We start from the raw sequence: 71,117 nt of genomic DNA on the forward strand, positions 1-71,117 counted from the left end.
ATCCGCCCAAGCGCATTCAACCTGGAAAAGGCACTAAGCAGCCGAGTACATCTTGGCCACTTGATATCCATTCTAGCCTCTCACATTGCCCATCCCAGTGCTAGCATAACGGGCTCAGGAATGGACATGGTGACAAGGATGGAAGGCAGGGCCCCAAGACCTTCCCATTTCTTCTTTCAGCAACTATGCTCTGAGCACTCAGCCTGTGCCAGGTGAGTTGGTGGGCCCCAGTGCAGTCTGCAAATGGCCAAGTTGTTTCTGCTGTTCTGATGGAGAACACCTTGAAAGCAAGACGTGTGAAAGAACAGAGCAGATATTATACTCCAGTTACCAGCACAGTGTAGTAGGGAGGGCTAGGGAGTCACAGGAGAGGAGGGTCTGGAAGGCCTCCACATGGTGACATCTGCTGGTAGCAGATTGACAAGAGGGAGCAAGAGCTGCACACCTCTGGGAACAGTGTGTCAGGGAGAGGGCACCGCTGGGGCCAAATCTCTCAGACAGAAACTAGTTTGACGAAAGAAGATTCGGAAAGTGGCCAGAGTGGCTGGTGGAGGCTGGGAGGTGAGAACAAGAGATGGCAGTGGATGGGAGGGCCAGGTGCCGAAGCCTGGTCGACTGAGTTAGCTATCTGTTTGTCTCTGAGAACACTACTAGAAAGCTTAGCACTTCTGAAGCGTGATATTTCCTAGCTCCCAATTCGGGGGGGCCTGGAATCTCTGCACAGTTGAGACTGGGTGTTTCTGCCCCCAGGTCTCTGTGTGATGCAATCTGCGCCTCACCCGAGGCCCAACTGTGGTAAGATTTGCTCCCAAGTCACTGATGTGACTAATGTCAGGATTTAGCTCAGACTCAACAAAGTGGGTTTAAGCGAAATCCTGAATTTGAGTTCTTTTCTGCCTATTAGCCTGGGCACTCCCTAGGTTCCTTCCTCTGTGGGCCTTTATGTAGGGCAGTTCTAAACACCAGTGCTTGCTTCCCCAGTGCAGGGATACAGGAAAGAAAGGAAGGGAACAGAAGAGAGTAACAGGAAAGTGACAATGTTCTGTCATATTCTCTTGGTCAGAAACCTATTAGCAACCAGGCAGTGGATAGACAGGGAGGTATATAGCACGGGTGGGGATCCCTGGGAGCCACTGTGGAGTCAACGTGGTGGTATAGTCAGCACATTTCATCCAGACCATGAAACGGAGGTAAGCTTTAAAGTCGATGTGTGTTATGTTAACATGGGTTTGACTCCTGTGTGGCACTTAAGAGACAAAAAGAAAGAACAAAGAGAAAACAAACAAAAAACCAGTCTCAAATGTAGAGCACAGACTAGGGATGGCCAGGTGGGGGGATGGGTGAAATAGGTCATGGGGATTAAGAGTACACTTATGGTGCTGAGCACTGAGTAATGTACAGAACTATTGAGTCCCTGCTGTTCACCTGAAAGGAATATAACACTGTCTGTCAACTATAGTGTACTTTCAAACCTTAAGAAAAATCGGTCCTATGAGATCTAAGCTTAGAATACGCAGAGTTTCCTCATGAGGTCTCATCGGGCTGAACGTCAATCCACACGAAAGGTAAATGAAAATGTCCAAAGACAAAAGGACAGTCTGTTTCTATGGAAAGGCCAGGGCCCACCTCTGTGTTCACGTAAAAGGTAACGTCCTATGCTACTGGCAGTTGGAGCAGAGTTTCACTCAAGTCCTATTGGAGCGATGCTCCTCTGGTGTTCTCATTCTACTTGGTTGTGTGTCTTCACGAAGTAATTGAAATAACGATTCCTAACCTTTGTCTCGTGGATGAAGCAATATTCGACTATGGGTAGCCATCGAACGTTTGGAGCGGGAACAACTTTCGGAAAATATTTAGCATTCGTATCTCTCATCGTATTACAGATAAGGAAGCTGAAGCCCAACAAGGGCACCTGGGGAACAATAACACAGAGGAGGTTCTCCTGACACCTGGTTCAGGGTCCTAACTCATTGAGGAAGTGTGAAGAACGCCCAACCCTCCAGGGTCAATGGACATATCATTTGAACGTGTCATTTTTAAAGAAAAGTGAAATGCGGTCAAACATGGAAAGACAGAAAATAACATCCTTTTAAAGAAAATCCACTATGATCCTCTACACTGTTTCTTACGTTCCACATATGAGTGAAAACTGATGATAATCATAGGGGAAAGGAGGGAAAACTGACCGGGAAGCCATCAGAGACGGAGCAAAACCATGAGGGGCTCTTAAGCACAGAGAACAACTGAGGGTGGCTGGAGGGGAGCTGGGTGGGGGGATGGGGCAACTGGGTGAGGAGCATAAAGGAGGGCACGTGATGTGATGAGCACTAAGTGGTATATGCAACTGATGAGTTATTCAACACTACATCTGAAATAAGGATGGACTGTATGTCGGCTAATCGAATTTCAATAAAAAAATAACGGAAATCCAAGGTTCTGTGTTTTCTTGTTTTCAATACGAAAAATACCGGATGATTTCTTTTCTTCCCACAAGCAATGAAGGGAGCTAGCCTATTCAAGGTGAGGCAGTTTTCAGGGCATGCTGCCTTTTTCATTTCAACCCTAAAGAGACTTTCAAACATGCTTTCAGTTCCAGGCCTCTTGCCCTTCGAGTCCATTCCGAGCACCCTTGACAGGGTGGCAAAAACTTTGTTTCTTCAAGGTGGGTCACCTCAAGCAGGTAACATCTGTACTTGCCACAGAGTTACTACAGGTGTGCACCCTCCATCACTTACAAGTGCCTCTCGACAAGATTTCCTCACAGGCGGCATGAATACTGGTGGCTGATGGTTTTCTCTTTGATGACATTGATCCCATTTTTTCACTTGCACGATGACTGGGAGTCGGCTCTCGGTCTCATTCCTGGTGGTGATACAGCTCTCCAGCTCCCCCTCAAACATGTCCATCTCCTCTCTCCCAGAGAGGAACATGCAGAACTTAGGGACCATGAACTGGGAACACAGAGCAAACATATAAAGGTCTTGCCTGACTTCAGCTCAGCATAGGAGGGACATACTGTTCCCCTTTGGTTTGACCCCAGTGTAATTTAGTACTCTAACCTTCTTTGCCATGGACTCCAGACAGTGGCTCACCAAGATGGGAGGGATACGGAGTTCCTTGCAGACACGCCCACACACCACGTTCATCACCTTCTAGCATGTAAGACTATGTCCCTCATCTGATTAAGAAACTCTTCAAACGTTAATGGATCAGAGTGCAATGAAAGTCTAACTTGGAAGAAGGGCTGAGCTCGGGGATCCGTCCAGTCATATGTCTCACTGCTCCCATCATCCACATAGGTGCTGCACAAAATGGACAAGGTCCCATTTCCAGTACACAGCTCATGCTGGCCCATCATACATATTCCTATCCTCTTGCGATCACATAGAGTCATGACCCCATCATCATGCCAGTGCTTCTCCAGTTCATGCTGCTCTCTTACTCCACTAATGAACCTTTTTCATCTCGGAAGTGCAGCCCAATAATATTCATTTTCATAGCTTCACAAAATAGGATTTGGCCGTGCTTTAATGCATATGACCTGCAAGGCACAGGATATAAAAGAAAAATAAATTCACGTACAGGACATTCAGAATACTTACAATCTTTGTGACTTTAAAGACATTAGCAATGAAGTAAAAACACAATCCACATGATGGGAGACCATATTTGCAAACTGTCTATCTGGCAGGGGCTCAATATCCAGAATGAATAGAGATCACATGAACTCAACAACAGACAACAAAATGAATGCAATGCGTGAATGTGCAAATTGGGAATAGGCATATCCTCAAAGATGTGCACGTGAAAAGAAATTTGAAAAGATACATCACTATTGTTAAGGGAAATGCAAATTATAAAAAGCAACGAGATACCATTTTACATCCTTTAAGATGACTCTTCCAAAAAAAAAAAAAAAAAAAGCAATCAGAAGGGAAAAAAAGAGCAAGTGTTGGCCAAGATGTGGAGAAGATGGAAGCCTTATTCAATGTGTGTGGTAGGAATGTTTAACAGCATAGTTGTGAAATCAGTATGGTAGTTTCAAAAAAATGAAAATTAGACTTACTATGTGTTCCAGTAACTCCACTTCTGGGGTGTATACCCAAATTAATTGACAGCATGGTCTTGAAGACATATCTGAACACACATTTTCATGGCATCATTATTCATAATAGCTAAACCATGAAAGCAATCCAAGTATCTGTCGAGGGAGGAACAGATGTTGTATGTACACATATTGGAATAGCATTCATTCTTCAAAGTGGAAGAAGACATTGACATATGCCACAACATGGGTGAACCTGGAGGATATTATGCTAAGTAGATGAGTATTCATGAAAAGACACACTTTGACTTCACTCTTAGGACCTACCTAGAGTAAATTGCCAAAGACAGTAGAATGGTGTTGCCAAGGGCTGGAAGTAGGCGGTCATTGGAAGTTTCTGATTCATGGTATAGAGTTTGAGTTTTACAAGATACAATGAGATGTGAAGCTGGGTTACAGGGAGGTTGTTCAAACATATTAATGCATGGAACACACTTAGAATGTACTCCATGAACTTAATGGACTTAACGACATGAAAATAAATGTAAACTGCAAATACGGAGAAACGAACTCGGGACAATTTCGTCTAGCCATTTATATCCTTTCGTTTAGGTCCCATCTCAGACATTTTGCTTCAGCCATTTTCCATGAGGCGACTTTGATCAAACAAAATGTTCTCATTCTGTGCCCACTTGGAAGCTTACAATCAGAATTTTCCAAAACATGAACAGTTTTTTCAAAAGTTACTATCTGAGGTCACTTATTAAGACTTTCTATTCTTTGACAAATTGTTAAATGGAACAACATTTTAAAATTCTATTTCATCTGCTTTAATTTTAATTCACTGATTTTCAATTTCAGAATCGACTTTCTATGCCAATGGCTTGAAGATTTTAACCCCTAGGATAACCTACTGGCTTTCGGTTCTGCTGTTTTCAGTTTTGTTTACGTGACATTCTTTTTACCACGTCCAATTTCCTGATGCTCTCTATGAATATTAAAATATTTTTTTGCTCCAGTTGTTTTGATACATTTGACATACAGAACTGTGTATGTTGAAGATACCTGGCGTAATGATGTTCCTTTCGTATACTGTGAAACGATCGCCAGAATAAATTTAGTCCGCCGCCATCATCATCTCTAGAGATACAAAAATGAAGTTAAAAGAAAAGAAAGAGAGGTTTTTCTTTGTGATGAGAACTCTCAGAACTTGCTCTTTTCACACCTCTCCAATACACCATAGAGCAGTAATGAACTGTAGTCCTGGGGTGTACTGTAAATCCCTATTCCTTATTGATCTGAAACTGGAATTTGTACCTTTTGCCATTCACTCAATTCCTGTACCCCCTCTGCCCTCTGCTTCTGGTTACTTCAATCTGATCTCTTTTTCTGAGTTAGTCTTCCTCCTTTTCTCTTCTTTGTCTCAGATTCCACAGAGAAGGGAAAAATAGAGATCCTGCTCCTTTGCTCTGTGACTCTGCAAAGGCACTGCGTTGAGGACCCCCGAGAAAAGGCATGGCTTTCTTTGCTGGTGTGCCTGCATGGGGCTGTGCCACCAGAGCTGGAGAACTGGGTACAGGGCGCTTCCTTGTCCATGGTACCTGGTGAGTTCTGCTGGAGGAACTGGAGCAGGAAGAGTCAGGCAGAGGCCATTGTGGTTGTCGCCCCTGCCCAGAAACAGCTTGAAAGTTTTAGTAGCATTCTGCAGTCTAGGTGCTTAAGAGGGGAGGTGGGCTCCAAGATCTTCTCAATTGTTCATTGAGTAACTACACACTGAGCACTGCCCTATGCCAGGTATCTTGCTGGGCCCATGCGCGGAGCTGAAATTACCTAGGGCTCCTTTGCTTTAGGAGCTCCCAGTCTACACATGGACCAAAGCTCCAAAGAGAACGCACGTGAAAGAAAAGAGCAAGCGCTCTGTAGTAGGAATGAAGTGTACTACGGAGGAAGGCTGGGGAGTCATTGCATGGAAAGATATGAAAGGCCTCACTGAAGCTGAGGTTGCTGAGAACAGATTGACCAAAGGGAGCTAGGCCTGCACACGTCAGGGAGCAGCGTTTCAGGAAGAAGTGACTTGTGCTGCAGACACTCAATAACAGAAGCCAGTTTGGCCAGAGGAGTGAAAAAGGCAGCCAGGGTGGCTGCAGGGACACTAGCAGGAGAGCAGAGGGGAGGGAGGAAGGCAGGGACAGATGCTGAGGCCTGGGAGACTGTTACTTATCTAGAGTTGCCCCGGGACTGCATTGCCCTGATACCCTGCATGTGCAGGTGCATCGCTTTAATTTCTAACAGTATTTGTGGGTGAAGAATGCGGGCCCAAATTAGCATGGTTCCCCAGGCTCAAGGTGTGTCAGTGGCTGCGGCTGTGACCAGGGCCATACTGGAAGAGGATTTTGTCATAAGTTGGCTCACGTGACTCGGGATGCCATCTGGACTCAGAAGCTGAGTTCCTGTGTGTCTTTTGGCCTTGGCACTGCCTCCGTTCTCTATCCTGTGAGCCTCTGTAGATGGCAGCTCAAAACATCAGTGCTTGGTTCTGGTTCAGAGAGAGAGAAGAAGAAGGGAAAGGGAAGGAGTGAGTAGTGGAACATGATGGAAAGTAACTAGGGAGTGAGAAACTCTTTGCATGACATGTAGAGAAGCTCTAGGCATGGTACTTGATCACGTTGAATATGTCCTGTGGGTCAAAAGACAGTCACTGACCACTTAGCAGTTACAGTCTGATGCCTATACCACAGGTCAGGATCCCTGGGAGCCATGGTGAAAGCCACTCCCCTCATAGACCCAAACGAGGTAACGGGGTCTCGTTCTTCATATAACGGGAAACAATTGCATGGTTTTACTACAGAGGATGACAATGCCTGCATCTTCTTGCTTTTCCAGGCCATCATGGTGCCCACCTTAAAATGAGGCCAAGAGGGAAAGTGACAGTTGCAGTATTACAGGGCTGGAACCCAGGCCTCTTCTGAGCGGCCCTCCATGCCAAATCCCACCCCTTCTTGTAATTCTTCCATCTTGAAAATTGTGCCTCAGATACACAGGGGACCACCCCACACATGTAATAAATACTCTTATCCACAGACACCCGAGGATGTCCCAAGGAAGTAGATTCTAGCCTGATCCACACACTGCAGGCTGGGAAAGTGGGGACTACGTGAGAGACACAATGACATAGGACACACAAGTGCGCAAAGAAACACAGAACGTAAGGTCTGAATTCAGCTCTGCCTCCTGAAGCTTCAGACACTAGTTCCATTTCCAGAGAGTGGTGGCTATGGCCTTTTTGGCTCATTGTGTCCAGTTAAGGAGATGACATGGGGGAGAAAGCTAAGGAGTCAACTGCCAAGAAGGGGCTCTGGATAGGTCTGACTGAACACATGGTCCCAGGGATTAGAATCTTGAAAGAGTGACCTCACTTCCTCTGTGATAGGCCCCAACTGAACTTAGAACTCTGGTAACCGGGCACCCAGATTCAAAAGACAACCTGCTCTCCAGCTCACTTGAGTGGAGACGTTCGAGAGAACAGGATGTTCTCTTGCTGCCTTCCTCCCTTCAGGGTCTCTGGGCCCAGGCAAGCCCAGAGAGAGAGACTTTCAAATAATTGTAGACGTCGGCTCAGCCCGCTTTTCCGAGCCCTCTGGACATGTGGCAGGAGACACCAACAGGTAACACGAGGCAGCTCAGGGCAGCCCACTGGAGAGCAGGCAACAACTGTGATGTCACCTCAGCAGGCCCACACCTCTTGCCCCTCATTATGTGTGTCCCTGTGTGTGTGTTGGGGTGGGGGGCTGGTTGTCTATGTGTAGAGAAGGGGACAGAGGATGTGGGACACACCCTTCCTGGGCAGAAGGAAGCTGCCAGGTGTTGGAAGCCTGGCCCATCTTTCATGTTCACACCCCAGGTCATAGCAGGCGGGATGAGAAGCTGAGCACTGGGGACCAAGCTCAACTACCTCGATGTTAATCACGAGCTCTAGAGTTTCATCCGGCTACGTCCTTGCTCGATGTCTTTTCAGCTGCCCCTCTTTGCCTCAACTGGAGAGCAGGATTTCTAATGCGGGTGGCCCCTTGTGGCAATGTCCCGGGAGGACACTAATGTCTCTTGACCCCATGTCTATGGGGCACTGCATTTTCAGAGCTGCACCCAGGAGGTCATCGAAGAGCTGGTCTGGGACTTCAACTACAACGCCCTAGACAAGTGGCAGGTGCACCAGGCCACCCAGGATCAGTGCCGCTCTGAGGTGAGAATGGGAAGAGGGTTCCACGCACCCAGGGCCCCCACACAAATATGGGGACAAACCTGGGGCCCTCCCATGGTGTTTCTATATGAGTGCCCTGCAGGCCCAACCACAAAGTCATCCCAGTATCCACACCTCCACCACCAGCTGTGGGAGAAGGTAGGAAGACACTCTTCCCATAGGTGGGAATGGTAGAGAATAGTGTTCATGTTTTTTGCAGTTTGGGGCGTGGGTTATTCTGTTTCATTCTGTTTTGTGTGACTTTTCCCACAGCCATGAGTGTCTTTGCATTTTGCTACTGTTTTGAGTATTTTCTTGACTCACCCCAGCCATCCTGTGTAGAACCCAGCTCCACTGTCCTTGGAGAACGTGTCCAAGGCCTTATGAATCCTCACCCCACACAGGGTGATTGAACATAAAAGGAACGGTGGGATGAAGCCATTCTATATGTTCCTCTGTAACGTATCACCTCTCAGAACACATCGACTCATTGTATGTCCCCCGGGTCACAAGCTGTGTCCTCATATGTCTTTTTGGACCTCCGTATGGGAGGTTGTCTGCCACCGTGATTCAGCCTTTCAAGCACGGATTGGGTGCAAGGCCTCTGATGCCTCCTGGCCCAGGTAGTGGACTCTGTCTTTTCAGAGTTCAATCCAGGCCATCTTTGAGGAGCTGCTTGCTCCAAGGGCTCAGCTACTCCATCTCCCTTGACAAGCAGCAGGTGCCTCGGCCCACAACAGCATCCAATGCTGGTCTGGGGTGAGAACAGGTCCAGATTGATGTCCAATCTCAGGACCCACAGATGATCACGGCAAGGCCAGAACCCACACTAGAAACAACCGGCTCCCCTGGGGCCTGCCGAGGAAGGTGGATTTCCCCTGAACCTTTCTCCCCACCTTAGGAACAGAGCAGGCCGCAGCAGCCTAGGGAAATGCCATGCATTCCATGCTCTGGACAGTTCTCAGGCCCAACGTCTATGATCTCGAGCAGCGTTGGAGATGCTAAGCCTGTGCTTTCTCCTGTCTGCAGTAGGGATGTTGACTGATGACTCAAAGGCATACAGTTCTTAATAAAGCCTATTCAGAGAGAGAAAGGCTGTGGTGGCTCAGCTAACAAGATGTGTTGAAGTGACCAATGCTTTCTCATTTCACCCCTAAAGGCAATTGTACTTTCAAGCCTAGAGCCTTTTTCTGGGTGGGCCCTCAAGTCCCTTTTCTTGCACAAGTTCCCGAAGGGATGGGACTCTCTGGTCTGAGCACCAGACCCTGATCATCCTGGTGGTTCGTGGTGTTGAAGCTGACTCCATTGCCCCCCACACCCCCCTTCTCTACCTGGTGGGAAAAGGAATCATCCCTGTCCCTGGATGAGGCCCAGACGATGCTGAGGCTCCGAGAAGGCACAATGGAGCGTTTCGTACAGTCCCTGGTGCCATCCTTCCCAGATGGGAGCATCTCAACCACCTCAACGATCTTCTGCATGTACGAGATGTTCACTTCAGCCACACAGGTCCTGGGCCAGCAGTTCAATCGGTGAGTGCCCACCCCATGCACAGCACAGGGTGAGCCTCCCATCTACTGGGTGTACATCTCGGGAATGGCCCTACCCCTCTCTGACCTTCCCTTTCCTCTTCTGAAAACTGGGGTGGTTAAGAGGATGAACCTCATACAGTTACTGTAGGAAATCATGGGAGGAAACATGGCACGGGCTACTCTGGTGCTTGGCTCTGTAGAAAGGGCTCCTGGACGTGCTGGGCATCTTCTTGCTTAATAGTTCTCTCTCTCTGGTCAAGAAGCTCTCAAGTGCAACCCTCACAGGCCGGTGGCCCTTCTGGGTTGACGAAAGGAAATGCAAAGCAGGCAGTTTCCCCATGTGCAAAGGACTTCTGAGATTCCATCTAGATGGTTCTGGTAGTTGTCCTTTGTGTGAGCAGCTCAGGGGCACACTGGGAGCAGGCAGACCAGCCCACGGGCCACTCAGGATTTGGAAAGTGCGGGCTGGGAAGTAGTCATTCAAGAATGTATATTAAGCACCTAGGAATGTGAATGGACAGAGGAGATACAGTGTCTGGGTCTCAGTTCTAGTCAGAGGGTCAGATAGGCACTCTGCACACCCTAAGCATGCATGTCCAATGGTTGTTAGATGTGATATCTTCGTAGCCTCCTCTAGCTTTGAAAGGATCCACCAAGAGCTGGATCATAGGACAGATGAAATGATCAAGTAAAACTGGGACAGGGGTTTGGGTCCAGAAGCAGGGCTGGCTGCCTCCACAGAGCAGGGTGGGGGACTACAGGGGTGGTGGCTGGGGAGGGATTTGCCGAACCAGGGATCTCACCGATCTCTTGATTTCCAGTGGGTGGGCTTCATCTGGGGGGCTTCATGTGAAGAAGCAAATGAGTCAAAGAAGGCTGTGGAGGGGGTCCCGGGCCCTCTGGGCGGCAGAGCACAGTCTGGGCTCAGTGGGTGCCTGAAACACCCATCCCTTTGACGGCCCCAACTTGCTCTGCCTGCCCCTCCCTGCTGACCACCCCAACCGGGGCCAAGAACCGAGGGTGTGCTGAGCCGACCACTCACAAATCTGCCTCCAACCTGAGCCTTGATACTGGTGTGCGTGGAGGATAGAATAGACCAGGCCCATGGCCAGGTAGAGGAGAGGAGAAGTGGAAAAACCAGACTCATTCAGGTTTTCAGGAGGACCAGGCCTCCCAATACGAGGGCAGCTAGAGAGGGGTTGGAAGGGGGCTGGGGCCATCCTCTGGGACCCATACAGAAAGAACGGTGCTGTGGGAGTAGCATGTGCAATGCAAGGCCAGGCCTCTGACTCTGCTCCACATATGACTCTCCCCAGCACCCTGTCTCCCATCTTGGGTACCTGGCCTGACCAGAATTTGCAGGCTATCTATCAGTCCCTGGGCTGTGACCGTGTCGAGATCAAGGTGGCCTATGTGCATGGGGCCATGGTTCTGAAGTGGCATGCCTGGGACCTGACAAACCATGTCCCCCTTCTCCTGATGCAGCGGGAACTTCTGGCGCTCACTGAGGCAGAGGTGGAGGGTAAGGGGGATGGCAAGCTGGGAAGGCTAACTGGGATGCGGTTCATGGGCTGGGTATTCCTTTCAAGGCCATGGGGTCTGTCCTGGTTTTGCAAAGGCATCCGGAAAGTCAGTGATGTAGATGAACCTTTCTCTGTCTCCTGCCCCAGTGCCAGCTCCAGGGCTCCTTCCAGCGGCAGAGCCAGGAACAGGGCCTCCTATAGAGCTAGAGGCGACCCCAGCTCTGTGTCAACTGTCACCTGTGGTGTCAGAGCCAGCCTCCCCTCCGTCAGCTGTTCCAGAACTGCAACCCGTGCTCCCATCTTCTGCATGTGTGCCGGGTGCTGAGCAGCAGTCAGCTGGACCACCCTTTTTGCTAGAAAGTTTCACTCAGGCAACAGCCACAGAGCCCACCGCGGCCCCAGAGGCTTCCTGCCACCGCTGTGTCACCCCAAAGAACCAGCTGGGTGAGGAGAAGCCCGACCTCCTGGACTTCCCTCCCAGGCTGGTGGCAGAGCAGCTCACGTATATGGATGCGGTGAGCAGCTGGGCTCTCAGGGTGGGCCAGGGGCAGGCCTTCCTTCTGCTCTCACCTGCCCCACACCTGCCTTTCCCTGATGTGGACTCCTATGGTCTGGGACCAAATCTCAGCTCCACCACTTCCCAACCCTGTCAACCCATCAAGGTGCTTAGCCCCAAGCTTTCACTGTCCAGCTGCGGACTGTAGCGAGAGACCCTGATAAGCACTGATACGGAGGTACTAGGGAGAAGAAATGAGCCAGAATGGAGAGACCAATGGGCAGGCCCTGGTCCCGTGGGTGGAGGAGGGCAGCTCCCTGTGTTCAGTCAAGTCCATGGGTCACCCACTCATGTGCCTTGGAGGATGAGTACCCTCAGCGTTGATTAGGCATCTGATGTGTCCATGAGGACAGGGCAGACGGAAAAACGTGTGGTTGCAGCTCCCGTGTGAGAATGTGCATCTGAAAGGGGGGAAGGACCAGGGGGATGACCAGTTGGAGGGGAGGGGAAGAAGCCCCCTTGGGTTGGACCACCTTGCAGTGCCACCTGGAGCTGGGAGTTCCTGAGCATGATCAGGGTGCCAATGCCCTCCTTCCTTCCCTTGCTCTGTTTGCTCCTGGGTCATTGTGTACTGGGTTCCCTCAGGGAAAAACAGTGGAATGAAATCCACGGTCTCGAACCAGGCTCAGGCCAGATTCTCAGCTCCCTGAGGTCCAGCTCTGACCTGTGACCCCTACGTAGGACATGAGTCTTGCATGGGAAATGGCTGGGTGAACCAAGGTCCGCCTGTTCTCTAGGAGCTGTTCAAGAAGCTGCTGCCCCATCAGTGCCTGGGCTCCGTCTGGTCCAAGCGCAACAAGCCTGGCAATGAGCACCTGGCACCCACAGTCCGGGCCACTGTCGCCCAGTTCAACGGTGTGGCCAAGTGTGTCATCACCACCTGCCTTGGCAACCCAAGCATGACAGCCCGGGACAGGGCCATGGTGGTGGAGCACTGGATCAAGGTGGCCAAGGTATGCAACGGGAAGCCCAGCCGAGGTGCTCTCCTGAGTCTCGGGCACTGCTCTTCCCTTGATCAGGTCTCAGGGTGGAAGGCCCTGGTCTTTGCCCTAGGGACTGTGCAGTCCCTAGGCTCTTTGGTCCAGGGGCATGCTGACCTCGCCTTGCATGGCCCCATGCTGGGATGCTCCGTTTCTGCCTGGCTCCTTCCTTGGAGTGAGGTAAAATCTTCCTCCTCCTCTGGGCCTCACGTGTGCCCTTCGGCAGGTCCCTGGACAGCGGCTTCCTCCAGCAGGAGCACTTTCCCCTGAGGGGGACTGAAGCTTGAGAGCCAATCAGGTGCCGGCTCCCCAAGTGACAGCCCATTCTCTTCCCTCCCCAGGCCTGTCAAACCCTGAGGAACTACTCGTCCTTACGTGCCATCCTCTCGGCTCTGCAGAGTGTCTCCATTCACCGCCTCGAGAACACGTGGGGGAAGGTTTCCAGGTGAGTAGGCCTCTCTCCATGGAGGGACCAGGATGGACGAGGGAGCTCCCAGAGGCTTGTCCTCTTCCCCCTCAGGCAGCTTGGACCTTCTGGGAGGCGGCAAACCCCGACCACAGGACCTGGGCTGGTGGGTGCGTCTCTCAGCCTCCCTGGTGAGGAGGTCACCATGCCTCCCGCTTTAGAAATCAGTTTTGCCAAATGTCCCACACGTGGCTGAGCTGCATTAAATCTCTTCACGTGTTTCCTTGACAGCCACTAAGCTCTCTGCCCATTTGAACCCCAAATTGACCCAAACAGAGTTTCTCAATGAATATGGGAAGGGAGGCCCAGGACGAGCCACATGAGAGCTCCCTCCCATGTCCTACAAAGACCTTAGTGCTCAGAGGATCCCAGAAGTAACCCTCAACCAGGCAGGTTGACACTCTGGGGTTCTCAAAGAAAAGGCACTCGCACTCAACCCTGCCACATTATTCGTCCATTGATCGTGCCTCCCTTGCCTCTCTTCAGGAAGCCATTGAGGATCTTTCAAAAGCTGTGCAGCAAGGACACCGCACAGGGCAGGAACCTGCTCATCAAGGTAGCCTGGAAGGTGCAGGTCTGGAAAGAGAGGAGGGGTGGGAGGGAACAGGGTCCTGAGTGGATGAAGTCGGGAATGGTCTGAAGCATTCCTTGGGGAGGGGAAGCCTTTGTCATGAATGTGGCGACAGCCTAGGTGAGGATGCCGTTGGCGGCGAGGGGGCAAGCAGGTGGTGTCCAAGCAGACTCCCTAGCCTAGACACCCTCTCTCTCTGTGTCGACAGCTGGTCCAGGTGGGGGCCTTTACAAACCTGGAGAGCCCAGAGGACAGACCTGTGCTCAGTGATGGGGTTGGGCTGGGTTGAGGGCCACAACAATGATGAGAGTAATAGGACCCTGAGTCCTCAGGAGACCATGGGAGATAGGTGGAGTTGTCACGTTTCCCGATGAGAAAACAGGCTCGGGGAGGCCAGGCTGCAAGCTCAAGGTCACACATGGAGTGAACGTTGGAGTGAGATTGTTCTGGAATCACTCACGGCCTGCTCCTGGATAATGGGGCCTCAGGATCAGTATGAGTTAGGTCAGATGTCTAGGTTGTGAAGTCCAAGATGGTGGGGGCAAGTGGCCTGAGGGTATGATGGTCTCAAGGAACTTGTCCTTGGCCCTGCAGGAGCGACCATCCAATAGATTTGCCACCATGGTGATGGCCCTCCGGGGAGCCCAGAAGAGGATGCAGAAGAAGGTGAGTGTGCCTGAGGCCCAGGGCCTCCAAAGTCAGAGGAGGAGGAGGGCTCCTCCCTGAGGGCTGGAAGCCTCCCAAAAAGGAAAGATCAGGAAGGGGGGGGCCTTCCCACTCCAGCTGCGGCTTCTGGGGCCACAGCTTCTACAATTCTTATTTCAAAAGGACCAGGAGGAGGGTCCAGAGTGGTCCATAGAGAATGGGTTTTGCGGGTGGGGAGGGACCGACCTAGTGCTCCATTCCCTGGCATTTTTGAAAAGCAGGCCCTGAAGGTGATGAGGAGGAGTCTGATGTTCTGGGGGGGGAGGGGAAAGGGAACCCGTGGGGGGAGGCTGCTAAGGGTCCTAGGCTGCTCCACGTGAGCCCCTGGGGTGGGCTAGGAGGCTGGAGCATTTTCAGTGGAGGGTCCCTGTGGACACCAGAGAGCAGGGACTCATCCCAACCCTCCCCCTCATGACACAGGGTGTCGTGCCTTTCCTTGGCACTTTCCTCACCGAGCTGGTGATGTTAGATACCGCCATGGAGGACTATCTGGAGGTGGGTGAGCCTGAGGATTGTGGGGGAGGGACCAGAATCCGGAGGTTTGGGAGCAGAACGCCCCTGTACTGAGCCCTGAGCTCTCAGGACTCGGCAAACCTCCCGTCATGACAGCCTCACGGCTACCCTGTGAGCCTGGGGGCTGTTGCCCATCTCAGGGATGAGCGAGGTGAGGCTGCAGTTAGGCCACGGCTCCCGGTGCCGAAGACTGGTGAAGCAGCAGAGCTTCCTGAAGGCAAAGCTGCGTGAGGTCTGTCTGAGTGGACCTCAGCCTCCCCCGGTGAGTTTGCCCGTGGGGGGAGAATGAAGTCAGGACCCTCCACGTCAGCAAGCACCTCAGTAGCCGCAGCAGCCCCTTCCTGCCTGAGGCTTCGGCCTCCCCTACTGTCTTCCGAGAGGGTGGTGCTGCAGGGTCCCGACCTGTAGCCAGTCCATCTGCCCCATGTCCTCCTTTCTCTGGACCCCAGAGCCTGGCCTAGATCCCAGGCCCACTATCTGTGTATGCACGGCCCCCTCATGGGTCCTGGCCATGGTGCAGCATGAGAAGGGATGGGAATCAAGTGCTCCTAAGAACCAGGGGCCTCATTCTGATGGACTTTGTCTGCATTCCAGGGGAATGAGATCAACCACCAAAAAAGAAATAAGATGAGCATATGTGGCGCTTCCCGCAGGGAAGGGTAGGGAGTGGGCCTCAGAGATGTCCCTGGGAAGAACATTGCTTGGCTCCATGCCCTCCACCTCACATTTCCTGGGATCCCTTGAGAAGAAAGCAGTGCAAGTCCCATCCCGTTAGGAGATGGGGACAGAGCATGGCATCCAGGAGGACTTCCCGGAGGAGGGGCTACTGATACTCACCTCTGAGAACAGGTGGAGACCGGATGAATCTGCAGGGAGGAGGATGGCCATGTGTGCCAGGACCTGGGATGGGTGCCCGGTCCCGGTGCTCAACCCTCACCAGACCCTGCAGCTCCCCGCCCCCCCCCCCCCCCCCAGGCTCCCTATACATCCTGTGCTTCTCTCTCTGCTCAGGAATACCAAGTCATGACGGACATCATGCTGCTCCAGGTGGCTGCCGAGAATTACACCCTAGAGCCCGAGGATCCTTTTTGGGCCTGGTTCCAGGCTATGGAGCCGCTCAGCGAGGCTGAGAGGTGAGGCCCATCAGGAGCTGGGTCGGTGAGGTTCAGGGTGGACTCTTTCTGCTGGCCACTCCTGGGATCCTCCTTCCCTGGGCAGCCTCAGGCCTTGTTGCCGGGGCGCCAGACTCCAGCTGTGGGCAAACACTGGCAGGGACTCTTGAATGGAAGCTCCTGGGCAACTCACAGGTGTCCCTCTGTCCTTAGCTACACCCTGTCCTGCCAGCTGGAGCCCCGGTCCTAGCTGGTCAGCAGCACTCAAGAAGGAGAAGAACTGGCCGCAGTCAACCTCAGGACTGAGCAAGTGTCCAGTGGCCCTGCAGGGATTCCTCAGCAGCTGCATCCTTGTGCCCATTGTCTCCACACCCCTTCCCCCCATCTATTTCCTTATGTAGGGGGCACCATTTAGTTGTTTTAAATAGTACCGTGATAGATTTGCATGTTAGGAGATTAAAGCCCTTGTTTTGTTTTAGAGCCCATGTGTGTGGTTTGGGTCTTTTACTTCCTGCAGTAATGGAAAACTTGCACAGACTCTCATATTCGTTCCTGACCTAGGAAATCCCCCAGAGTCATCAGCTACTGTACGTGGGAGGAAGGAGAAGTGCCAGCCCTTCTCCCTAGCCACTGGAGGGCACCCCCAAATCCCCCTTACTCAGAGCACGGGTCCATTTCAGTCAATGAATTTGGGCAAACAGCAGAGACAGCCCCTCAGAACTCCTGAGATTTAGAGGTTGCAGGGACTTTCCCAGGAATAGCAACAACCACTGAAAGTGGGAGTCCTTAAGACTTGTACGCCCCAGAACTCCTTCCTGCCCCAGGACTGGGGTTGCCTTTCTCCGCTCTAAGGCCAGGAAGACTGTGTCCTGCTTCTTCCGTTGAGATGCTTTTTTGGTTTTGTGTTTGGTTTTGTATTGCCCCCGTATTTGGAACTTGTCGTATTGTAGTTCAATCTCTGGAACTGCATCAGCACCTAGTGGGGAAAAACACGGAAGGAGATCAAATCCTGCGTGTGAAGGGGACAAAGCCAGAGGAAGATAATTTGCAGATGGACTCAGGACAGGCAGGACTTTCCAGCCTCAGTCTCCCCGTTGGCCGTTTACCAAGTTTGTAATCTTTCTGGGATTCTTGTCAGTGATCTCTGGATTCCCTTTCCTGCTTGTTTTGTGTGTTGGGAAAAGATGGGAGGGGTAACTTAAAGGGCACACCTGAGCCTGGTTCCATGAACATCTATGCTGACCTAGGAGCCAGGATTTCCAGCCTTCGTGCATCTCCTTATGCAGTTCTTCTGAAGCAGCAGTTCCCTCCAGGCCCCAGGCTCTGTGTCCGATCCATGGTAGCCACTGTTCCCTGGCTGGCATCTGGTGGATCAGGGATGGGTTCTCTCTTGCCAGGATAATGGGTCATATCGTTTTTTTTTTTTAAGTTTTTTAAAACTTATTGGACAGAGAGCGATAGTAAGAGATTGAACAGAAGCAGGGGAGTGTGAGAGGGAGAAGCAGGTTTCTGTTGGAGCAGGGAGTCTGATGCAGTCCTGCATTCCAGGACCCTGTGATCATGACCTGAGTCGAAGGCAGAAACTTAAAGGCAGAGCCACGATGGTGCCCCATGGCCCATATCCTTGACCAGAGAAACCCACCCTCTCCTTGGTGGTCAAGGGGACTTTTAGGTCCATGTTGTTCTGAAGTCCATGTCTCAAACATTCTCTAGTTTACACACTTAGTCTCAGTTTCCACTCTTACACCAATTTGTCCAAAATTGGGTACTCAGCTTGAGCCCCCAGACCTACTGAGTCCCCTGCACATTGAAAGTGAGGAGATGAGAAGCATCTAGCATGCACGTGGTTGCCAAAACAAAGCAGAGGTAGGAATACTTCTATCAGACAAAACAGAATGAAAAAAAAAAAAGAGTAGTAAGACACAAAGAAGGACACTGTGTCATAATCATGGAGACAATGCAACAAGAAGATAGAACAATTTTAAATATTTAGACACCCATCATAGGAGGACTCAAATACTTTTATAAAATAGTTAATAAGTGGTGCCTGGGTGCCACAGCGGTTAAGCGTCTGCCTTCGGCTCAGGGCGTGATCCCGCCGTTATGGGATCGAGCCCCACATCAGGCTCTTCCGCTATGAGCCTGCTTCTTCCTTCCCACTCCCCCTGCTTGTGTTCCCTCTCTCACTGGCTGTCTCTATCTCTGTCGAATAAATAAAATCTAAAAAAAAAAAAATAGTTAATAAAAAACAGCAGGCAACTAATTGACTGTAATGCAATACAGTAGGGGTTCTAACACCCCACTTCTATTAATGTGGACTTGATCCAAAATGAAAATCAACAAGGAAACAGTGGCTTTGGGTGATGCACTGCTTTTAACAGACGCATGCAGAGCATCCCGTCCTAAAACAGCAGAACACTCATTCCATTTGCGTGCACATGAAACGTCCTCCAGAACAGATCACTATTAGGCCACAGAACAAGTCTCCACTAATTAAAAAGATGGAAATCATAGCATGCATCTTTTCTGACCACAATGCTATGGACTAGAAATCAACCACAAGAAAACACCAGGGAAGACCATGAATACATGGAGGTCAAAGAACATTCTCCCAAACGATTAGTGATTCAAGCAGGAATTCTAAGATGAAGTAAAAATTAAATGGAAGTAAAGAACAACGATAAGACATGGGTCCCAAAACTTTGGGATACAACAAAAGTGAATCTTAGAGGACGGGTTACAGCAATACAGAAGCAAGAACAATCTCCCATCCCATCACCTGACACAAAGGGATCTAGCATAAGAACAGCAGAGAGCTCTAGAGCAGGGGATCAGCCTTGGCGCGTTGGAGCTCTTGCTGTTGGGCCCATGCATAGCTTCTGTCCTTGCTCAATTTCCCGGCAAGGATGGTGTTCTTTCCCTTCTTCCAGAAAAATTCCCATCAGGGCCACTGGAGAATCAACCCTTTATGGAATTCTAGAATGCTAGAAACTGCCAAAAAGGCCCAGGAAACAACCATGCCTTCCCCATTTGGTATACCAAGGTGCTGATTAGCTTTCTCTTTGGGGAACATTCAACAGTGGTTTTTTGAGACATCATCTTAGGCCCGGATCCCCTGAGGATCTCATGAAAATACAGATTCTGATTCAGTAACACTGGGAGGGACCTGAGACTCTGCATTTCCAACATACTCCCAGCAGATGCCGAGGCTGCTTGTCCACGGACCACACTGAGAACAAGGAGCCAGCGGGCCATTCGACAAAAGTTATCTGTTTCACCAGTGAAAACAGAATTTTCAGCAACAGTTTGGCTACAATGAGGAGGCCTTTTTATTGTCAGGAAGATAAACAGCCAGGGCAGGTCTTTGTCCACATCGGCAGGCCTCTCCTGCTCTTCTCTTCCGGGGTATATGGAGGCAGGATGGAAGGAGGTCAATAGTTTATGAGCTTCTTTAGTTCAGTGGGTTTCCTTCCTGTGCCCTCCCGTATCTCTGCGATGTGTGCAGAGCACATAGTCCTTTCAAGAGGGGTGGCCGAGGCTGAAAGGGGGTAAGGTGGGAGCCTGAGCTCCTGAGTCAGCCCTGACACGTGGGCAGAGGCAGGCGCTAGGGGCCACTCTGTGTGTGGTGCACGGGCTCACTTGGAAATCCGCTAAGTGGGGCAGATGAGCCTGAGAGGTGTGGCATAAGACACTGCTATAAACTACACTGATTTCCCAAAGGATTTTGCAAGTGCTCACAAAAGTTTGAACCTGAGCCCTGTGAGTCCTTTAGGAACAGGGAGATTATGGTCAGGCTTTGCCACAGCCTAAGGGTGAGAACAACAGGGCCTTTGTGGAGTGAGGCATTCATATTGAAGATAAAATATTAGCTGGGTGGTCCGGGATAATGAAGGCATTTATTACCCCGGCCAAGCACAGGTATGTCAGCCTGATCCTCAGACTGCCTGTGCAGAGTCTGGGTTCATGAGGTCTCCAGAGGGGTGAGGCTGGCCACGTAAAGAGTTGGGATAAAGGCACCAATGACCAAAGCGGCTCAGGAGGACGAAAGAGTTGTGACCTGGGGATACAATGGAAGGATGGAATACCATTGCCCTGAAACTGAGACCGGTTTCCAAGAGCGTCCTTATAAACTCTGAACGACAGAGAAAATGGTCTCAATCCAGCCTCACAGGGAAAACACGTACCAGAAAAACAATGGACATCTATGAAGGGTTTAGGAAGCCAGGTGTCCCAGTGACCTGAGCACAGGCCCACAGTTGGCATGTGGGAGGACAAACCACTGGGTTGGCCATGACCTGAAAGTGACCTTGGAGCAGCCCATTGCCTTTCATTTTCCTCGTCTGCTGGGGACAGAGGTTGACTCTAGGTTCCGGAGTTGGCAGGCCTACAGCAGAAGGCAGATCAAAGTACATACTTACTCCATTCCATTCTGTTTACAAAAGATAATTTGGGGGCCCCTGGGTGGCTCAGTCAGTTAAGCGTCTGCCTTCAGCTCAGATCATGATCCCAGGTGCCTGGAGTCAAGTTGCACGTCAGGCTCCCTGCTCAGCAGAGTCTGCTTTTCCCTCTCCCTCTGGCCCTGCTCGTGCTCGCGCTCTCTCTCTTAAATCAATAAATAATGAAAAAATATTTTTACAGAAAGACAATTTGGAAGCCTTGGTGGAATACCTCTCTAAGAATGCCAGTTAAGGAGTAGAATTTTCCAGAATAGGAGTACCAAATGGGCCAGGTACCACACCCCCTTATCAGCTCTAGGGGAAAATTTTTTTAAATTTTTTTATTATGTTATGTTATTCCCCATACAGTACATCATTAGTTTTTGATGTAGTGTTCCATGATTCATTGTTTGCCTATAACACCCAGTGCTCCATGCAATACGTGCCCTCCTTAATACCCAGCCCCGGCCTAGCCCAATCCCCCACTCCCTCCCCTCTGAAACCCTCAGTTTGTTTCCCAGAGTCCATAGGGGAAGACGTTTTTAAACAAACACAATTTGATGAGTTTTGACACATGTATATACCCATGATAATGAACATAGTCATCATTCTCAAAAAATTCCCTGATGCCCTTACAATCCTTCCCTTCCCCAACCGTCCCGTCACCAGGTAATCACTGGTCTACTTTCTGTCTGTCTATTTTTATGCAAGGGTGCTCTTTATTTTTTTATTTAAATCCAATTAATTAACATATAATGTATTATTTGTTTCAGAGGTAGAGGCCAGTGATTCATCAGTCTCATATAATACACAGTGCTCATTACATCACGTGCCCTCCTTAATGCCCAGCACCCGGTTACCCCATCCCCCACCACCTCCCCTCCAGCAACCCTCAGTTTGTTTCCTATGATTAAGAGCCTCTTATGGCCTGTCTCCCTCTCTCTCATCTTGTTGTATTTTTCCTCTCTTCCCCATGATCCTCTATTTTGTTTCTTTAATTCCACGTATGCATGAGATCATATGATAATTGTCTTTCTCTGATTTATTTTGCTTAGCGTAATCCCACCAGTTCCATCTACATCATTGCAAATGGCAAGATTTCATTGTTTTGATGGCTGAGTAGTATTCCATTATACATACCACGTATATACATTCCATTCCATATATACCACATCTTCTTTATCCATTCATCTGTCAATGGACATCTGGGCTCTTTCCATAGTTTGGCTGGTGTGGACATTGCTGCTATAAACATTGGGATGCAGGTGCCCCTTCGGGTCACTATATTTGTATCTTTGGGATAAATACCTAGTAGTGCAATTGCTGGGTCATAGGGAAGTTCTGTTTTTAACTTTTTGAGGAACCTTCAAATTCTTCTCCAGAATTAGGTACCAGTTTCCACTCCCGCCAACAGGGCAAGAGGGTTCCCCTTTCTCCTCATCCTTGCCAACATCTGTCATTTCCTGACTTGTTAATGAGGTGGTATCTCATTATGATTTTGATTTGTATTTCCCAAGTGATATGGAACATTTTTTCATGTGTCTGTTGTCCATTTGTATGTTTTCTTTGGAGAATGTCTATTCGTGTCTTCTGCCCATTTCTTGCTTGGATTATTTATTCTTTGGGTGTTGACTTTGATAAGTTCTTTATAGATTTTGGATATTAGCCCTTTATCTGATTAAGACATTTGCAGATATCTTCTCCCATTCCGTGGGCTGCCTCTTAGTTTTTTTGACTGTTTCCTTGGCTGTGCAGAAGCTTTTTATCTTGATGAAGTCCCACAAGTTCATTTTTTCTTTTGTTTCCCTTGCCTTTGGAGATGTGTCATGAAAAAGGTTGCTGTCCTAGAGGTTGCTGCCTATGCTCTCCTCTAGGATTCTGATGGATTCCTGTCTCACACTTAGGTCTTTCATCCATTTGGAGTTTATCTTTGTGTATGGTGTGAGAGAGTGGTCAAGTTTCATTCTTTTGCATGTAGCTGTCCAATTTTCCCAACACCATTTGTTGAAGAGAGCGTCTTTTTTCCATTGGGTATTCAGTCCTGCTTTGTGGAAGATAAATTGACCATAGAGTCGAGGGTCCACTTCTGGATTCTCTGTTCTGTTCCATTGATCTATGTGTCTGTTTTTGTGCCGGTACCATACTGTCTTGATGATTACAGATTTGTAATATAGCTTGAAGTCTGGAATCATGATGCCTCCAGCTTTGGATTTCTTTTGCAATATTACTTTTGCTATTTGGGGTCTTTTCTGGTTCCATACAAGTTTTAGGATTGTTTGCTCTGGGTCTATGGAAAATGCTGATGGTATTTTGATAGGGATTGTGTTGAATGTGTAGATTGCTTTGGGTAACATAGACATTTTAACAATATTTGTTCTTCCAATCCATGAGCATGGAATGTTTTTCCATTTCTTTGTGTCTTCCTCGATTTCTTTCATAAGGTTCTATAATTTTCAGAGTACAGACCATTTACCTCTTTGGTTCTGTTTATTCCTAGGTAATTTAATGGGTTTTTTGGGCAACTGTAAATGGGATCGATGCCTTCTCTTTCATCTGCCTCATTCTTAGTGTATCAAAATGCAACTGACTTCTGTGCACTGATTTCATATCCTGCCACTTTGCTGAATTCCTGTATGAGTCCTAGCAATTTTGGGGTGGAGTCTTTGGGACTTTCTCCATAGAGTACCTTGTTTGACTTCTTCTTTGCCAGTTTGGATGTCTTTTCTTTCTGTTGTCTGATTGCTGAGGCGAGGACTTCCAGTACTATGTGGAACAACAGCAGTGAGAGTGGACAGCCTTGTCATGTTCCTGACCTTACGGGAAAAGCTCTCAGGTTTTCACCATTGAGGATGATATTTGCCATGGGTTTTTCATATGTGGCTTTTATGATGCTGAGGCATGTTCCCTCTATCCCTACACAGCAGAGAGTTTTTATCAAGAAAAGATTTTGTATTTTCTTAAATGCTTTTCTGCATCAATTGAGAGGATCGTATGGTTCTTGACCTTTCTTTTATTAATGTGGTGTATCACATTGATTGATTTGCAGATGTTGAACCATCCTTGCAGCCCAGGAACAAATCCTAAATGGTCACGGTGAATTATCCTTTTAATGTACTGTTGGATCCTATTAGCTAGTATCTTGGTGAGAATTTTTGCATCGATGTTCATCAGGAATATTGGTCTGTAATTCTCCTTTTTGGTGGGGTCTTTGGTTTGGGGATCAATGTAGTGCTGGCCTCATAGAAAGAGTTTGGAAGTTTTCCTTCCATTTCTATTTTTTGAAACAGCTTCAGGAGAATAAGTTATTAATGCTTCTTTATATGTTTGGTTTCCGCTGGTAGGCCATCTGGTCCTGGACTCTTGTTTGTTGGGAGATTCTTAATTACTGCTTCAATTTCTTTGCTGATTATGGGTCTGTTCAGGTTTTCTAGTTCTTCCTGTTTCAGTTTTGGTAGTTTATATGTTTCTGGGAATGCATCCATTTCTTCCAGATTGCCAAGTTTGTTGGCACATAATTGCTCATAATATGTTCTTATAATTGTTTGTATTTCTTCAGTGTTGGTTGTGATCTCTCCTCTTTCGTTTGTGATTTTGAGTCCTTTCTCTTTTCTTTTGGATAAGTCTGGCTAGGGTTTATCAATCTTATTCTTTCAAAGCATGAGCTCCTAGTTTTGTTGATCTGTTCTACTGTTCTTTTGATTTCTATATCATTGATTTCTGTTCTAATCTTTGTTATTTCTCTTCTCCTGCTGGCTTTAGGCTTTATTTGCTGGGTTTTTTCCCCATCTCCTTTAGGAGTAAGGTTAGGATGTGTATTTGAGAATTTTCTTGTTTCTTGAGAAAGATTGGTATTGCTATATACTTCCCTCTTAGGACTACCTTTGCTGCATTCCAAAGGTTCTGAACTGTCGTGTTTTCATTTTCATTTGCTTCCATTTTTTTTTTTAATTCTTTAATTTTCTGCTTGGCGCCTTCATTCTTCAGTAAGATGTTCTTTAAGCTGGGGCGCCTGGGTGGCACAGCGGTTAAGCATCTGCCTTCAGCTCAGGGCGTGATCCCGGCGTTATGGGATCGAGCCCCACATCAGGCTCCTCCGCTATGAGCCTGCTTCTTCCTCTCCCACTCCCCCTGGTTGTGTTCCCTCTCTCGCTGGCTGTCTCTGTCTCTGTCGAATAAATAAATAAAATCTTAAAAAAAAAAAAAGATGTTCTTTAAGCTCCATGTATTTGTGGTCTTCCAAATTTTTTCTTATGGTTGACTTTAAGTTTTACAGCATTGTGGGGACACCTGGGTGGCACAGCTGTTAAGCGTCTGCCTTCGGCTCAGGACGTGATCCCGGCGTTATGGGATCGAGCCCCACATCAGGCTCCTCCACTATGAGCCTGCTTCTTCCTCTCCCACTCCCCCTGCTTGTGTTCCCTCTCTCGCTGGCTGTCTCTGTCTCTGTCGAATAAATAAATAAAATCTTAAAAAAAAAAAAAAAGTTTTACATTATTGTGGTCTGAAAATATGTAGGGAACCATCCCAGTCTTTTGGTACCTGTTGAGACCTGATTTGTGACCCAGTATGTGATCTATTCTGGAGAATGTTCCATGTGCACTTGAGAAGAATGTGCATTCTGCTCCTTTAGGATGAAGTGCTCTGAATATATCTCTAAAGTCCATCTGGTCCAGTGTGTCATCCAAAGCCCTTGTTTTTTGATGCAAAGAGTGAGATCTTGTTGATTGTTGATCTTCTGCTTAGATCATCTGTCCATTGCTCTTTGCAAACTGAAGGGTAAGAAATCAGAGAAAGACAAACCTTATGAGACTCTTGACTCTGGGAAACAACCTGAGGGTTGCGGAAGGGGAGTTGGATGGGCGGATGGGGTAACTGGGTGATGGGCATTAAGGAGGGCACGTGATGTAATGAGCACTGGGTATTATATGCAACTGATGAATCACTAAACTTCACCTCTGAAACATATACTATACATTAATTTTTTTTTAAAAAAAGCAGGTAGATAGAGCAATGGAACAGAAGAGAGAGCCCCCAAATAAATTCACACATACATGGATAAATGATCTTTGATGAGGGTGCCAAGAGTACACAATGAGGAAAGGATAGTCTCTTTAACAATCAACAGAATGAAAAGGCAGTCTATAGAATGGGAGAATCCAATTGCAAACCTTGTATCAGAAAAGAGACTAGGGGCCCTGGGTGGCTCAGCTGATTAAGCATCCAAGTCTTGATTTCAGCTTAGGGCATGATCTCAGGGTTATGAGTTCAAGCCCTGCTTTGGGCTCCATACTCATTTTGGATTCTGCTTGAGATTCTCTACCTTGTCCTCTGCCCCACCTACTACTTGCTCACTCTCTCTCTAAAAAATAAAATCTTTAAAAAATAAAAAAGAGGCTAATATCCAAAATATATAAGAAACTGCTACTAATCATTAAAATAAAAGTGTTTAATCCAGGGGCGCCTGAATAACTCAGTTGGTTAAGCATCTGCTTTCTGCTCAGGTGATGATCCCGGAGTCTTGGAATCAAGTCCCACATCAGGCTCCCTGCTCAGCAGAGTCTGCTTCTCCCTCTGACCCTCCCTCCTCTTGTGCTTTCTCTCGCTCTCTCAAAATAAATGAATCTTTTAAGAAAGTGTTTCACCCAACATAAAAATGGGCTAAATATTTCAATAGACATTTTTCCAATGAAGAAATACAAATGGCTGACAGACATATGAAAAGTAGCTCAGCATCATTAATCATCAGAGAAATCCAAATCAAAGGACAATATCATGTCACCTGTTAGGATGGTTTATATATATGTTGGTAAGAAAATGGAAATTTGAACATTCATATACTGTTAGTGAGAATGTAAAATGGTACAGCCATTATGGAAAACAGTACTGAGTTTCCTCAGATAATTGCAAATAGAACCACCATATGATCCAGTAATCACATATCTAGGGATACATCCAAAGGAAATGAAATCAGTAGATGACCCTAGTATTTGTTATGATAGTCACCAACTCCTGTGTCGTGTTGAATTCAGAGGAAATAATTTTATCTTCCATCACTATTATGTTAACTATAAACTGTAAGTGTCCTTCATCAAGTTGACAAAGTCTTTCTTAATTCTTATTTTGCTGAGAGTTTTTAAAATCTTGAATGTATGTTGAATTGTCCTAAGTGCTTTTTCTGTATCTGCTGAAATGATCAAGATTCTTCTTCTTCAGTCCATTGACTTGGGAATTACTGTATCAGTTTCCCATTGCTGTAACCAATTACCACAAATGTATTGCCTTCAAACCTCATAAATATAGTGTCTTACACTTCTGCAGGTTAGAGTCTCATATGGGCCTCACTGGACTAAAATAAATACGTCTGTAGGGTGTTCCTTTTTGGAGGCGCTGGGAGAGAATCTGGTTCCTGGCTTTTTCTAGCTTCTAGAGGTTGTCTACACTCCCTGCTTAGTTGCCCCTTCCACCTCTAATGCCAGCAATAGCTGACTGACTGCCCCACATCCTAGTGGACTCTTCTGCTGCACTTCCACTTTTAATGACCTTGTGACCACTTGGATAATCCAGGATCATCTCCTGATTTTAATGTGAGCTGATTGGCAACCTAATTCCATCTGCAACTTTAATTCCCCTTCCCCATGTAAGGCAACATGCGGGCAGATTCCAAGGATTAGAACATGGACATTTGTGGGGGGCATCATTCTGCTAGAGATGGTACCCAGGGCTGAGTGTCAAGGAGCAGGGACATATATGAATGCAGGAGCCCATCTCCCCATGGTGCCTAGGGAGAGAATAAGAGGGACTTAGGGTTGCCCCTTTCTGGAATCTCAGGGAGCAGAGCTCTTGAGCATCTATACACGACCTGTGCCCCTCTCATTGTGCTCCTCACTTTCTGCACAGATGAAAGCTGAACTTTTCTGGGTGGAAGATTTGTGGGGGGCCCCTCATTCAGCTCTGGTCCACTCCCTCATTCACCCAACTCACTGTTCTACTTGTCCCTCCCCCATGCCAGGGTCTGTGGTCCAGGTGGGGTTGACTCAGCCACCCTCAGTGTCCAAGGGCCAAGGAGAGATGGCCACCAACACGTGCACTAGGGGAGCAGCTCAGCTTCAGCAACACCTGGGCTTTGTTGCCAAACTCCTGACCCCCAGATTTGCAATTGCCTCTCAGAAGAGCTTCCTGGGCTCCAGGTCAGGCAGCCAGGCTTCTTGATCTCTGGGCTTCAGCCTGGAAAAGAGGCTGATTATTACTGCTTAGTGTGGGACAGCAGCTTGATGCCTACATTGTCCTCAAGGCCCACAGGGAAGTGAGATAAAAACCTGTTGGCTGTCTGTACCTTCTCACTGTCCAGAGTTATTGCTGTCATTTTGTGGGCAAGTGGCTGCTGCTGAGTTCTGGAGTAGTGTAATGGGGGCCGTCCTTTCTCCTCTGGTTCTCTGATACTGTGTGGTTGATGCACCCCCATTTCTAAGATCCTGGGTATGGTTTGCTGACCCAGCTGTCCACAATTTCTGGAGCTTTTGGTCAGATCACTCAGTCCTGCACTGGAAGTATTGGTGTGGATTATTATGTTAGTGACTGGAACCAGCTTTGCTCTGGGAAAAAAATGCAGAGTCCCTCTTCTTCCCTTGAAAGTTCTGCTTCCCTCCAATTTTCTGATACCATATGTGTACACCCAAACAACAGACCCAATCAACCCTTGGGTCCAGTATCAGGCAGAGGTTAACTGGCGTGTGCCAAAGAGGGCTGGGTGGTCCCTCCCATTCCTCAGAGTGGAGCACCCACAAGATGTGCTTAGCGCTCTCTCCCTCTCCTTGAGGCCTTCCCTATTTTGTCCCCCAATCAGGAATGATGGAGAGAGAGCAACACAGGATGAGGTGAAGGGGATCCCCCTGACTGCCACAGTGGAAAGTGGGTTGGTCTTGGCTGATCTGTCATGGTCTTTGGTCCTTCTGCTGTTCTTTTTTTTTTTTTTTTTTTTTAAGATTTTATTTATTTATTTGACAGAGAGATAGGCAGTGAGAGAGGGAACACAAGCAGGGGGAGTGGGAGAGGAAGAAGCAGGCTCCCAGCAGAGGAGCCCAATGTGGGACTCGATCCCGGAACGCCGGGATCACGCCCTGAGCCGAAGGCAGACGCTTAACGACTGCGCTACCCAGGGGCCCCTTCTGCTGTTCTGAATCTGGAACAAGTTCTCTCTGAGGTTGGGTTCCCTCTGGATCCCCCTCTACAGTGATCTACAATGGAGGAAGAAGCTGTGGAGGTCACGTCACTGAGTACAAGGCTGTGGAAGAGGCTGCAGTCTTAAGAGGAGGCTCCTGGGCAGTGAAGAGACCCCACTCTGGGAGGAGGGGATAGTGGACAGGTGGATGGGCATGCAACTCTCTCTCCAAGGTCCCCTTCTGTATGTACATCTGGCCCTAACACAGCAGGAGGAGTTGTGGGCCTGCCTTGCCACAAACCCCTGGGGTACATCAGCTGTGGGAGGCCATCAAGGGGAGGGGAAGGATCTGCATGACTTCCCTGTCCTCCCTTTGAGTGGGGCCAGTAGGTAAAATCAACTTTGGGCCCCGCGGGAAGCAGAACTCGAAGGGTCTTTCCATCACAGCCTCGTCCTCTTTCCTCCCCACTCCTCTCACTCTCTGCTCAGGTGATTTGTTGACAGTGGATCAGGGGAGGCCCTGCCACTTCCTTCTTATAGACATCATATGACCTCAGACTCACCATCCCTGTGTCTCTTTCCATTTCAGGGCCCTGGGCACAGTCTACACCGTCTCGGGAATCTCAGTGTCGGGGTCTCCTGGACAGAGAGGTGCTGTGTCTCGCACTGGGCTCGCAGTGCGTCATTGGACTTTGGCACAGGATGAATGCTGTCCTCAAAACTGTGACCCTCTGAAGCCCCCGCACTTAGCTTCCTCTGGTATTCTGGTGATGCATGCTGCTTCAGTTAGTTGTGAAAAGTCCTATTCAACGGAAAACTGAGTATATTTAGAATGATGTGTTCATTGAATAGATCGATGTAAGAAGTGACCTCTAAGGATTCATGTGTGAGTTCTTTTCTCTAGGAAATTGTCTTGATGACTCATCCCATGTCTTCCGTGACTATAGGATTAACCATGCTTTTTTGCCTCAATTTGGACAAGTCATTTAACTCCTTTGCAGGTAGGCTGCATGCAGAGGTGACCAAACTTATTTTACAAGTTTGGACTAAATGAACAAATGCATTGACTGCTTAGGACATGTGGAAGACCCCTGAGGGTGGGTCTTTGGAAAAACCCTGAGAGACCGTGGTCAACCTGGCCGGGAGGGCAGTGACACCGCAGTGCTACTATGTATCCTACATCCTCTAGACTCCAGGAGAGACATCCAGCTGTAGCCACCCATGTTTTAAGAAAAAGTGGCAGGGAAAAAGACAAAATGTCAGACACAAAAGAAAGAACTGAGAAAATAATGCCCATAACATAGGATGACTGGGGTTGACTGTGACAATGGAGAGAGACAGCTGTGACAAGACAAGGATCTCAGAGCTGCAGAGAGGCGCATGCCTCTCTGAGTGATCATGATTTGCTCAGAGGACATGACCCAGTAATGTGAGACTAGGCTGTCAGTAGGCCACCAACCAACATTTAGTGAAGGGTAGCATGACAGATACATCCCAAGATCTTACATGAATACAACTTTTCTCTCTCCTCACAAATGCCCCCTTGAGGAATGACTGTTAGTCCTGTTTTCGACATGAGGAGACGTCTCCTAGAAATGTTTTTTGATCCTGCTGTGTGTCATGTGGTGTGAATGGCAGAGCGAGGCATGGTGCAGACCATGCAGATTCAGATCCTGCACCCTCCCCACTGCAACGTGTTGTCCTCACTGCACTGTCTCTGGAGAATCTCTGTCCCGTTCACCAGGTGCAAGGAGGTAAGTGCAGGATTACTGGTAAGAACTTCACATTCTCTCCCTCCATGGATCCTAATTATTCTTGGGAAGATATACATAAAATAACCACACAATAAAAAGTTCAACTAATAGGAGATCCCTGAAAAAGATGACCTGGGCACAGCTCTAGTCAGGGAGATTTTGGGAGGTTCTCTGGAAGAGGGGCTGACTGAACCCCTATCTGAGGAATGCATTCAGGGTAACTTGGGGTGCAGCCTGGGTAGTGGCTGGAGTGGGCAGTGGAGGAGGAGGTGATGCCTGCAGAAAGAACATCGTATGGATGGAATCAGGAGGCGATGAGGAAAGTTTGAGGACGAGGCGATGGGAGGTCAATGTGACTGGAGCTGTTTCGCAGTCAACAGACAACTCGTAACCAACCAAGCAAACCGCATGCTGCCTAGACACAGCTCAGTGCGGTCAACTCAAAGCCACAGTAATGCTGTCGTGAGGCTCAGACTTCCACTGTGACATGAGGCCCAGCGAGAAGCCGAGTCCTTCCCAACCCGTCTGCTGCACACACGTCAGTGTGATGTACGTGTCTGGAGTGGTCTCCAGGCAAACAGGATGATGAAAATCAGCTACTTCCTCTTGACTGCTCTAGCGAGGCCTTGGGCAATTTGGAGCAATTTTACATGTATTTTTTTAATTTTTTTTTAAAGATTTTATTTATTTGACAGAGAGAGAGACAGCGAGAGAGGGAACACAAGCAGGAGGAGTGGGAGAGGAAGAAGCAGGCCTCCCGCCAAGCAGGGAGCCCGATGCGGGGCTCGATCCCAGGCCCCTGGGATAATGACCTGAGCCGAAGGCAGACGCTTAACGACTGAGCCCCCCCGGTGCCTGTACATATATTTTAAAGATACAGTGTGGATTTAGAATGATAGGCAGTTTTACACCATATCTTGGAATCTCTGTATATCTTCATGTTTTCTTTCTATATAGTACAAGCCTTATCAAGATAAGTAAAATATACATGACCAAAGATAATTGATTTTATTCCCAAATAACTTTCTCTATGACTGTGAAGATGAATTAAGTAAATTTACAAGTTCAAGAAATCATACATATATTAAATATCCAAACTCTACCATTACAAAATTGTGCATATGATAAGCTTTAGTTTTTTTTAAGTTGGAGGAAGAATATAACAACAAAGCCCTGTTTAATGACCTAAATTCAACCTGAGGATCTGGTTGGTCACTATTATCCAGAGGTGCCACGTCATATTATTCAGTATACGATTTTAAGAAAATTCTTTTATTTTTTTAAAATGTAATTCCTTTTAAAGTGACACTCTATTTTGAAGTTGAGTTTCATGTCTGTGACCTAACAGTGTGCACACAACTGCATGAGGAGTCTCTCTGAGACACAGTTTACGTTGAACTGTGATTCCTGCAAACACCTGAGGATAATCAGTCATGGACTGTGGCTTGAGTATGAGTATGATGTGGTGAGTGACTTTAGTGCAAATGGCAGCTTAAAGATCTCCAAAAATTCTCTCCTCAAAAAAAAATCAATGAGGAAACTGGCAAAAATTGCCACCAACATCTTAAGAACTCTGGAAATAAACTCAAACTTGCAGCAGTAGAGGGAATGTTGATACTGGTGGAAGAGGGAGGAAAAAAAACAGGTGAGTCTCAGTCAGAACCATGAGTTTTGTGCTGTTTTAACATGGCCTAGTCCCATCCCCTGCCCTGTGGCTGCAGAGTAGTTCAGAAAACTAAAGCCCATGTTCACAGTGAAAGACAGCAATGCGGCAGCCACTGGAGAGAACAGAATGGGTCCGGAGCTCCCTCAAAACCTCATTTCTAGAGAATTACCACTAATGGGTCTGAGGGATGTCTGCAAGACCCTACTTGTTTGACTGTTTGTGTTTAATCTCACTTGGAGCTTGCCCAGAACAAAAAGCCTTTTCCCAGCATAATTGTCAAAAAAGAAATTATAGGCAGTTGCTTAACTTGTGGTTGGTTGGTTAAAGTGATAGATATTAGTTGGAGCAAACAATAGAGTAATAGAAAGCTTACAAGGACCACCAAAAAATGAGATTTCCATGAGGGGATCTGAAAAGTTCTGACTTATTCTTACGAATCTAGAACACTGTAAGCATACCCAGGAGAGACCCTAGAAGGCCCTTAGCTCTCCCCCTGCCTGACCTGGATGTTCTGCACAAGCAACAATGAAGGTTTTCAGCTACCAGCTGAATTTTGAAGATACGATTCAACATGCTCACGAAGCCCTTCGACAAAGACTGAATGACTTAGTTCTAGGCTGTTCGTGAGATCTCTCTCCGGCCAATAGCTGACCGCCATAGAGCTGAGCAGGGACTACAGTGGTCACACGTGACAAAGAATACAGACTTTGGAGAATTAGTTCATTAAAGTCACTAATGAGAAAGCAATGACAAAAAATAGCAAAGCCAACAAATCCTAGGGAAGAGTGAGAATCCGATTTCTAGAGTTGTCATATGATATTATTTTAAATAACCAATTTACAGTCCCCCTCCCCAGTAACAAGATACCTGCAGGGAAACCAGAAGTCTGACTGTGCAGAAAAAAGTTGGCATACCAGGGCCAAGTGTGCTTTCCTATGACAGGCCTGCTTGTCAGACTGACCCTGTCTGAAGTCTGGGAACTTGGAATCAAGAGGGTCCCCACCATTCTCTGGTAAGTGTGGCTTGCTGTGCCTAGACTGTTGGTGCAAACCCTGTGGTTTATGCAGCACATATCTTTGCTGATAGAACTCTGAAATTCAGGTATGTGCGAGGCAGAGGGTGCCTAAATGACCAGTTCCCACTAAAAACCTCTGAGTACAAAGTCTCTAATGAGCTTTCCTGGAAGATGTTTCACACTTTATTGCTGGAGGAATGAAGTGTACCTTTGTGATGCCACTGGAGCAGTTCTCTTGAAAGCTTGTGGCTGGTTTTCTCTGAACCTCCCATGCACCTTTCCCTTTGCTTATTTTGCTTAGTGTGCTTTCACTGTAATAAATCACAACTATCAGGATGGCTATATACTGAGTTCAGTTAGTCTTTCTAGAGGGACGGATGTTGGAGGTGCTCTTGGGCTGTCCCCCACACATAAGCTGATATACAAGGAGAAAAAAGCAATGAATACACACTGTCCCTAAGCAAAGTCCAGACACTGGACTTACGAGACAGATACTTTGTATCAGCTCTTTTAAGTATATGTAAAGAATTAAGGGAAATGATATTTAAAGAACTAAAACATAGTATGAGACTTATATCTCTCCAAGTAGAGAATAACAATAAAAAAGATGTGAATTATAAAAGAGAAACAGATATTCTGGAGTTGAAAAGTATAGTAACAACTGAAAATGTCACTAAAGGGGCTTGTATTCACTTCCTAGGACCGCTGTAAGAAATTACTACACTCTACATGGGCTAAAACAATAGAAATTTACTCTTTCACACGTCTGAAGGCTGGAAATCTGAAGTCAAGCTATAACTTAGGCTCTGTTTCCTATTGAAAGAGCTAGAGAACTATCTTTCCTTGCCCCTTGCTATCTTTTGGTAGTTTCTGGAAATTCATGGCTTTCCTTGGATTGCATCTGCATCACTCTAAACCCTGCCTCTGTCATCACATGGTGGCTTTCTCCCCTCTGTGTCTGTGTGTCCAAACCTCCCTGCTCTTATAAGGACAGCAGCCATTCAATCAGGGCACACTCTAATCCAGTGTAACCTTATCTTGATTATATCTGCAAAGACCTTATTTCCAAATAAGGATACTTTCACAGGTACTGTGGGGTACAACTTTAATGTATAATTTGGGGAGACACAAAGCCACAACAAAGCTGAACAACAGATTTGAGCAGGAAAAAGACAAAAATTTGAAGATAGATTAATAGAGATCCAGTCTGATGAACAGTGAGTTAAAAAATATGGATGGGAGAAAAAAATAGCAGAGCCTCGCGGACCTGTATAATACAATAAGCATGCCAACATATGCACAAAGAAAAGTCCCCAGAAAAATAAAAGACAGGGAATGAAATATAAAATAAGTAAAAGATAAAATAAATAAAAGAGAGGGACAGTGAAGATATGTGAAGTAACAATAGCCAAAATCTCACCAAATTTCATGAGAAACATTAATAAAAATATTCAAGAAGTTCAAAAAAGTCCAAGCAGGATAAACCCACCTCATAATAAAATTGTTCAAGGCCAAAGACAAAGAGAAAATCATGAAAGCAACTAATCATTCACAAAGGCTCCTCAATTTTATGGCTAATTTTCATCAGAAACCAGAGGCCAGAAGGCAGTGGGATGACATGAAAAGTGCCAAAAGACAGAAACTGTCAGCCAAGAGCTCTGCATCTAGCAGATGTCTTTCAGTAATAAAGGAGACATTGAGACATTCCCAGATAGCATTTGAGAGAACCCACTGCTTTCACAAGGCCTACAAAGAAATACTAAGGGCCCTTCAAGCTGAAATGAAAAGACAACAGAGTAACTTAAATCTACATGAAGAAATAAAGAGTTGCATAGGTTAATATACAAGAAAGTGTAAATATATAAGTATGTATATGTTGGCTAATGAATTTAAATAAAAAATATAAAAGTATGTAAGATGTGTATAATTGTAAACAATGTATTATTTTCTCCTGATTTAAAAGGCACCACCTGAAGTCAATATTATAAACATGCTGACGAGCACACAGTGTATAAAGATATAATTTGTATGACCATGGCAATAAGGGGAGGGTGTGCATTGAATCTACATGAAGGTAGTTTCTATATGCCATGGAAATTAATCTGGTATTAATCCAATTAGAATGTTATAATTTAAGGTGTTAATTATAATCTGAGGGAAGCTACTAAGAACATAACCCAGAATATATAGCAAAAGAAGCACCATGGAAATGTATTCGGTACGCTAGAACATAACATAAAAAACCGGTAATGGAGGACTATTAGAAAAGAGATGACATATACAGCCAAAAAACCAAACCAAAACAAAAAACAGATACCAATGCTAGCTGATTAGTAATGAAATATTCATGGATTATATACTCCAATTCAGAGGCAGATATTGGCAGAATGGATTTAAAAAAACCCTATAATCTCTATTTGCTGCCTATGAGGGAGTCACGCTTTAAGTCTAAGACAGAGAGGTTGAAAATAAAAGGAAAATAAATGCTAAGCAAGTAGTAACCAAAAGAGAACGAGACTGGCTTTGATAATATAAGACAAACTTTTATGACATTTTTCTTCTAGAAAAAAAAAGGACATTTTATAATGACAAAAGGGCCCATCCTTCGAGATTATGAACGTTTTACAAGAGAACTCCAAAATATATAAAACAAACTGACAAAAATGAAGAGAAACAGACCCCTCAAGACCCCTCAACAATTGGAGGCTTCAATATTCAACTTCCAATAGTGAAAAGTCATTTCTTGTGATGCTCACAGGGTGGGAGGAGTAGGGGCTGAGATCCATATTTCATGGTGCAGGTACTGAAATTTAGAGATTAAGTGACTTTCTCAGAGTTGCAGCTCAACTGCAACTGAATGATGGTTCTGAGTCAGGGGATACAGACGGTTCCCTGGAGATAGAGATCCCTGATCACCTGAATACGAGATCAGGTCCTGGACACCTGAATTGAGCCCTTTCCTCACTCCCTTGCTCATATCCTCTTGCCCCAAGGTTTCTGCAGGCAGACACCTGGTATGTCAAGGAGGTGCCTGCACCAAGAGGATGGCTCAAATCCTGACCCAACTCCTGGCTCTGTGTTTCAATCCCTGACTCAAAATACATTGTCTTTCCTCCAAATGAAGAACAACCCCTGATGGAGTGGGGGGATCTGAGCATGTCTCCATCTCCCCTCACTTGCCCCCAGCACTTGATTCTATCTGCTGCCTTTCAGTGAGACTCCCTGGTGGTCAGGTGATCACCCTGAATGACCAGTAGTCTGCTTGCCTCCCAACTGGCTCAGAACCCAGGACATTCTAAACCAACTGCCCACGTGACAGTTGCCCAAAGAACTAGCTTCGTCTTCAACTGACCAAACTTGGATGATGAGCAGTTCATTAACTAGGAGAGGGGTCTGCCAGGCTGGACTTTTGTGGCTTAGTGGATGAAATCTACACACCTCCAGTGTCTCCCTGACTATCTGACCCACCCTCAGAGCAGCCACTACGGAAGGCATGGCTGAGAGCAGGAAGTAGCCACACTGGCCCTTGAGTATGCACCTTCCCTGCTCACTCCTTCCTTTCCAACATCCAGTGTCTTTTGTACAAACTACAGTCCTTCTTCTTGAATCTAATTACTGATTTTACTCCCATGCCACCTTCAATGGAGTAGTTAGTGGGGGTGATATTTGTGGCCCTACCATGTTGTTTGGTCAGATGCCCATTTCAATGTGGCTGAACCACTGTGGGCACAGCCAGCAGAACAGTGGACAGCCAGCAGATCTTCTTAAACACAAATAGTTATATTGTGAATCCCGTGTTTGAATCCCTTATGATTTTTCTTTTTATAACCTGAGCCACAATCCTAGAAAACATACTGAAAATAGAACTGTTGATATGCAGCTGAGAGAAGACCCTGGGAGCACATTCATTCATTCCTATGCTGCACTTCTGTTCTATGAGCAAAGAGGGGTATTATGATCTGTGATGGGGCTGTGATTTCATGAGGATGAGACAATGTAGAAAGGCAGCACAGCACAGGGACGGAGAGAGAGAGAGAGCATGAGAGCTGGTGTCTGGTGGCTGGTATCAACTCATGCTAGAAGACACATGTACCTGGGAAAGTTACTTAACCCCTTTGTCCCTGGTTCCCTGTTCTGCAGCATGAGGCCTATTTACTAGTATTCCCTTACGAAGCTTAATATAAGACAGTCCAGACATCACCTGGAGAAAATGACCGGTGCTGCGTAAGTGCTGTGTAAGTGTTCCAGCATTAACTGTCTGCAAGAATAAGCAAGGAATACAGGAGTGGCTGCCTCCGGAGAGGAAACTCGAACGGATACAGGGCAGGGGAGGGTGCAAGGTGACATTTCAGCCCTCACATGGGCATGATGCTTTACAGCTCATGGAGAGTATCTGTCATCATTTCCTGTCATCCCCCATCATCCTCATGGGTTATGCAGGGTAGGTGCTGTGACCCCTGTTTTGTGATTCATGGCTCTAAATTGTAGAGATTTTAAATGACGCCTGGAGTCACAAGGCTGATGACAGATCTGAGATAGGAAAGTAGTTGTTTCCTTGGGGACAGAGATCCCTGAACAACCCCCACCGCCTTCCCTGAGTCCTCCAGATCATGTGCTGGACTTCTGAACCAAGGGCTACCCTCCCTCCATTCCCCAAATTTTCCTGCCCCAAAGTTGCTGCCAGGACATAGAAGGTGCTGGAGCCAAGAGAAGGGCACATGCCTCCACCCAAACATTTCAATCTCTGACCCAAAAGCTATGATATTTTCCTGAAAGGAAGTCCCTTTAACAGGTCAGGGGGAAAATCCCTCCTCCTCCCACATCATCACACATCAGCTGCCTCAAGGCAGACCGACGGTGTGACCAGTGCTCTGCTTGACTCCTATGTGGCCCAGAGCCCAGGATTTTCCAAGCCAACTTGCACATATAACTCCTCTCTAATGAATCAGCTTGGCCTTCAAGAACCAACCCTGGATGAACCACTAGCTAATGAGGAAAGTGACCTGATGGACTGGTGCTTTGCTGGTTTAATAGATGAAGCTGACATGTCCTCCACTGTCTTCTGACCACTGATCTGAGCAATAGCCTGAGCAGGCAGAGCCTACACTCTGAGTGTGCACTTCCCGCTCCCCAAACTCTGAAGTCTCTGTAGACTCCTCACCCTTCTCTAGACCTTGCAGTTGCAGGGAGAGAGTTTCTTCCCTCTGCCACCAAATGTTCATTCCACCAACCCAATGGCATTGTCCCTTCTCACCACTGTCCCAGGCAGCACCCAAACACCCAGTAATCCTGTTCACATCAACCAATGGAAATCACTCCATGAAATCCCAGTTTCATTCCTTTATAAAAACTCTGTGGATTTATAGACCGCTGATGTTTGGTTTTGGATCTTGACATCTACATTCAGAAGAGTTAACCTGTGATTTCCCTTTACTGTGATGTCTATTGCTAGGTGGCATCCAAATTCTCCTGATCTGATGAAAGCAGTGTAGGTGTGTTCCCTCTGCATATGTTCTCTGGAAGAGGATGTCGGAGAGTGGCATCACTTCTAAAACACTTTGTAGAAATCAGAGGAAACGATCTGTGCCTGAGTTTGTTTTGTAGAAAAAAATAGTTTTACGTTTGTTTTTTAATTGATGTTTACTTTACATATTGTAAAGTCCCCGAATCTTAAATGTCTAGCTTTATGGTTTCCTGTAATATAAATGCATCTGTTGCCAACACCAATGTGACACACAGAGCATCTCCAGGACCCTGGCAGCCTCCTATAGAAGGACTTAAGAATAATATCTAACTTATTAGGTTACATGAATAAAATCATCTACTCCATGTATAGTCTAGGCACGACGATTACACATAATTAGCTCAGAAAGAGTGTGGCAGCGTCCTTGGAAGGTAGTTATGTTGCCTGTATGTACTATTACCACCACCCTGTCTCCGCTTTTGTGGCCGCATGCATCAGCGGTCACCCCAGTGTTTGGTTGGTTTTCCTGCGGTGCCAACAAGGAAGTTAGGGAAGCAACGGAGAACATGTGCACTCGTTTGCTTTACCATTTTCATCCCAAGCGCCCTGCACTCACATTTCCTCTTCCTGTTCTTCTTTGCCCCAATTTGCTTTGTCTTTTCCTTCTTTTGAGTCCATTACAAAAAAATTTGTTCACAGCTGAAAGGAAGACAAGAATCAGGCATAACCAGAGCCACCCAGGGCAGGTAACCATTAAGTGGAGGATGCTGAGAGCAGATCCAGAATTCCCGGGGCCCCTCCAGCAGGGACCCTTCCGACTCCCAGCCCAGCTCCTGGCTGGGGCCATTCAGGGCTGCGCAGCAGGAGTCCGTGGTACAGACCCAGCGTAAGGGGCCAGAGCAACACTAAGAATGTGAATGAGGTAGGCTGCAGGAGGTTTTATAGACATTGATCCAAGGACCTTAAGTGCCTGTATGAGACCACATACTACAGGATGAGAATTATAAAGAGGGAATGGGGGAAGAGCTACAAAGAGGAGCTTATAGATAGCAAAAACAAAGTGAAAAGAGATGAAAGAGGAAATAAATTGCATGCACAGTTTTGCTCCCTGCATGTAATCCTGTGCATGGATAATTGTAGGAGTGGGGAGGAGGAAGCCTTGGGAAAGGACGGGGACAGTCAGGGTTGGGGTGAGAACTTGGACCCACTGCTCCTGGCAGGATAAAGGCCGACCTGGGGATGACTCTGTCTTCACCTCTGCAATGAGGGAATGGGTCTCTGTGATCTGCAACATATTTTTTCCAGCCTTCAAATTTCATAACTGTGACCATGAATGAACTCCTGTGTCATCTTGTCCTTACAAGAAGGCAGTCACTATCCGCATGCATTTCTGTGTGTGATGTTGCCTTCCTCAGTACTCATGACTCAGTACTCCCCTTCCACTTCTCTCCACTATTTAGTGTTCATCGTCCTTCTCCGTGTCAGCCTCTACCAGCCATGTTATTTTAAAATATGGGGACACCGGAGGAATGATCATGGGTACACTGCCACCCTCCCTCATCAATCAATTGATCAATTAACCAATCCATCCAAACCCAGGGGGCACCTGTAATGGGACTGGGGTTTTGTTGGGCCCTATGGGAGAGAATGGCAATGAGTTCCACATACTACCTGTCCTGGGCCTGGGGTAATTGCAGTTACTTGAAGATCGTTCTCAAAAAATCCCATAGGTTTCCTAGCCCCCTAGAGAGCATGAACATGAAATCAGAAGTAAGCTAACTTGTCTAAATTCCCTTAGTCTATAAGCGGGGCAACAGGGGCTCTACAGCTGATGCGATCACATAAACACACACTACCTGCCAGAGTTTGCCCTGAACCTTGGAAGGACTTGGGAGGGTGGGCTTTGGGCAGGCCTGGGGTAGGCATGACCAAGGTGTGGGGGGCAGGGCCAATGTGTGGCTGAGGCAGTGGGTTCTGAGAGGAGCACTGACTCCCTGCCCTGCTGCCCAGAGAGAGGTCGTGTCCTGTGGTCAATGCCAGGTGACCAGGTCAGCAGGGCTGTAAAAGCTGGTGTGTGAAATGGGCCCAGCAGCTCCTCATACAGTCCTCTAGAATCCCTGCCGGCCATGGAGGGTCTCCAGGGCAGCTGCACATGGGCCTCTTTCAGATGGAAGCACATTCACAGTTCAGACTTGGGTGAGGTATGGAGGCTGGGATGAGCTAAAGCACATTGGAGCATATGCATAATTCCAGAGGAAAGGTTCTTCAACTCACCTAGCTATGGAAGTGGCCTTTAAGGAGGAGCAAACAGGACAGGAACATAATGTTACTAGTCCTGTACGTTAAAAGGGAGAGAGTTGACCTCTCATCTACCTCCTGGCTCATGCTAGAACTTTGTATCCAGATTCAAGTGTCTGTTGGGTCGCACAGGATTACATCCATCAAGGTTAATAACAAGAAAGATACCAAAATCCCAAGAGGTGCTAATGAAACAGAACCTAAGCTTTGACATCTGGCAGTGGGAAAGAGAAGGAAGTACAGGTTTCAGGGGAAAGAATTCTTTTTTTTTTTAAAGATTTTATTTATTTATTCGACAGACATAGAGACAGCCAGCGAGAGAGGGAACACAAGCAGGGGGAGTGGGAGAGGAAGAAGCAGGCTCATAGCGGAGCAGCCTGATGTGGGGCTCGATCCCATAACGCCGGGATCACGCCCTGAGCCGATGGCAGACGCTTAACCGCTGTGCCACCCAGGCGCCCCCATGGGAAAGAATTTTTAAATAGGAAAGCAAAAATGATTGCAAACACAGCACACCTGATGCCTATGGACTCCATTCCTCTTACTAATATGTCATTAAAATATGAAATGAACAAATTAGACTTGTACATATATTTCCCTACCCCTTCTGCTTTCCTATCCACCTTCCTCAGTCTCCAGAGCAGCAGGTGCAACCCAACTGTACCCGGAACCCTCTTGCATTGCTTCCTACCTGAGTGTTGTTCCCTACCTGGAGAGTCATCCTCCTCACTACTGGAATCTTGAATGCTCTCCACAAGAAAATCTATAGACACACAAATATGATATATAGAAACACATCAATTAGAGGGGCTCACCCTTTCCTCCTCCTCTAGTTGAGGTTGTGTGGGTCATACGGCATCAACCTGATATTTCCTGTGGGTTCTCAGAAGTTCTCTATACTTGGTGGAGTCAGAGCCCTTCAACAAGAATTGATCACAGTTACAAACCTTCGAATGAGACAGAGATGCTGAATGAATCAGCTTTCACACTCTCAGTTCTACAGGCACATTGCAGCTCTTACCTCCAAACTTACCACCGGAGATTCAAATTAGTATGCGCACATTTGAAATGTGGCTAGTGTGAGTGAGCAATGTGGTGTTATTTTAATTCGCTGAATGTTGGTGTAAAATTAATTATAAGCAGACACATGTGGCTAGAGGCTAGCACCCTGGAGAGCACAGTTCTAGAATCCAAAGATGAAAAAGAGGTCACTTGCCCTCCGCTGGTTGTTTCTTGGTTGTAGTTTGCTGGCCTGATCTGATCATTCATGTATAGGCATTTCTGGGCTCGTGCACACATGACGGGCACAACTTAAGACTCTGGGACACTAAACAGTAAGGTCAACCACCAGGTCCTAGAGGAAGCGACCTACAGAAATCCCAATGTCACTGCATAGAAACAAACAAACAAACAAACCCTAAAATATATATGGAACCACAAAGGACCCCTAATAACCAAAACAATCTTGAGAATGAAGAACAAAGATGGAATCCCCCCACTTCCTGACTTTAAAGCATATTACAAAGCTACGGTAATCCAACAGAATGGTACTAGCATAAAAACAGGCCGGTAGACCAGTGGAACAGAGCAGAGAGCCCCCAAATAAACTCACACGTACATAGATAAATGATCTGTGACAAGGGTGCCAAGATTGCACAATGGGGAAAGTAAAGGAGGCACGGAGTGAACACTGACACTCCCTAACCCAGCTGTTTAGGAGATTTGCAACAAGGGTGATGGGCACCAAGCTAAAAGCCAAGTTTTACTTTAAATTCCTATTTGCCACTGTATCTTGGGTATGGACTTACAGGATTTGAGCATTTCTCATGGTATGGTGATGTCATAAATCACATTAAATTATCTTCCTGATTCTTAACTGCTCTGGGCCATGTACAAGCAATGACCTCAGCTATGACAGATGTTGGCCTACACTGTCCTACATGGGGCCTCTTAGCTCTCAGAATCAGTGGACTGACCAGGAGCATGTGGACTTTCTATGTGACTTTCACTCTAATGACTATGTCAGAGCTGGCTGTTAAATCCATCTATAGTTGTTCTGGGTTATGTGACCACTGAGGCCACCTTATAACGTGGTCAGTGATTGGGAAATGTGTACACTTTAGTACTTTGGGAGTGTACACAGATGCTGAAACCCCCCTGCTCTGTGACTAATGATCCCGTAGCTGAGTGATAAGTGCAGATCAGTAGCACAGAGCATCAGCAATGGGGACACAGGCCTAGGTCCACACTTTGACTTTCCTACTGGAGGTCAAGACCTGGGACAGTCTTTTCTGCTCTATCTCCGAGGAAGGGAACATTCAACAAACTTCCAGGCACAGTTGTGGTGATGGAGGAATTCGGGATTGTATGAGTAGCTAGGGAGGAGGACTGGCTCTTCTCCTTCCTCCCACATACAATAGCTGATGACGCTTTAAGATTCCTTAGTTCAGGAATGAATATGAGAGTCTATATCTTTTACGTTACTGTAGGAAGTAAAAGAACAAACCACACTCTTGGGCTCTAAAAGAAAAAAGGGCTTTAATATAATAATATTTGAATTTACCACTTACTATTTAAGAGAATAAATATTGCCCCCCGTCAAATAACTAAATAGATGGGAGGAAGGGGTGTGGAACACATGGGGCGCATGCACCGCAAATCCCCAGCTGCTGAGGAATCCCTGCAGGGCCACTGGACACTTGCTCAGCCCTGAGGTTGACTGCGGCTAGTTCTTCTCCTTCTTGAGTGCTGCTGACCAGCTAGGACCGGGGCTCCAGCTGGCAGGACAGGGTGTAGCTAAGGACAGAGGGATACCTGTGAGTTGCCCAAGAGCTTCCATTCAAGAGTCCCTGCCAGTGTTTGCCCACAGCTGGAGTCAGGCGCCCCGGCAACAAGGCCTGAGGCTGCCCAGGGAAGGAGGATCCCAGGAGTGGCCAGCAGAAAGAGTCCACCCCGAACCTCACCGACCCAGATCCTGATGGGCCTCACCTCTCAGCCTCGCTGAGCGACTCGATAGCCTGGAACCAGGCCTGAAAAGGATCCTCGGGCTCTAGGGTGTAATTCTCAGCAGCCACCTGGAGCAGCACGATGTCCGTCATGACTTGGTATTCCTGAGCAGAGAGAGAAGCACAGGATGTATAGGGAGCCTTGGGGGGGGGGGAGCGGGAGCTGCAGGGTCTGGTGAGGGTTGAGCAGCAGGACCGGGCACCCATCCCAGGTCCTGGCACACATGGCCACCCTCCTGCCTAGAGATTGATCCGGTCTCCACCTGTTCTCAGAGGTGAATATCAGTAGCCTCTCCTCCGGGAAGTTCTCCTGGATGCCATGCGTCTGTCCCCTTCTCCTAATGGGATGGGTCTTGCACTGCTTTCTTCTCAAGGGATCCCAGGAAATGTGAGGTGGAGGGGATGGAGCCAAGCAATGTTCTTCCCAGGGACATCTCTGAGGCCCACTCCCTACCCTTCCCTGCGGGAAGCGCCACATATGCTCACCTTATTTCTTTTGTGGTCGTTGATCTCATTCCCGTGGAAAGCAGACAAAGTCCATCAGAATGAGGCCCCTGGTTCTTAGGAGCACTTGATTCCCATCCCTTCTCATGCTGCACCATGGCCAGGACCCGTGAGGGGGCCGTGCATACACAGATAGCGGGCCTGGGATGTAGGCCAGGCTCTGGGGTCCAGAGAAAGGAGGACATGGGCCAGATGGACTGGCTACAGGTCGGGACCCTGCAGCACCACCCTCTCGGAAGACAGTGGGGGAGGCCGAAGCCTCAGGCAGGAAGGGGCTGCTGCGGCTACTGAGGTGCTTGCTGACGTGGAGGGTCCTGACTTCATTCTCCCTCCACGGGCAAACTCACCGGGGGAGGCTGAGGTCCAGTCAGACAGACCTCATGCAGCTTTGCCTTCAGGAAGCTCTGCTGCTTCACCAGTCTTCGGCACCGGGAGCCGTGGCCTAACTGCAGCCTCACCTCACTCATCCCTGAGATGGGCAACAGCCCCCAGGCTCACAGGGTAGCCGTGAGGCTGTCATGAGGGGAGGTTTGCCGAGTCCTGAGAGCTCAGGGCTCAGTACAGGGGCGCTCTGCTCCCAAACCTCCGGATTCTGGTCCCTCCCCCACAATCCTCAGGCTCACCCACCTCCAGATAGTCCTCCATTGCAATATCCAGCATCACCAGTTCAGTGAGGAAAGTGCCAAGTTAGGGGACAACACCCTGTGTCATGAGGGGGAGGGTTGGGATGAGTCCCTGCTCTCTGGTGCCCACAGGGACCCTCCCCTGAAAATGCTGCAGCCTCCTCGCCCACCCCAGTTTCCCACATGGAGCAGCCTAGGACCCTTAGCAGTCTCCCCTCAATTCCCTTTCCCCTCACCCTCCAAGAACATCATACTCTTCCTAATCACCTCCAGGGCCTGCTTTTAGAAAATCACAGGGTATATAGCCCTGGGCTCCTCCCCATTCCAAAACCCATTCTGGATCCAGCTTTCTAGACCCTCCTGCTGGTCACTTTGAAACAAGAATTTTAGAAGCAACAGGAAGTGGAGCTGGAGTTGAAGTCCCACCTGTACTGATTTGGAGGCTTCCAGCCCTCAGGGAGAAGCCCCTCTCCTCTGACTTTGGAGGCCCTGGGTCTCAGGCACACTCACTTTCTTCTGCAGCCTCTTCTTCTAGGCTCTCCGGAGGGCCATCACCAGGGTGGCAGATTTATTAGATGGTTGCTCCTGTAGGGCCAAGGACAAGATCCTTGAGACCGTAATACCCTCAGTCCACTTGCCCCCACCATCTTTTAATTCAGACCCTAGATATCTGACTTAAGTCAGCTGATAACTGATAAACATTATCCTTAAGCATGCCATGTGTGATTCTAGACAAATCTCAGCTCCAACATTCACTCTATGTGTGACCCTGAGCTTGAAGTCTGGCCTCCCTGAGCCTGTTTTCTCATCAGGAAAAGTGAGAATTCTACCTACCTCCCATCGTCTCCTGAGGACTCAGTATCGTATTACTATCATTATTGTTGTGGCCCTCAACCCATCCCATCCCCATCACTGAGCAGAGCCCTGTCCTCTGGGCTTTCAAGGTTTGTACAGGTGTCCATCTGGACTAGCTGTTGACACAGAGAGACAGGGTGTCTAGGCTAGGGAATCTGGTTGAGCAGCACCTGGTTGTTCCACCCCCAACGGAATCTTCACCCCAGCCTGTCACCACATTCATGCCAAAGGCTTCCCCTCTCCAAGGAATGCTTCAGGCCATTCCCTATTTCATCCATGCAGGACCCTGTTCCCTCACACCCTTCTTCTCTTTCCAGACCTGCACCTTCCATGCTACCTTGATGACTAGTTTCCTGCTCTGTGGGTTGTCTTCAGTGCCCAGCTTTTTAAAGTTTTGAAAGCACTTCCTGAATAGAGGGAAAGGAGGCAGGACGATTGGAGGAATAATGTGGCAGGGTTGAGTGCAAGTCCCTTTTATTTGAGAACCCCAAAGTGTCAAATTGGCTGGATAACAGTTTTCTCTGGGTTCCTCTGAGCACTAAGGTCTTTGTAGGACATGGGAGAGAGCTCTGATGTAGGTCATCCTATGACTCCATTCCCATATTAATTGAGCAGCTCTGTTTTGGTCAATTTTGGTTTCAATTGGGCAGAGTTTAGTGGTTGTAAAGTAAACACATGAAAATATTTATTCAGCTCAGCCTTGTGGGGGAACATTTAGGAAAACTGATTTCTAAAGCAGGAGACATGGTGGCCTATTCTCCAGGGAGGCTGAGAGACCCGCCTGCCAGCCCAGGTCCTGTAGTCAGGGATTGCTGCTTCCCAGGAGGTCCAAGCTGGCTGAGGGGGAAGAGGACAGGCCTCTGGGAGATCCCTCATCTATCCTGGTCCGTCCATGCAGAGAGACCGTCTCACCTGGAAACTTTCTCCCATGTCTTCTTGAGGTGGTATATTGAGACAGTGTGCAGAGCCGAGACGATGGCATTCAGGGAGTAGTAGTTCTGCAGGATTTGACAGGCCTGGGGAGGGAAGAGAATGAGCTGTCACGTGGGTAGTGGAGGCTGATTTTCTCTAGAGCTTCAGTCACCCTCAGTTTAAATCACTCCTCCTGGATGAAGCAGATGTCCAGGGACCTGCCGAAGGGCACATATAAGGCCCAAAGAGTCCCACTGCTGGGAGACGAAGGATTTTACCTCACTCCAAGGAAGAAGTCAAGGAGGAACTGAGCATCCCAACATTGGGCCATGCAAGTCACAGTCAGCCTCTGGAAGGAAGAGCCTAGGGACTGCACAGTCCCTAGGGCAAAGACCAGGGCCTTCCACCCTGACACCCGATCAAGGGAAGAGCAGTGCCCGAGACTCAGGAGAGCACCTCGGCTGGGCTTCCCGTTGCGTACCTTGGCCACCTTGATCCAGTGCTCCACCACCATGGCCCTGTCCCGGGCTGTCATGCTTGGGTTGCCAAGGCAGGTGGTGATGACACACTTGGACACACCGTTGAACTGGGCGACAGTGGCCCAGACTGTGGGTGCCAGGTGCTCACTGCCAGGCTTGTTGTGCTTGGACCAGACAGAGCCCAGGCACTGATGGGGCAGCAGCTTCTTGAACAACTCCTAGAGAACAGGCGGACCTTGGTTCACCCAGCCATTTCCCATGCAAGACTCATGTCCTACGTAGGGGTCACAGGTCAGAGCTGGACCTCAGGGAGCTGAGAATCTGGCCTGAGCCTGGTTGGAGTCCCTGGATTTCACTCTATTCTTTTTCACTGAGGGGCCCAGGACAGGACAGCCCAGGAGCAAATAGAGACGAGGGAAGGAAGGAGGGCATTTGCATCCTGATCATCTTCACAAACTCCAAGCTCCACGCTGCTGTTCAAGGTGGCTCCTCCCAAGGGGGACTCTTCCCCTCCAACTATTCATCCCTCTGGTTCTACTCCCCTCTCAGATGCACATTCTCACATGATAGCTACAACCACAGGTTTATCTATCTGCCCTGCACTTAAGTACACATCAGATACCTAGTAATTGCTGAGGGTACTCAGCCTCCAAAACAAGTGGGTGGGCGACCCATGGACTTGACTGAACACAGGGAGCTGCCCTCCTCCACCCACGGGACCAGGGCCTGCCCATTGGTCTCTCCATTCTGGCTCATTTCTTCTCCCTAGTACCTCCGTATCAGTGCTTATCAGGGTCTCTCGCTACAGTCCGCAGCTGGACAGTGAAAGCTTGGGGCTAAGCGCCTTGACGGGTTGACAGGGTTGGGAAGTGGTGGAGCTGAGATTTGGTCCCAGACCATAGGAGTCCACATCAGGGAAAGGCAGGTGTGAGGCAGCCGAGAGCAGAAGAAACGCTTGTCCCTGCCCCACCCTGAGAGCCTAACTGCTCACCGCATCCATATATGTGAGTTGCTCTGTCACAAGCCTGGAAGGGAAGTCCAGGTCAGGGTTCTCCTCACGCAGCTGGTTCTTTGGGGTGACACAGCAGGAACCATCTGGGGTCACAGTGGGCTCTATGTCTATTGTCAGAGCTGGAGTGAAAATTCCTGGGAAAGCTTATGGTCCAGCTGACTGCAGCTCAGCACCCGGCACACATGGAGATGATGGGAGCATGTGTTCCAGTTCTGCAACAGCTGATGGAGGGGAGGCTGGCTCTGACACTGCAGGTGATGGTCGATGCAGAGCTGGGGTTGCCTCTAGCTCCACAGAAGGCCCTTTTTCTGGCTCTGCAACTGGAAGGAGCCCTGGAGCTGGCACTGGAGCAGGTTAAAGAGAAAGGTTCATCCACATAACTGACTTTCCATGTGCCTTTCCAAAAACAGGACATATACCATGGCCTTAAGGAGGGCACGTATTGCATGGTGCACTGGGTGTTATACGCAAGTAATGAATCATGGAACTTTACATCAAAAACTTGGGATGTACTGTATGGCGACTAACATAACATAATAAGAAAATATAAAAAAAATATATCCAATGAATATCCAATCCATGAGCCCCATTCCAGATAGCCTTCCCAAATTGCAATCTCCTTTACCCTCTGCCTCTACGGGCTCCAGAAGTTCCCGCTGCAGCAGGAGAATGGGGGCATGGTTTTTCAGGTCCCAGTCATGGCACTTCAGATGTACAGAACCCCCCCCCCTTTACCTCAAGTCATATGTGGAGCACAGTCAGAGGCCTGGCCTTTCATTGCACATGCTACTCCCACAGCATCATTCTTTCTGTGTGGGTCCCAGAAGATGGCCCCAGGCCACTTCCAACCCCTCTGTAGCTGTCTTTGCAGTGGTTTGCTCATCCAGAAAACCTGAATGAGTGGTTTTTCCACTTACACTCTTCACGGCCATAGGTCTAGTCTACTCCGTCTTCCATGCAGACCAGTATCAGGGCTTAAGTTTGAGGCAGATTTGTGAGTGGTCTGCTCACCACACCTTCTATTCTTGGCCCCAGTTGTGGTCAGCAGAGGTGGATATGGAAAGGGGCAGGCAGAGCAAGATGAGACCATCAAAGGGGTGGATGTTTTAGGCACCAACTCAGCCCAGATTGTGCTCTGCTTCCCAGAGGGCTTGAAGGCCCATCCATAGCTCTTTTTGACTCATTTGCTTCTTCAGGAAGCCCCCCAAATTCAGCCCTCCCATGGAAACCAAGAGATCTGTGAGATCTATGGCTCTGAAAGTCCCTCCCCAGCCACAACCCCTGTATCTCCCACCCTGCTCTGTGGAGGCAGCAGTCTTTCCTTCTGGACCCAAAGACCATGTTTTTACTTGTTATAGTCCATCATAATGGTACAAACACGGGTGGATCTAGTCACACCTAGAGTAGGCCGTGAAGATGTCACATCTAATGAACTATGGACATGGGTGCTTATGATGTGTAGAGTGACTATCTGACCCTCTGACTAAAATTGAGACCCAGACATTGTATCTACTTTGTCGACTGAGTTATCTTAGTGACTGGAAAGTGCCTGCATTACTACATGCCTAATACATATTATTGAATGAATGACTCCTAACCAGTACTTTCCAAATACTGAGTGGACCTTGGGCTGCTCTGCCTGCCCCCAGTGACTCCCTAATCTGGTCACATAAAGGACCAGTGCCAGGACCAACTAGATGGAATCTCAGAAGTCCTTTGCAAACAGGAAAACTATGAGCTTTCCATTTGCTTTTGTAAACCCAGAAGGGCCACAGGCCTGTGAGGTTGAGGTTGAGAGCTTCTTCACTGGAGAGCGAGAACTAGTAAACATGAAGATGCCCAGCATGTTCAGCAGCCTTTTCTACAGAGCCAGGCCCCAGATAAGCCCGTGCCGTGTTTTCTCCCCTGATTTCCTACAGTAACCCTATGAGATTCAGCCTCTTACCACCCCATTTTTCAGAAGAGGAAAGTGAAGCTCAGAGAGGTACAGTGACATTCCCAAGACATACAGCTAGTAGGTGGGAGTCTCACTCCTGTGCTGTGCCTGGGGTGGGCATTCACCTGTTGAACTGCTGGCCCAGGACCTGTTGGGTTGAAGTGAACACATGGTATTATGCAGAAAATTGTGATATTTGATATGTTTATATCTGGGAAGAATGGTACCAGGGAGCGTACGAAATGCTCCATTGTGCCTTCTTTGAGCATCAGCATCGTGCAGGCCTCGTCCAGGGACAGGATTAATTCTTTTTCCCCACCAGAAAGACGGGGGGGGGGGGGGAGCACAGTGTACTCAGCTTCAACTCCATGAACCACCAGGAAGATCAGGGTCTGGCGCTCAGACCAGAGACTCCCAACGCTTTGGGAACTTGTGCAAGAAAAGGGACTTGAAGGCCCACCCAGAAAAGGGCTCTAGGCTTAAAGGTACAATTGGCTTTAGGGGTGAAATGATAAACCATTGTTCCCTTTAACCCATTTTGTTAGTTGAGCAACAATAGCATTTCTCTCTTTTAATAGCCTTTATTAAGAACTCTATGCCTTTAAGTCATCGGTAAACATCCCTACTGCAGACAGGAGAAAGCAAAGGCTTAGCATCTCCAACGCTGCTCGAGATCATAGACGTTGGGCCTGAGAACTGTCCAGAGCATGGAATGCATGGCATTCCCCCCATGCTGATGAGGCCTGGTCTGTTCCTGATATGGGGAGAAAGGTTCAGGGGAAAACCACCCTCCTTGGCAGGCCACAGGGCAGCCAATTGTTTCTAGTGTGGGTTCTGGTCTTGCCCTGATCATCTGTGGGTCCTGAGATAGGACATGAGTTTGGACCCATTCTCACCCCAGACCAGCACTGGATGTTGTTGGTGGCCTGATGCGCCTGCTGCTTGTCAAAGGAGATGAAGTAGCTGAACCCTTGGAGCAGCTCATCAAAGATGTCCTGGGTGGAACTCTGAAAAGATAGAGCCAGCTACCTGGGCCAGGAAGCATCAGAGGCCTTCCACCCAGTCTGTGGTTCTATGTTCTGGCAGATCTAGCAGCTAAAAAAGTTTGTTAAGACACTTAAGTGTTCCTTGCAGCATTGCTGAAATGGCAACAGAATTGAATCATGTCAAGTTCCACCAGCCTTGAAAGGCTGAATTACTGGGGCTGACGACCTCCTTTACGGAGGTCCAAAAAGACATATAAGGACACAGCTTGTGACCTGCTGGACCTACAATGATTTGATGTACTCTGAGAAATGACGCGTTATAGAGAAACATATAGAGTGACTTCATCCCACCGTTCCTTTTATGTTCAATCACCCTATTTAGTGTGAGGATTTATAAGGCCTTGGACAAGTTCTCCAAGGACAGTGGAGCTGGGTTCTACACAGGATACCTGCGTGAGTAAGGAAAATAATAAAAACAGTACGAAGACACTCATGGCTTCGGGAAAAGTAAAATAAAACACAACGAAACAAAATAACCTACGCCCCTAAACTGCAAAAAAAAACATTAATTATATTCTCTACCATTCCCATATATGTGAAGAGTCTTCCTACCTTATCCCATAGCTGGTGGTGGAGGTGTAGATGTTGGGATTACTTTGTGGTTGGGCCTGAGGGACACTCATGTGGAAACACTATAGGAGGGCCCTAGGTCTGTCCCCATATTTGTGTGGGGGCCCTGGGTGTGTGGAACCCTCTTCCCATTCTCACCTCAGGCAGCACTGATCCTGGGTGGTCTGGTGCACCTGACACTTGTCTAGGGAGTTGGAATAGTTAAAGTCACAGACCAGCTCATCAATGATCTCCTGGGTGCAGCTCCGAAAATGCAGTGCCCCATATATATGGGGCCAAGAGACATTAGTGGCCTCACGGGACATTGCCACAAGGGGCCAGCCCCATTAGAAATAGTGTTCTCCAGTTAAGGCTAAGAGGAGCAGCAGAAAAGACATCCAACAAAGAGGAAGCCAGATGAAACCCTAGGGCTCATGATTAACATACAGGTGGTTGAGCTTGGTCCCCAGCACTCAGCTTCTCATCCTGCCTGCTATGACCTGGGGTGTGAACATGAAAGATGGGCCAGGTTCCAACACCTGGCACCTTGCTTCTGCCCAGGAAGGGCATCCTTCCTCTGCCCCCTCCTCTACACACACACACACATACACACACACACTTAGTGAGGGGCAAGAGGTGTGGGCCTGCTGAAGTAGGATCACTGTTGTTGCCTGCTCTCCAGTGGGCTGCTCTGAGCTGCCCTGTGTTACCTGTTGGTGTCTCCTGCCACATGTCCAGAGGGCTCGGAAAAGCGGGCTGAGACGACGACTACAATGATGTGAAAGTCTTTCTCTCTGGACTTTCTGGGCCAAAGCCCCTGAAAGTAGGAATACAGCAACAGAACATCTTGTTCTCTTGAACGTCTCGAGTCAAGTGAGCTGGAAAGCAGGCTTTCTTTGAATGGATGTGCCTGGTTACCAGAGTTCTAAGTTCAATTGGGGCCTATCATCAAGGAGGTGAGGTCGCTTCTTCAAGATTCCAGTACCTTGGCCTCTGCCATTTCTTGGCAATGAACTGTTTACTTTTCTCCCCCATGTCATCTCCTTAACTGTACACAATGAGCGAAAAATGCCATAGCCACCACTCTCTGGAAATGTAACCAGGGTCTGAGGTTTCAGGAGACAGAGCTGAATTCAGACCTTTTTTGTTTTCCCAGTTCTGTGTCCTAAATCATTGTGTCTCTCACATATTCCCCACTTTCCCAAGCTGCTTAGTGGGGATCAGGCTAGAATCCACTTCTTAGAGACATCATCAGGTGTATGTGGATAATATAACATGGGTGGGGTGGTCCCCTGTGTATCTGAAGCACAATTTTCAGGATGGAAGAATTACAAGAAGGGGTGGGACTTGGCATGGAGGGCCGCTCAACAGAGGCCTGGGTTCCAACAATGTAATATTGGAACACTTTCTCACTTGGCCTTGTGTAAATGTGGGCACTATGATGGTGTGGAAATGAACGAAGAAGCCGATATTGCTGTCCTCTGTAGTTAAACTGTTCAATTGTTTCCCATTATATTTAGAATGAGACCCAGTTGCCTCATTTTTTAAAATTTTTTAAAAAGATTTTATTTATTTATTTGACAGAGAAAGACAGCCAGCGAGAGAGGGAACACAAGCAGGGGGAGTGGGAGAGGAAGAAGCAGGCTCCTAGTGGAGGAGCCTGATGTGGGGCTCGATCCCACAACGCCAGGATCACGCCCTGAGCCGAAGACAGATGCTTAACGACTGCGCTACCCAGGCGCCCCAGTTGCCTCATTTTTGTCTATGAGTGGCGCAGCCTTCACAGTGGCTCCCACCGATCCAGACTTGTGGTATAGGCATCACTCTCTACCCATTAGGTGGTTAGTTACTGGCTTCTGACCAATAGGATGCAGCCAATGTGATGAAATGTGATGTCTAAGTTTCAATTGCAAAGAGTTTCTAACTTCCTAGTTACTTTTCTTGTGTTCTGCTTCTCACTCCCTTTCCCTTTTTCTTCTTGATCTCTGAACCAAAAATCGAGCACAGATATTTTGAACTGCCATGTGTAGAAGCACACATGGCAGAGAACCTGGCCTGTGCCAAGGCCAGAAGACACAAAGGAACTCAGATTCTGAGTCCAAACAGCTTCCCGAATCATGTGAGCCAACTTGGGAGAAAATCCTCTGCCAGTCTAGCCTCAGTCACTGCTGCAGCCTCTGACACACCTTGAGCCTGGGGAACTATGCTTATTTGTGCCTGGACTCCTCACCCACAAAAACTGTGAGAAATTAAATATATACATTTTAAGATTCAGGGTATTGGGGCAAGGCAGTAACATAGGAACAATAGATAAGTAACAGTCTCCCAGGCCTCAGCACCTCTCCCTGCCTTCCTCCCTCCCCTCTGCTCTCCTCCTAGTGTCCCTCCAGCCACGAGGGCTGCCTTTTTCACCTCCTCTGGCCAAACCAGCTCTGTTAGTGAGTGTCTGCAACAGCGGTCCCTTCTTTCTGACACACTGCACACAGACTTGTGCAGGTCTAGCTCCCTTTTGTCAATCTGTTTTCAGCAATGTCACCCTCAGTGAGGCCTTTCATATTTTCCTATCCAATGACTCCCCAGCCTTCCTTCATTACATACTTCAGTCATTGTATATAGCACTTGCTCTTTTCTTTCGCGTCTTTGGTTTGTGTTTTGTCCATCTCTAGACTGTGAGCCCCTAAAAGCAGGGAGCTCTTGGTATTTTCAGCTCTCCTCATGGGTCCACCAAGGTACCTGGCATAGGGGAGTGCTTAGTGTATAGTTACTGAATGAATAACTGAGAAGATCTTGGAGCCCACCTCCCCTTTTAACCAGCTAGACTGTAGGGAGAAGCGCAACTAAAAGTTTCGAGCTGTTTCTGGGCAAGGGGACAACCACAATGGCCTCTGCCTGACTCTTCCTTCTCCAGTATCTCCAGCAGAACTGATGAGGCACCACGGACAAGGAAGCACCCTGCATCACGTTCTCTGTCTCTAGTGGTACAGCCCCAGGCAGGCACACCACCAAAGAAAGGGGTGCTTTCATTTGGGTGTCCTCAAGGCAGTGGCTTTCCAGAGTCAGAGTGGCAAAGGAGCAGGATCTCCAGGCTCCAAGAGCAGAATAAGGGACCACAGAAACCTCCCTTTCCTCCTTTTTCTGTCCACTCCCATGGTGTCCTCTTTACTATTCCAGCACCCGCACCTCAGCCAGAAGAGTGATTCTGCACCCACCCTTGTATGTCCAAACGAGGACCCTGAAGGTCTAATGGAGACTGGTCTTGCCCCTGGACCCCAGAGACAGTGTTCAGTGCTCTGGCACTTTCCCAGAGAACATAAACAAATGATAAGCAGGTATGCGCAAGCCCAAAGCGCAATGACCTATCCCATCAATTGGAGCAGCTGTCATAACAACGACAAGAGACAACAAATGCTGGTGAGGATGTGGAGCAAAGGAGCCTATGCGCACTGGCGCCGGCACTGTGCAAAACAGTATGGAGCGTCCTCAAAACACTGAACACAGAACCACCGTATGTCCAGCAGCTCCACGTCTGGGAACATTCCATAGAAAACAAAGGAATATGTCTAAGAAATACCTGCACTTCCATGTGCAAGAAGCTTTATTTACCATAGCTGAGACAAGGAAAACATCAGTGCCCATTAGTGGTGAATGGATAAAGAAGTGTTACCTACATAATGGAATATTAATCAGCCATAAGAAAAGGAAATCCTGCTAAGTGTGATAACAGTTTTGGACTTAGAGGCATTATGCCAAGTGAAACAAGTGAGACAGAGAAAGGCAAACACTATACATGTGTAGGTATAGATATATATAGGGAGATAGATACTATATAGATGATAGATACATAGACATTTTTCCCTTTTATGTGGAATCTAAAACAAAGAAAAGAAAAGGCGGAAAACTGATTCAGAAGAACAGATCAGATTAAAGTAACAAGAAACAGAGGGGAGGGTGGGGGCAGGGATTGAGTGAATGGTGAAAAGGTACAAACTTCTTTTAAGATAAATAACAGGGATTTACAGTACAACATGATGACTGCAGTTGATACCGCTCTATGGTTTGAGAGGTGTTAAGAGAGTAAATTCTGAGAGTTCTTATCACATAATAGCTTACACATACACAGTGTGTCAATTATATACAGTGATCAATTATATCAATAAAACTGGGCAAAAAATATTTTAATATTCATAATGGGCATCAGGAAAGTTGACTTGGTAAAAATAATGACACATAAGCAAAATGTAAAACAGCAGAACCCAGTCAGTAGACTATGATATGGATAAAAAATCCAAGCCATTTGCATAAAAAATTGATTCTGATTTTTAAAATCAGTGAATTAAAGTTAAAGTAGATAAAATAGAATTTTAAATTGTGCTACATTTTAAAAAATTGATCAAGGAATAAAATGTCTTATTAAATTAACTCTGAAAATACCGTTTTGAAAAAATTTTCATGTTTTGGAAGATTCTGATTTTAAGCTTTTAAGTGGGCACAGAATGAGAACATTTTGTTGGATCAAAGTTGTCTCCAGGAAAATGGGTGAGACAAAACAGCAGCACCAAAATGGCAAGACTAAATTGTCCTGTGTTCATTTCTCTGTATTTGCAGTTTTTAAAGAAAAAATATTTTTATTGACGTACAATACACATAATCAAAAATCTACCATCTACCGTCTACAAATCTACCATTTATAGGTTTATATTTCATTAAGTACATTAAGTTCATGGAATACATTTTAAATGTATTAAATGCATTAGTACCCTTTCTACAACCTCCGTCTAACCCAACTTCACATCTCATTTCATCTTGTGAAACTAAAACTCTACACCATGAATCAGAAACTTACCATTACTGCCTCATTCCAGCCCTTGGCAAACACCATTCTACTTTCTGTCTTTATGAATCTACTTTGGGTAGATCCCAAAAGTGGAGTCAAAGCTTGCATTTTTATGAATGCACTTAATGTAAAAGTTCACCCATGTTGTGGCATATGTCAGTGTTTTCTTCCTCTTCTGAGATATTATTCATTCTTATTCCATTGTGTGTATAAACAACATCTGTTTCTCCTTGGACAGATAGTGGATTGTTTTCATGGTTTAGTTATTATGACTAATGATGGCATGAAAATGTATGTTCAGACAGATCTTCAAGACCATGGTGTCAATTAATTTGGGTATATACCCCAAAAGTAGAATTACTGGAACACAGGGTAAGTCTAATTTTAATTTTTTTTAAGAACTACCATACTGATTTCACAACTATGCTCAAATATTCCTACCACACACAATGAACAAGGTTTTAATTTCTCCATATCTTTGCCAACACTTGTTCTTTTCTTTTCTTCTAATTCTTTTTGTGTGTGTGTGTGGAAGAGTCATCTTGATGAAAAATGGTATTTCATTGCTTTTTTAAATGTGGATTTCTGGGGCATCTGGGTGGCTTAGCCATTAAGCATCTGCCTTCGGCTCAGGTCATGATCCCAGGGTCCTGGGATCAAGCCCCGCATCAGGCTCCCTGCTCAGTGGGAAGCCTGCTTCTCCCTCTCACACTCCCCTTGCTTGTGTTCCCTCTCTCGCTGTCTCTCTCTGTCAAATAAATAAATATTTTTTAAAATAAGTAAATAAAATGTGGATTTCCCTAAAAATTAGTGATGTCAAGTATCTTTTCAAATTCCTTTTCATGTGCGTGTCTTTGAGGATGTGTGTATTCACATTTTTTTGCACATTGACACATTACATTTGGTTTGGTTTTTGTTGCTGAGTTTATGTGTTCTCTGTATATTCCGGATATTGAGCCCCTTTCAGACACATGGTTTGCACTACGGTTTCCCGTCTTGTGGATTGTGTTTTTACCTCAGTGATAATGTCTTTTAAGTTGTTTCTATTTTGATCTTCTGCTTAGATGATCTGTCCATTGTTGTGAGTGAAGTGGTGAAGTCTCCTACCATTAACGTATTTTATAGATAAGTTTTTTTTACTTTGGTTATTAATTGGCTCATATAATTGGCTGCTCCCACATTGGAAGCATAGAAATTTATAATTTTTAAGTCTTCTTGCTGGATAGGCCCTTTAAGTATGATACGGTGTTCCCCTACATCTCTTACTACAGCCGTTAGTTTAAAATCTAATCTGTTTGATATGAAGATTGCTACCCCAGCTTTCTTTTGAGGTACATTAGTGTGGTAAATTGTTCTTCATCCCTTCACTTTCAATCTGGAGGGGCTTTAGGTTCAAACTGAGTCTATTGTAGACAACATACGGATAGGTCTTACTTTTAAAATCCAATCTTGTACTGTTTGTCTTTTTATTGGAACATTCAGAGCATTTACATTCAGAATATGTATTGAAAGCTATGAATTTAGTGCCATTGTATTTAAAATCCCTGTTTCTGTAGATTGTCTCTGTTACTTTCTGGTCTGTTACCCTCGGGATCTGTCCGCCTGCAGTATCCCCCTTAATATTTCTTGTAGGGATGGCTTGGTGGTCATATGTTCTTTCAGTTTGTCTATCCTGGAAACTCTTTATCTCTCCTTCCATTCTGAATGATAGCATTGCTAAATAAGGTACTCGGCTCCATTTTCTTCTCATTTATTACCCTGCCCTTTCTGGCCTGCCAGGTTTCTGTGGACAGGTCTGATGTTATTCTGATGTTCCTCCTTCCGTATGTAAGAAATCCCTTCCCTCTAGCTACTCTCTGCATAGCTTCCTTGGTTTTAGGATTTGCAAGCTTCACTATTATATGTCGTGGTGTTGAACTATTTTTATTGATTTGAGGAGGAGTCCTCTCTGCCTCTTGGACGTGAATGCATGTTTCTTTCCCCAGATTTGGGAAGTTCTCAGCCATGATTTGATCAAATATACCTTCCAGCCCCCCTTCTTTGTCCTAATGATCCTGATATTGGTTCTTTCCAATGTACCATTAAATTCTCTAAGTCTCTCTTCATGTGTTGTGGGTTGTTTTTCTCTATTTTCTTCAATTTCCTTCCTTTCCATCAGCCCATCTTCTAGATCACTTATTATCTTTTCTGCCTCACTGACCCTGGCTGTCAGAGCGTCCAATTCAGCCTGCATCGCATGCATAGCATTTTTAAGTTCAGCCTGATTAGATCTCATTTCTGCCCTTATATATGACATATTGTCATTAATGCTTTTTCCTACCCTAGCTATTGATTTTATGATTGCTATCCTGAATGCTACCTCTGACATCATGCTTATATCCTTATCATTAGTTCTGTGGCAGAGGACATGGTCTCCGGTTCTTTTCTTTGTTGAGAGTTCTCCTTCTAGTCATTCTATTGAGGGATGGTTGAGCAAATACACAGAGTCCAAAATATCAACCACAAACCAAGGAAGACGCACTCTAGAAAATACTCCAAGTGGTCGGAAACTACCACAGATACTCAAACAAAGCCACGATTATCCTAAACAGTCATTACAGTGGGGCAGAGAGACTATAAGCACTCAGGGTGGACAAGGCGGGGTGATCTGTCTGTTCCTGATTGATTTTTGGTCTCTGTCTTAGAAGACACCATGTCCCAAAATTGCAAACAATCTGGAACTTATATATATAACATATACATTTCACATACATAACAAAATGGAGTAGTGTGAAAAGGATTGGTATGAGGTATAAAAAGTATAAAAGGTAGTTATGAAAATATAAAAACCCACTTCAGGGGCGCCTGGGTAGCGCAGTCGTTAAAGCGTCTGCCTTCGGCTCAGGGCGTGATCCCGGCGTACCGGGATCGAGTCCCACATCGGGCTCCTCCGCTGTGAGCCTGCTTCTTCCTCTTCCACTCCCCCTGCTGTGTTCCCTCTCTCGCTGGCTGTCTGTCTGTCACATAAATAAATAAAATCTTTAAAAAAAAAAAAAAAAAAGAAAAAAGAAAATATAAAAACCCACTTCAAATCATAAATTGGGAAATAACAGTATTTGAGATGGTAACAAGGTAAAAAAAATTAAATAAATGTAAAATTTTAGCTTGAAGTATAAATGAGTCTTGAGGGAACACCTGGACCTCAATATATTAGTTTCCCCTGGCGCTGGAGTTTTGGAGTCCTGTAGGAAATAAGCATGTCACTTACCTGTTCTTCCGGTCTGTCTTCTGGGGGAGGGACCTGCTGCTTGGCTCTTCAGGCTGCTTTGCCTGGTTGGCTTTTCACCACCACTTGTCAGGGGGTTGGGTTTAACGTGAGGAGGTTGTCTGTGTGGCTTTGTTCCCTGGCAGATTTCCATGCCTCCTTAGAGGGTCAGAGGAAATACGGCTGTGCAGAAAACTCTGGCCTAGGGCAGCAAGATCACGGTCACCTTTCTTCAATGAACCTTCCAGGTCAAAACATCTCCACCTGGAAAAAAACCTGTCAGCCAAGAATGCTTTATTTGGAAAAGCTGTCCTTCAGAAATAAAGGAGAGATAAAGACTTTTCCAAACAAAGAAAAGCTAAATGAGTTCCTCACTACTAGACCTGCTGTAAGAGAAGAATTAACACCTATACTACTTAAACTCTTCCAAAAATATCAACATAAGAGGAATACACACAAACACATTTTAAGAGGCCAGTATCACCATGATACCAAAACCAAACAAAAAGACTACAAGAAAAGAAAATTATATACTAGTGTCCATGATGAATATAGATGAAAAAATTCTCTTTAAGTATTAACAGACTGAATTCAGCAGCATCTTAAAGGACCATATACCACGATCAACTGGGATTTGTCCAGGGGGTGCAAGGATGGTTCAACATATGCAAATCAATCACTGTGTGACACATCACATTAATAGAATTGAAGATAAAAATCATATGAATATCTCAGTAGATACAGAAAAAGCATTTGACATGCACTTGACAAAGTACAACATGCATTCATGATAAAAACCCTCAACAAATTGGATCGTGAAGAAACGTACCTCAACACAATAAAGGCCACATACGGCAAACCCACAGCTAACATCATACTCATTGGTGAAAGACTGAAAATTTGTCATGTAAGATGGGGAACAAGACAAGGGTGCCCACTCTCAACACTCCTATTCAATACAGTACTCGAAGTCCTAGCAGAACCATCAGACAAGACAAAGAAATCATAGGCATAAAAATTGGGAAGGGAGAAGTTAAAACTGTCTCTATTTGCAGGTGACATATAGAAATCCTAAAGACTATAAAAACAACCCTGTTAGGTCTAATCAATGAATTCAGTAAAGTTGTAGGATAGAAAATAAATGTACACCTAGCAGTAGCATTCCTATACACCAACAACAAACTATCTGAAAAAGATATAAGGGAAAAAGATACAAAGAACACAATCCATTTATGTTAGGGAAAAAAAGAACAAAATACTTAGAAATAAACTTGAGCATGGAGGTGAAAGATCTCTTCACGGAAAACAAGACATTGATGACAGATACAAAAAAGAAACCCACCAACGAATTGAATGGTATTGCATGTTTATGAATTGCAAGAAATAATGTTAATTACCCAAGCCACCAATAGACTCAATGAATTTCCTATCAAGATTCCAATGACTTTTTTTGCAGTAAGAAAAAAAAAATCCTAAAATTTGAATGAAACAATGAAAGACTTTGGATAACCAAAACAATCTCTAGAAAGAAGAATAAAGCTGGAGGCATCACACTGCCTGATTTCAACTGTATTATAAAGCTATAAGAAATCAAAATCTTATGGGAGTGGCATAAAAACAGACACATAGACTAATGAACACAAGAGAGAGCCCAGAAATAAACCCAGACACATACGGTTTTTGAGAAGGGAGGCATTCTCAATGGAGAAAAATAAAACAGCTTCTTCAGTAAATGATGCTGGGAGAAGTGGATATTCACATGTCAAAGAACAAAACTGGACCCCTATCTTACATCATCCACAAAAATTTACTCAAAATAGATAAAAGATTTACAGGGAAGACCTGAAATCATAAAATTCCTACAAGAAAACATAGAGAATAAACGACTTGACATTGGTCTTGGTAAGTATATTTTAAAACTAACACCAAAAGCACAAGCAACAAAATAAAAAAAAAAAGTGGTACTACACGCAAGAGCCTCTTCACAGTGAAAGAAATAATCAACAAAATGAAAATGCAACATGTGGAATGGGAAAATATTTGCAAATCATGTATCTGAGGAGAAATTAATACCTAAAATATGTACATAACTCATACAACTCTGTTGTATGCGAAAAAAAGAAAGAAAGAAAAGAAAGTAAAGAATATAAAAGAAAAAAGAAACCAACTAAAGAAAGGATCAAGGACCTAAATAGACATTTCTCCAGAGAAGACAAATGGACAACCAGCACATAAAAAAGGTGTTCAGGGGCGCCTGGGTGGCATGTTGTAGCTGAAAGTTGCTGTCCTCTAGTTCAACCTCATTGAAATATTAGGAATCCCAAGCTTAATCCGAACGGTTTGAGCCCAAGGTTACAGAGCTCCCACGTTGCTGTTTTCAATTGCTACCATAATACAGAGCACTTGGAAGGAGCATCTATATTCTAGGAACACAGCCAAATATCCTTTATTCACTAACTCTTCTGACCCTGTGACTCCATACCCTTTACTTGTCGTAGTCAGAATTCAGTTAGATAGAAACTGCCTTTCTGATTCTAACAGTACTAACGCACTATGTTTTCAACACAAGCTGCCTATAATATAGTTTAAAGTATAGTTTATTTATGATGTGTATGAAAAATAAAAAAAATTATTAGATGATAGTTAAGGTCCCAGAGGCTCGACAAATTCCACAGTTCTCAAAAATATGCCCCAAAGCCAGCAGCATTACCTACACATTTGTCAGAAATGCAAATACTCTAGCCCTCGAGAGAACTATTGAATCAGAATCCAGTGGGATTTACCTTTGGCATCAACAAGTCTTCCAGGCAATTCTAATGCACACCAAAGTTTGAGAAACACTGCTTTAATTGTTTTCATTGTTTGCACAAAGACAAGGGTGGATAATTAGTCATAGTCATCTCCATAAACTCAATAAAAGCAACGGATTAAAAAAATACAGGCAAACCCACATATCTCATACAGAAAATTTACAATTTATAAAAAATTCTACAATATGCTTTAGAAGCTTAAAGAAAAGTGTGAGGACACATGAAACCTCATGATATACTTGGGTTTTGTGATGAGCACTGAGTGTTATACACAACTGATGAATTACTGAACTCTAAAGATATTTAGGTTTTTTTTTTTTTTTTAAAGATTTTATTTTATTTATTCGACAGAGATAGAGACAGCCAGCGAGAGAGGGAACACAAGCAGGGGGAGTGGGAGAGAAAGAAGCAGGCTCATAGCAGAAGAGCCTGATGTGGGGCTCAATCCCATAATGCCGGGATCACGCCCTGAGCCGAAGGCAGACGCTTAACCGCTGTGCCACCCAGGTGCCCCAAAAGATATTTAGGTTTTGTTTTAATTTATGACTGAATATAGTGTTCATTTCTGTTTCATAAATGGATTTAAAACACCACATATGCCTAGTAATAAATGAAACCTCAAGAAACTAGAGGAGTCTCAAACAAACAACCTAACTTTACCCCTTAAGGCACTGGAAAGAGAACACATCAGGCCAAAGTTATTAGAAGGAAAGAAATAACAAAGATTAGAGCAGGGAAAAATGAAGCGGGACTAAAAGGATAATGGAGTATACCAACGAAACTAAGAACTGATTCTCTGAAAATAAAATTGACAAGCCTTTACCTAGATTTCCCCCACCCCCAAAAACAAGGAGAGAGAGAGAGGGAGAGACAGAACTCATATAAAAAATGAAAGAGTGATACCAGAGAAATGCCAAAGATCATAAGAAACTACTCTGAACAATTATATACAAAAAATTGGACAACCTAAGGGAAACTGATAAACTCCCAGAAACATACAACTTGCTAAGACTGAATCCTGATGAAATGGAAAATCTGAACAGATTATTAGTAAGCAGGTTGAATCAGTAATTGAAAACCTCCAAAAAACAAAACTCCAGGACTAGATGGTTTCACAGGTGAATTCTACAAAATATTCAAAAAGGAATTAATACTCAAATTCTTCCAAAAAATAAAGGAGGAGGGAATTCTTCCAAACTCATTTTATAAAACCGGAATTCTTCTGATACCTGATCCAGACAAGGATTCTGCAAGAAAAACATTACAGGCCAATATTTCTAATATACACTTACAAAAATCCTCAACAAAATATTAGCAAACCAAATTCAGTAATACACTAAAAGGATCATATACACATATCTAGAAAAGTGTTGTTACAGCTGATGTCAGAGAAATTATCCGTGTTCTCTTCTAAAATTTTTATGGTTTCAGGTCTCATATTTAGGTCCTTAAGCTTTTTGAGTTAATTTTTGTCTATGGTGGAAAAAAAGTGGTCCAGTTTCATTCTTCTGCACGTTGCTGTCCAGTTTCCCCAAGATCATCTGCTGAAGCGGCTTTATTTTCCCCATTGTATACTTTTGTGGCCTTTGTTGAAGATTAATTGACCATATAGTTGTGGAATTATTTCTGAGCTTCCTATTCTGTCCTATCGCTCTGTGTGTCTATTTTTGTGCCAGTACCATACTGTTTTGATTACTACATGTTTGTACCGTAAATTAAAGTTTGGAATTGTGATACTTCCAGCCATGTTCCAGGATATTTAGGATTTTTTGCGATTCCATACAGATTCTAGGTCTGTTCTGGTTCAGTGGAAAATGCTGTTGGTGTTTGATACGGATTGTCTTAAATCTGTGGATTAGATAGTATGGACATTTTAAGAATATTAATTCTTCCAATCGACAAACATCGAATGTCTTTACTTTCTGTGTGTGTGTCATGACTTTAAATCAGTGTATTTATAGTTTTCAGAGTCCCGGTCTTTTTTTTTTTTTTTTTTAAAGATTTTATTTATTTATTTGACAGAGATAGAGACAGCCAGCGAGAGAGGGAACACAAGCAGGGGGAGTGGGAGAGGAAGAAGCAGGCTCCTAGCGGAGGAGCCTGATGTGGGGCTCGATCCCACAACGCCGGGATCACGCCCTGAGCCGAAGGCAGACGCTTAACTGCTGTGCCACCCAGGCGCCCCGAGAGTCCCGGTCTTAAAGCCTCTTTCATTAAATTTATTCCCGTGTGTGTGTGTGTGTGTGTGTGTGTGTGTTTAATCGTTGGTGCGGTTGTAAATGCGATTTCTTTCTTAATTTCTCTTTCTGCTATTTCATTCTTAGTGCGTAGAGATGGAACAGATCTGTGTATTAATTTTGCATCTTGTAATTTTATGAACTTATGAGTTCTAGTGACTTTTTTTTTTGGTAGGGTCCTTAGAGTTTTCTAGATATAGTATCGTGCTATCGTGCTATGCACGAATAGTGACAGTTTTACTTCTCCCTTACCAATTTAGATGCCTTTTCTTTCTTTTCCTGGTCTGATTGCTGAGGTCAGGACTTGCAGTACTATATTAAACAAAAGCGCTGGGAGTGCACATCCTTGTCTTCTTTCTGATCTTAGAAGCAAAACTTTTGGTTTTTCACCATTGAGTATGACGTTAGCTGTGTGTTTTAGATATATGGTTACTGTTATTATTTTGGGGTACGTTCCCTCTAATCTTACTTTGTTGAGCATTTTTGTCATCACTGGGTGCTGTACCTTGTCAAATGCTTTTTTTTTTTTTTGAAATGATCATATGGTTTATATCCTTTACTCTTGTTAATGTGATGTATCATGTTGATTGATTTGTGAATATCGAACACCTTTGCATTGCTGGAAAAATCCTACTTAATTGTGGTAAATAATTTTTTAATGTATCAGATTTGGTTTGCTAATATTTTGTAGACAGTTTTTGTATCTGTGTTCCTCAGAGACATTGGCCTGTTGGTTTTTTCCCCCCTTTTTTGGTAGTGTCTTTATCTGCTTTTGGTATCATGGTAATGCTGGCTTTGTAGAACGAATTTGGAAACTTTCCTTCTTCCATTTTTTAGAATAGTTTGAGGTGAGTAGGTATTAACTCCTATTTGAATTCGGTAGAACTCACCTGTGAAGCCATCTGATCCAAGACATTGGTTTTTTGGGAGTTTTTTGATTACTGGTTCATTTCACTGCTAGTAGCTTGTTCAATTTTCTATTCCCGACTTAGCTTGGGAAGTTTATATGTTATTAGGATAAACCTTTCTTCTGGGGAAGGAGAAAAGATGGCGGAGGAGTAGGGGACCCCTTTCTCAGCTGGTCCCCTGAGTCGAGCTGGATATCTACCAGACCAGCCTGAACACCCACGAAATCAGCCTGAGATACAGGAAGATACATCTGGATCTCTACAAATGAACATCTCCAGTGCTGAGTATTGACGTACGAAGTGGGGAGCCATGAATCTGCACACAGATAACGGAAGATAAACGGAAGGGGGAGGGAGCCGCCACGCTTGGACACTGGGAGGCAGTAGCCACCTGCATTGGGGAGTTGGCCAGATTCGTGGACCAGCACCCGCGAGAGAGCAGACTGAGACCTGGGAATGCGTGTGCAACCAGACTGAAAACCGGAGCTCTAGAGCGCACACTCCAACTAGACTGGGAAACTGAGAGTTTGGGAGCATGCGTGCAACCACACTGAAAATCGGCACTCTGGAGTGCTCACTGCAACCGGACTGATCCTGGGAGTTCAGGAGCGCTCGTGACCAGACTGAAAACCGGTGCTCCAGAAAGCGCGTGAACAACACTGAAACAGGGAGCTTGGGAGCGTGCATGGAAACAGGGGGCAGCTGGCAGTGTTAGAAGCACAAAGGACAGAGACGTGCCAGCCCTGGAAGTGAGGGCCGGGAGAGCGGCTGTGGGGCACACAACCCGGGATGCTGCAGGGGTTTTGGCAGCAGCAACGGAAACAGAGTTAAAGTGGCCAAGAGAGCTCCGTGGAGAGCAGACTGTGATCTCTCTGTTCTGAGAAGAGGCCAGGATACGGCCACTGCTGCTCTCTCAGAAGAGTCACAGAAAACCGCCAGGGAAAGCTGCCAGAGAACAAAAGCCCGGAAATACCAGCTCACATCGTGCCCATCCCCAAGGGGGGATCCCTTGCAGGGGACAGGGCGACTCTACCCAAACAGGGTTGCCTGAGTATCAGCGCGGCAGGTCCCTCCCCGAGAAGGCAGGCTGAAAAATCAAGAAGCCCACATCCTTAAGGTCGCTATAAAACAAGTGCACACTACTTGGGTTCTGGTTAATAATTTGGGCTCTGTGCATCCCCGCAACCTCTCCTCATCAGAATGACGAGGAAGATAAACCCTTGGCAATGAAAGGAGACAGAGACTGTGGCCTCTGCCACAGAAATGATGGATATGGATATAAATAAATTGTCAGAGATGGAGTTCAGAGTAACAGAGGTCAAGATGATGCGTAGGCTTGAAAAAAATATTAATGAAAATATTAACAAGAATATAGAATCGCTAAGGGTGGAAATGAGAGCGAATCTGGCAGAAATTAAAAATACTATGAATTAACTGCAGTCTAAACTAGACGCCCTGATGGCCAGGGTAAATGAGGCAGAAGAATGAATTAGTGAATTAGAGGATGGGATGGTAGAAGAGAAAGTTAAAACAGAAACTTGGCGCAAAAAAATCCAATCTCAAGAGTGGAGAATACGGGAGGTTACTAACACAGTGAAATGTTCCAATGTCAGAGTCATCGGCATCCCCTAGGGGGTGGAGAAAGACAGAGGTCTAGAAGAGATATTTGAACAAATTGTAGCTGAGAACTTCCCTAATCTGGCAAAGGAAACAAGCATTCATGTCCAAGAGGCAGAGGGGACCCCTCCCAAGGTCAATGACAACAGAGCTACACCACGTCACGTCATAGTGCATTTCACAAATATTAGATCCAAGGATACAGTATTGAAAGCGGCCAGGGGGAAGAAAATTCTTACGTACAGAGGGGAAAATATCAGAATAACGTCAGACCTGTCTACAGAGACCTGGCAAGCTAGGAAGGGTTGGCAGGGTATTTTCAAAGCTCTATCCGAAAAGAACATACAGCCAAGGATCCTTTATCCAGCAAGGCTGTCATTCAGAATTGATGGAGAGATAAGGACCTTCCAGGATTGGCAGAAACTTACCGAATTCGTAACCACCAAGCCAGCCCTATATGAGATATTAAGGGGGGGGGGTTCTATAAAAGTAAAAAGGCCCCAAGAGTGATACAGAACAGAAATTTACAATCTATAGAAACGAATACTTCGCAGGCAACATGAACTCATTAAAATCATACCTCTAAGAATCACTCTCAATGTGAATGGCCTAAATGTTCCGATAAATGCCACAGGGTTGCAGATTGGATAAAAAGACATGACCCATCCATTTACTGTCTACAAGAGACTCATCTTGAACCTAAAGATACATCCAGACTGAAAGTGAAGGGACGGAAAACCATTTTTCATGCCAATGGACCTCAAAAGAAAGCTGGGGTAGCAACTGTCATATCAGACAGATTAGATTTTAAACTAAAGACGATAGTTAGAGATACAGAAGGACACTATATTATTCTTAAAGGATGTATCCAACAACTGGATATGACAATTATAAATATCTATGCTCCCAACAGGAAAGCAGCTAGATACACAAGCCAACTCTTAACCAGAATAAAGAGACATATAGATAATAATACGTTAATGGTAGGGAACCTCAACACTCCTCTCTCAGCAATAGACAGATCACCTAAGCAGAAAATCAACAAAGAACCAAGAACTTTGAATGACATACTGGACCAGATGGACCTCATAGATATATACAGAACACTACACCCCAGAACAACAGAATACTCCTTCTTTTCTAATGCACAGGGAACGTTCTCCAGAATAGATCACATACTGGGTCACAAAACAGGTCTCAACCGATACCAAAAGACTGAGATTATTCCCTGCATATTCTCACACCGCAATGCTTTGAGAATGGAACTCAATCACAAGGAAAAATTTGGAAGAAACTCAAACACTTGGAAACTAAGAAGCATCCTGCTCAGGAATGACTGGGTAAACCAGGAAATTAAAAATCAATTTAAGCAATGTATGGAGACCAACGACAATGAAAACACATCGGTCCAAAACCTATGGGACACTGCAAAGGTGGTCCTAAGGAGAAAATACATAGCCATCCAAGCCTCACTCAAAAGAATAGAAAAATCTAAAATGCAGTTTTTATATTCACACCTCAAGAAGCTGGAACTGGAACAGGTCTAACCCACGCACAAGAAGGCAGGTGATCAAGATTAGAGCAGAGATCAATGAATTAGAAACCAGGAGCACAGCAGAGCAGATCAACAGAACTAGAAGCTGGTTCTTTGAAAGAATCAACAAGATCGATAAGCCACTGGCCAGACTTATTCAAAAGAATAGAGAAAGGACCCAAATTAATAAAATTATGAATGAAAAGGGAGAGATCACAACCTACACCAATGAAATAGTAAGGATCATTAGAAACTTTTTATCAACAGCTTTATGCCAATAAATTAAACAACCTGGGAGAAATGGATGCCTTCCTGGAAACCTATAAACGACCAAGACTGAAACAGGAAGAAATTGGTTACTTAAACAGACCGATTAATTATGAAGAGATTGAGGCAGTGATCAAAAACCTCCCCAAAAACATGAGTCCAGGGCCTGACGGATCCCCCAGGGAATTCTACCAAACATTCAAAGAAGAAATAATACCTATTCTCCTGAAGCTGTTTCAAAATATAGAAATAGAAGGAAAACTACCAAAGTCATTCTATGAGGCCAGAATTACCTTGATCCCCCAACCAGGCAAAGACCCCATCAAAAAGGAGAATTACAGACCGATATCCCTGATGAATTTGGACGCCAAAATTCTCAACAAGATCCTACCTAGCTAATAGGAGGCAACAGTTCATTAAAAGGATTATCCATCAAGACCAAGTGGGATCCATCCCTGGGATGTAAGCGTGGTTCAACATTCGCAAATCGATCAGTGTGATAGATCATATCAGCAAGAAAAGAGTCAAGAACCATATGAGCCTCTCAATTGATGCAGAAAAAGCATTTCACAAAATACAACATTCTTTCCTGATTAAAACCCTTCAGACTGTGGGAATAGAGGGTACATTCCTCAATTTCATATTCTATGAAAAGCCTACAGTGAATATCATTCTCAATGGGGAAAAGCTGGAAGCCTTTCCCTTAGGTCAGGAACACGACAAGGATGCCCACTCTATTATTCTTCAACTTAGTACTAAAAGTCCTTGCAGCAGCAATCAGACAACAAAAAGGGATCAAAGGTATCCAAATCGGCAAAGAAGATGTCAAACTGTCTCTCTTCGCAGATGACATGATACTCTATATGGAAAACCCAAAAGACTCCACCCCCAAACTACTAGAACTTATAGAGCAATTCAGTAATGTGGCGGGATACAAAATCAATGCTCAGAAATCAGTTGCATTTCTATACAAGAACAAATGAGACTGAAGAAAGAGAAATCAGGGAATCCATTCCATTTACAATAGCACGAAAAATCATACATTATCTCGGAATTAACTGAACCAGAGATGTAAAGGATCTATATTCTAGAAACTACAAATCGCTCTTGAAAGACATTGAAGAAGACACAAAAAGATGGAAAAATATTCCATGCTCATGGAACGGAAGAATTAACATCATTAAAATATCTATGCTACCTAGAGCAATCTACACATTCCATGCTATCCCAGTCAAAATACCAATGACTTTTTTCAAAGAACTGGAACAAACAGCCCTTAAATTTGTGTGGAACCAGAAAAGGCCCCGAATCGCCAAGGAATTGTTGAAAAGGAAAACAAAGCTGGGGGCATCACGTTGCCTGATTTCAAGCTGTACTACAAAGCTGTGATCACAAAGACAGCATGGTATTGGCACAAAAAAAGACACATAGACCAATGGAACAGAATAGAGAACCCAGAAATGGACCCTCGGCTCTTTGGGCAAATAATCTTTGACAAAGCAGGAAAAAACATCCAGGGGAAAAAAAGACAGTCTCTTCAATAAATGATGCTGGGAAAAATTGGACAGCTACATGCAGAAGAATGAAACTTGACCACTCTCTCATACCATACACAAAGATAAACTCCAAATGGATAAAAGACCTCGATGTGAGACAGGAATCCATCAAAATCCTAGAGGAGAGCATAGGCAGCAACCTCTACGACATCGGCCACAGC

At 46.0% G+C, this 71,117-nt stretch overlaps 2 protein-coding genes and 2 long non-coding RNA genes across 7 annotated transcripts in view; 2 read left to right on the forward strand and 2 right to left on the reverse strand.

The window, feature by feature from the left end:
* The window catches only part of LOC130543895 (uncharacterized), an 8,151-nt gene extending 2,599 nt beyond the window's left edge, over positions 1 to 5,552 (reverse strand). Inside the window, exons 1-2 of the long non-coding RNA XR_008959651.1 lie at positions 4,067 to 5,552; positions 1 to 3,541 (exon numbers count right to left, since the gene is read on the reverse strand). The exon at positions 1 to 3,541 is cut by the window's left edge and continues 2,599 nt beyond it. This is a non-coding gene — a long non-coding RNA (uncharacterized LOC130543895). The remainder of the gene's footprint in view (positions 3,542 to 4,066) is intronic.
* A 75-nt stretch (positions 5,553 to 5,627) lies between these two features.
* On the forward strand, positions 5,628 to 10,568 carry LOC130543887 (ral guanine nucleotide dissociation stimulator-like). The gene is made up of 3 exons (XM_057313003.1): positions 5,628 to 5,642; positions 8,181 to 8,285; positions 9,627 to 10,568. The coding sequence occupies exons 1-3, from the start codon at positions 5,640 to 5,642 to the stop codon at positions 9,813 to 9,815; spliced, it is 297 nt and encodes a 98-aa protein (XP_057168986.1). The 5' UTR covers positions 5,628 to 5,639; the 3' UTR covers positions 9,816 to 10,568.
* A 49-nt stretch (positions 10,569 to 10,617) lies between these two features.
* Positions 10,618 to 14,829, forward strand: LOC130543882 (ral guanine nucleotide dissociation stimulator-like). Of its 2 annotated transcripts, XM_057312986.1 has the most exons (5): positions 10,618 to 11,333; positions 12,628 to 12,843; positions 13,212 to 13,315; positions 13,823 to 13,892; positions 14,502 to 14,829. In XM_057312986.1, exons 2-5 carry the CDS (start codon positions 12,790 to 12,792, stop codon positions 14,631 to 14,633), a joined length of 360 nt encoding a protein of 119 aa, XP_057168969.1. In that variant the 5' UTR covers positions 10,618 to 11,333; positions 12,628 to 12,789; the 3' UTR covers positions 14,634 to 14,829. The 2 variants fall into 2 exon arrangements, with proteins under 2 accessions (XP_057168969.1, XP_057168968.1); XM_057312985.1 differs by lacking the exons at positions 12,628 to 12,843; positions 13,212 to 13,315; positions 13,823 to 13,892; positions 14,502 to 14,829 and adding an exon at positions 11,482 to 12,212.
* Positions 14,830 to 17,354: 2,525 nt separating this feature from the next.
* Positions 17,355 to 60,252, reverse strand: LOC113249103 (uncharacterized). 3 transcript variants are annotated; one of them, XR_008959627.1, is made up of 9 exons: positions 60,031 to 60,252; positions 59,617 to 59,779; positions 46,928 to 47,031; positions 45,587 to 45,745; positions 44,520 to 45,239; positions 44,017 to 44,138; positions 41,844 to 43,824; positions 25,213 to 39,429; positions 17,355 to 20,621 (listed from the first exon to the last, which is right to left on the reverse strand). It is a non-coding gene; the product is annotated as an uncharacterized LOC113249103 (long non-coding RNA). The 3 variants fall into 3 exon arrangements; XR_008959628.1 differs by lacking the exon at positions 17,355 to 20,621 and adding an exon at positions 20,628 to 20,839; XR_008959626.1 differs by lacking the exon at positions 17,355 to 20,621 and having other exon boundaries at positions 21,235 to 25,442; positions 41,844 to 44,138.
* Positions 60,253 to 71,117: the final 10,865 nt, after the last annotated feature.

This window comes from Ursus arctos, unplaced genomic scaffold (assembly GCF_023065955.2).
Source record: "Ursus arctos isolate Adak ecotype North America unplaced genomic scaffold, UrsArc2.0 scaffold_16, whole genome shotgun sequence".
Taxonomy (NCBI): Eukaryota; Metazoa; Chordata; class Mammalia; order Carnivora; family Ursidae; genus Ursus; species Ursus arctos.

Coding starts and splice junctions, on each gene's coding strand:
- LOC130543887 (XM_057313003.1), top strand. Junction 8,286..9,626: donor AGGATCAGTGCCGCTCTGAG/GTGAGAATGGGA, acceptor TGGTGGGAAAAG/GAATCATCCCTGTCCCTGGA.
- LOC130543882 (XM_057312985.1), top strand. CDS start 11,081: ATGCAAGGCCAGGCCTCTGACTCTGCTCCACATATGACTCTCCCCAGC. Junction 11,334..11,481: donor CACTGAGGCAGAGGTGGAGG/GTAAGGGGGATG, acceptor CTCCTGCCCCAG/TGCCAGCTCCAGGGCTCCTT.